Below are 72,089 nucleotides of genomic sequence, written 5' to 3' on the forward strand. Positions count from 1 at the left end.
TGAACAGGACTCCCACTGCAGCAATACATGGGATGACTCCAGAGGAGAGGTATACTGGTAGGAAACCAGATATTTCTCATTTGAAAATTTTTTGTTGCATTGCCTATGTTCATGTGCCAGATGAGTTGAGATCCAAGTTGGATCCAAAAGCTGAGAAGTGCATCTTTATTGGTTACTCTCTGCAGGCAGAAAGGGTATAGATGCTATAATCCTTCTACTCGTAAGTTTATAGTGAGCAGAGATGATGTTTTTGATGAGATGAGTAGCTCCTATAAACCAGTAAATGTGATTGATGATGTAGATGCACAAAATGGTAATGCTGCACAGAATTCACAGCAGCAGTCACAAAATATTAGTGGACCTGGAGTGTCCTCTAGCAGTGGTTCACATTCTTTGCCATGGACAGGCAGATTGAGATCAGAAGAATCTCCTCAAAGCAATGCAGATAGTAGTATGCAGGTTTCACGAAAAGGAAAAAAGAAGGTAGATCATCCCATGTTTGATGTGAATGCAGGTCACTCTTATGTGGATGGTGAATCCAGTGGCTCAGAACAGAGCATTGATGATGAGTTGGGTATTCCTTCTATTGTTACACCTGGAGTAAGGAAGACCAGGGATGTTTTGAGAGCACCTGGGAGTGAACCTACTTTGCGCAGGTTTACCAGAGCTAGGCATCCTGTGGATAGGCTGAAATATGATGGACACTATGCATATATGGTCAAAGTGATACAGGAACTAGAACCCACTTCTTTTGAGCAAGCCATGGGAAAAGAAAAATGGGAGAAAGCCATGGATAAAGAAATGGATGCCTTGGAAGCAAATGCTACATGGGAATTGGTACCTTTGCCTAAAGATAAGAATGCAATTGGTTGTAAGTGGGTTTATAAGGTGAAGCACAATGCAGATGGTTCTGTGAACAGATACAAGGCAAGATTAGTAGTCAAGGGGTATGCACAAACATATGGCATTGATTATGAAGAAACATTCAGTCCGGTTGCAAGGATGGCAACCGTAAGAGCAGTCATTGCTATGGCTACATCAAAGGGATGGTCTTTACATCAGATGGATGTAAAGAATGCCTTCTTGCATGGTGATTTGCAAGAAGAGGTCTATATGGAGCAGCCACCAGGCTATGTATATGCTATTCATCATGAGTTTGTTTGCAGGTTGAAGAAAGCCTTGTATGGCTTGAAGCAAGCACCTAGAGCATGGTCTGACAAGATAGGACAGTACCTTGTCACTATTGGCTTTCAGATTTCCAAGGCAGATTTCTCACTTTATGTGAGAAAAACAGAGAAATGTATTATGCTACTTGTCATTTATGTTGATGATTTGATTATGACATGTGATAGTGATGAAGATATCCTTCATGTGAAAATGATATTGAAGCAGAAGTTTGAGATGAAGAATTTGGGAGAGCTATATTATTTCTTGGGCATTGAGGTGATTAGATCACCAAGTGGGATACGGCTCTTGCAGAGGCAGTATGGATTGGACGTGCTATCCAAATATGGGATGACAGGCTGTAAGCCTATTTCAGTTCCTTTGGAGCAGAATGTGAAGCTGAGCGCAGATGTAGGTGAGCTTCTGGAAGACCCTACTATGTACAGACGCATAGTAGGAAGTTTGATTTATATGACTATTACCAGGCCAGATTTGAGCTATGTTGTTGGATTGGTAAGTCAGTTTATGCAGACTCCAAGGAAACCGCATTTGAATGCGGCTAGACGCATACTCAGGTATGTGAAGTTCACATTGTAGTATGGACTATTTTATGAGACTAGGGTTCAGATACAGTTGCATGGATACACTGATGCTAATTGGGCTGGTAGTATTTCTGATAGACGATCTACCAGTGGATATGTGTTCTCTTTTAGGAGTGCTGCAGTCACTTGGAGCAGCAAAAAACAGCCTACAGTTGCCTTGTCAGAGGCCGAGTACAGGGGTGCAGCAATGGCTGCATGTGAGGTAGCTTGGTTGCATAAGCTACTTTATGATATGCATCAGCCTCCAGATGGGCCAGTTGTCATTTATTGTGACAACATGAGTAGTATACACTTGGCAAATAACCCAGTCTATCATGCTAGAACAAAGCACATTGAGGTGCATTATCACTATGTGTGGGAGAGGGTTTTACTAGGTCTTATTGATCTAGTTTATGTCAGCACAGAGGATCAGGTAGCTGACATATTTACGAAGGCATTGGGCGCGGAGAAGCTGTGCAAGTTCAGAGACCTGCTTGGTGTGCAGGAATTGGGATTGAGCTCAAGGGGGAGTGTTGAGATATCGAGCTCCACTCGTGATATGCTAGGGTGACCGTTGTACATTTATGTCACCGACTTGTTAGCTGCAGATGCGGTTGGTACACCGCCCATGAATAATAGCTAGATGACAGCTATCCTTATCTACTCTAGTTCATGGCTCAGTTAGTATGCCACCTTAGTTAGTTGAGTTTGGTTTGAGACCCGTATATAGGGTTCTTCTATTTCTATGTACTAGAGTTCTTTTTTGCTTACACAACTAAGAAGAGGAAAACTGTTTTCAGCCTCCACCTTTGTGTGTATTTTCCCATTGTGTAAGTGAGAAAGCTACAAGTGAGACTCCTTCCTTCTCTCCCACAATCTTGACACCATGTGATGGTACACAAAGAATAAATTGTATTTATACTTAGGGCATATAAGGATGCATTCACATGTACAATTGAATAATGTCTGTGTACTATACACAAAGTGAAAATGGGTCTTTATCCTGACAACCTCCCACTTAAAGATCCGAAGTGAATCTCTAGCCCACTAGTCGTATGCAATGCTCATGCTGAGCTTTGCTAAGACTTTTAGTGAGAACAACTGCATGGTTGTCCTGTGTTTTGATCTTGGTCAATGTGATTAGACCATCTTCCAGAATCTGTCTGATAAAGTGATATCGCACATCTATATGCTTTGTGCATAAATGATACATGGCATTCTTAGCCAGATACACAACACTTTGGCTATCACATCCCAAAATTGCAATACCTATAGACATGCCAAGATCCTCTGCAAGTCTGCTCAACCATATAGCTTCCTTAGAAGCTTCAGCAATAGCTTATATATATTCAGCTTTAGTAGTACTCAATGCGACGATGTTCTGCAACGTGGAACACCAAGAAACGTCCCCACCAACAACCGTAAAGGCTATGCCCATAGAAAATACACTTTCTTTATGTACCCTTTAGGTATCAAAGAATACACTTGACAGCTTTCCAATGTGTTTTGCCAGGATTTGACATAAATCTACTAATAATTCCCACTGCATGAGCAATGTCTGGACAAGTAGCAACCATAGCATACATAAGAGAGCCACAAGCCGATCCATAAGGGACTCCCTTCATAGCATTTGCTTCCAAATCATCTTTTCAGCTATTGGCTTTACTAAGCTTAAGATAAAGAGGTAAGGGTACCCCAAAAGGCTTAGCTTGGGCCATGTTAAATCTGTCCAATATCTTTTCAATGTACTTTTCTTGAGATAAAAACAGCAATTTTTGCATTCTTTCTGCGAATCCTCATACCCAAAATATCCTCTGCATTCCCCAAATCTTTCGTGGAGAAGGCTAATTTCAGTTGATTTTTGAGAGCATTCAAGCTAGTCTTTCTTTTCCCAGCTAGCAACATATCATCCACATACAAAACAAGTATGATGGGGCTGCCATCTGTATCCTTTTTCATGTACAAACAATGATCTGCATGGCTGTGTGTAAACCCATGAGATAGCATAAAAGTGTCAAACTTTTTGTACCACTGTCGTGGTGCTTCCATCAGCCCATACAGGCTGCGTTTTAGTTTACACACCATCTTTTCTTTTCCAGGAACTACAAAGCCCTGGGGTTGTTTCATGTAGATTTTCTCATCAATGTCACCATGCAAAAAAGTTGTTTTTACATCCATTTGGTGCATCTCTATACATCAGTCAGAGCAAAAAGCACACGTAGAGTGGTCCTCTTCACAATACGTGATAAGACCTCTTGGAAGTCAATCCCTTCCTTCTGTGCATACCCTTTAGTAGCAACCAATCTTTCCTTGTACTTGGGTTTCCCATCAATTGTCTTTACTTTGTAAAACCATTTGTTTGGAAGAGGCTTCCTTCCTTTGGGCAACGACACAAGATCCCAAGTATCATTAGCATATAGAGACTTAATCTCTTCATGCAAAGCTAGCTCCCACTTACTGTTGAATTCGCATGACTTGGCCTCTTTGTATGTAAGAGGCTCACTCTCATCTGTAAGCATCACATAATGCAAGGAGGGGTCATACCTATGTGGTTTTCTTCTTACGCGTGTAGACCTGTGTACCCAATGATCTACATTTTCAGGAATTGGGTCTACATCTAGAAGTATGGCATTTTCAGCATTTATTGATTGTTGTAAGCCATTTCTAGTATGTTGTTTATATTGTACATTACCTTCATTTTCATTACCAACACCTGCATTTTCATAATCATCAAGTCTATTTTGCTAATCATGACCTCCTTGTGCTTCAATTTGCTATCCATCATCATCTGGCTCAAAGATAACCAGTTGGTTCATCAGTTTCAGTCTATGGTACAACACCATGAGGCTCATCATATGAAGTAATAGGTGGCTGCAAATTCTGAAATTTTACTTTTTTCATATCTTCATTAGAGGCTAAAGTACCTTTCAGCAATTTTGCCTCATTAAACACAACATTACAGCTACCGATAATTTTCTTGGATTAAGGTAACCAAACTCTATAGCCAAATTCACCCTCATTACCATAGCCCATGAAAATGCCTTTGGTGGATTTTGGATCAAGTTTGTTCCCTAGCTCATCTCGAACATGCACAAAAGTATCACAGCCAAATATGTGTAAAAGGTCATATGAGGCCAATTTGCCAGACCAAACCTCCTCAGGGATGCCATTATTTAAGGACCTGTTTGGAGAGCAGTTGCAAATGTGAACCACGGTTTTGAGTGCCTCTCCCCAAAATTCATGAGGGAGATTAGCAGTGGACAGCATGCACTGCACTCTTTCACATAAAGTCCTATTATATCTTTCAACCAACCCATTTGAAGAAGGGTTGTAAGGAGCTATAAGTTCCCTCTTAATTCCATGCAAGTCAAAAAATGACTTGAATTTAGTAGATGTGAACTCATCCCCATTATCAGTTCTCAAGCATTTCACCTTTCTACATGTCTGAGTAGTCACAAATGCATGAAAAGTTTTAAAAACAACAAACACTTCACTTTTCTTTTTCAATAGGTATACCCAAATCTTTTTGGAACAATCATCAATAAAGGAGATAAAATATGCAACATCACCCAACAATTTCACGGGCATACTACATACATCAAAATGCACTAAGTCCAAGACATTGGACTTACAAGAGACACCAGAGTAAAATGAATTTTTTATTTGCTTTCCAAATTGATACTCATTTAAAAATTCAAGTCTAGAGCCTTTTTCATCAACCCTCTTCAGAGAGAGGTAAGGACATCAAGTCCTTTCTAGCTCATATGGCCTAATCTCTTATGCAATAACTCCAAATGACAGCCAATCTCACCAATAGCAAGAAACTTGTCATTCAAAGCTTTACAGTGCAAACAATACAAAGTGCACTTCTTGGTTCCTTTTGCAATCAACATGGAACCCTTTTTCACTTTTCACAAACCACCACCAAACAGTGTAGTGTAACCATGCAAGTCAAGCTGACCAACAGACAGTAAACTCTTTTTAATACCAAGCACATATTTGATATCTTTCAACACAAGCTCTTGCCCATTATCTAAAGACAAGTGTACAAAGTGTCAATCCCATCAATTCTACAAGCATGGTTATTTCCAAGATACACCTTTCCATAACTGCCTGCATTGAACATAGGAAAACACTCCAAGCAAGGAGTTATATGGAAAGAGGCACCAGAGTCTACATTCCAAGTTTGAGTGACACCATCATCAATTGACAAAAGTACATCAATCACATCAGTCTTGGTAATCTGCATATCCTGCATGTGACATACAAGGGCATCATAATCAACTGCACATAATACATCAACCTATGCATTCGAAAGCTCCTCTATTGACTACACTAGAGGTCACATTGGCCTTTTCCTTGCCTTTGGCTATCTCAAATACATCTATCTTATCCTCCTTTTTCTTTTTGTCTCTTGCATTCTTCTTTCTCTCTTGTTTCTTCTTGTAATATCTACAATCAGGCTTCTTGTGGCCCTTCCGACCACAGTGATAGCAAGTAATGTCACTCTTTTCCTTTCCTTTGCTTTTGCTTTTGTTTCTCTATCTTGCATTTGCATTTTTCTTTTTAGCACTACCTCTTACATTATAAGTTGAGTTGCTACCTTCTCTACTAAACATACGTCTAATTTCTTCATCCAAGATTGAACGTCTCACCCCATCATATGAAAGATTGGGGTTATTGCTAAGAGAAACCACCAAGGTCTCCCAAGAATCAAGTAGTGTATTATCAAAAACTTCGCCCTCAACTTATCATCAAAATCCAAATTTGCATCCTTGAGTTGATTTAAAATGCTTGTAAACACACTCAAGTGATCAGATACTGCAAGCTTTGACTCATCCAGTTGCATATTCACCAACTTGCGGATTAAATGCACCTGATTAACAAGTGTGGTGATCTTATAGGTAGATTTGAGCTTCTCCCATATTGCATAACCTATATTTAAACCCTTAATGTCTCTTAAAGAGTCATCAATGACACCCATCTTAATGTAAGCCATAGCCTTTTTGTTGACTCTGGCCCAATCTGCATCAAATATTTGTGCAGGTTTATCTTCATGCAAAGCATCCTCGCAATCCTTTAGAAACAATATACCCTGCATACAGTATTTCCAAAGGTCAAACCCATGACCATCAAACTCTTGATGTCTGAACTAGAAGAAGTTGCAACCATTTTATCACGAACACGAGTAAATGCCCTGGACTACAGAAGCACAAGCTGAACCAGCAAACACACTGTTGTTCTTTCTCAAACAATAATAAATCTCTATTGTTTGTACATGAACCAACCCACCACACGAGCAAAACCTGCAGAAATTTACCAAATTTTGCACAAAACCCCAAAATTTCAAGTCCAGTAGTACATAAATGTCAGCCAATCTAACCCAGCTGAGAAAAATTTTACCAATACATGAAAGACCCTAATTTGCGTACATGCTCCTGGATGGTTCTATTCATCCACTCAGCCAAACCATTCTAGGGGGGATGTAGGGGGCGGTCAACTGACACTTAATACCCCTCTCATCACATAACAGCTCAAAAGCACGTGAGACATACTCACCCCCATTATTTGTCCTTAGGCATTTGAGCCTATACCCAGACTGGTTCTCAACCAATGCAAGCCATCTCTGAAACTCATTCAAGATATTGGATTTAAGCTTAATGGGATAAGCCCAAACTTTTCGTGAAAAATCATCTATGAACGTAACAAAATACTTCGCACTACCCATAGACTGACAAGGCATGAGCCCACAGACATCCGAATGTACCAATGCCAAGGGCTCACTTATACGTGGCGTACCAGACTTCTTATGCGTAGACCTAGTCTACCTGCCATAAAGACAATGCTCACATGAATCAAAGCATGTATAATCAAGGGACGGTAAGTACTGCAAACCAGAAAGCATTTTCATTCCCTTCAAAGACATATGGCCCAAATGGGCATGCCAAAGAGATACATGTGGGATAGAACCCATAGACAAAACATGATCAAGGGAGAAAGCAGATACAATCAAGGGATAGAGGCTGCCATCCTTGGCACCTCTCGCAATCACAAGTCTGCCACGAGTGATCTTCCATGCAGAGTCTCCAAAAGATACATGATAACCTGCGTTATCAACGCTGTCTAGCTGACAGGAGACTGCGTGTCAAAGTAGGTACATGACATACATCCTACATAACAAAATTGTTGCCAGAAGGAAACTGTAGCCTAACATCACCAATACCCATAATATCAAGAGAGTTGTCATCACCCAAGCACGCAGAACCCGAAACAGTATGGTATGAATAAAACCACTCTCGACAAGGTATTACATGAAAGGATGCACATGAGTCCAACAGCCAACACTGTGCATACATAGAGTGTATCTCTATCATTTGCGAAGCATTAGAAGAAGCTGCAAGGATATAATCATCATCATCAACATCCTAAGGCTGCATAACATTAATCTCTTCAATTTTAACGCTGGACTTTGCATGCACTATGCTGCAATCAGAAGACTTATCCTGCACTTTGTCTTTCCCCTTATCTTTGTGCCTTTCATTGCGCAGTTCATGGCATTAGGGCCGACTTGGACCGAGATTTCTGAGAATCCCGTCCACGGCCACTGCCACTGCCACTGCCATGCTTTCCATATCCATCATTCCTGCCTCTAACTATCATAGCATGCGATGCATGAGAGGCATCCAAATTCTTACAGTTAACCTCTTCCTGCAGAAGAGCACTCTCAACATCAAATAATTTCAAGGTAGCAGCAGAGGCACATAATGCAGTGCGAAATACATCCCATGACTCATTAAGAGCACCAAGCAAGAAAAAATGAGTGACATCCTCTATAAAAGTGATGTCCTGCGAAGTCAAGTTCTTGAGTATAGCATGGAACTGGCTCAAGTGAGCAGACATGGTCACATTCTCCTTCATGTGCAGATCCATAAGCTGCTTCAGCCAATACATCTGACTTGTTGGACTTTTCTTATCATAGAGATTCTTGATTTTATCCCACAACTGCCATGCACTCTGTTCTTCCTCAAATACATTGTAATGAACCTGTCCTGTGAGAGATAATACAATAGTGGACTTGCATAACTCATCAAGCTCAAACCATTCCTCATCTGGCATAGTTGCAGACGCCTGCCCTCAATGGTTTGATCTGTGATTTCTACACCAATACCTGCCAAATCTGGCTCTTGCAATAAGAGTAATTCGTACCATCAAGCTTAGTGATGTTGAAAATAGCATGATCTCAGTGGACGAACTCACCATAATGCAGGCTAGAAGACTGTAGACAGTTCAAAACTGCTTGATGTTTACTACAGAAAATGACCAAAAAATCACCAAAATCTAGAGAAAATGGCGAGAAAAGTGTAACCAAAGCTGCTGCCCACCAAGTACTAGTGAAAGTACATCATTTTAAAATATTTCAGTATGAAAAATCCATGTCAGTCCGGAGTTATATGCTTGCTGTAATAAATGACAGCAGGGTACTGTGAGAGTCAATTTCTGACCAAATCACTACACCAAGTCAATAAATGACAACCAAGACATGACCAGCTATAAACAAGCATAAATCAGCACCAAACAGTCATCAAGACCTTAAGAAAACACCCAAACATGTCACCAAAGCATCCGTCAGTGAGTAGGCATACCCCCTAGACAATAGGAAAAAGTATACATAACACTTGTAAGACCTGACACCAATAGGTGTATGCTCACAAGAGTGCAAAGCCCAAGCCCAGGTCAAAAGCAACTCCAAGATATCAGTGCATGAACCATGCAACATTTCAGTGTAAGAGATCCCAAAGTCTCAAGTATCTACAAAATGCTCAAAATAGCATAAACCTCCTGCTCAATATCGGTCAACCAAACAAGATGCTCCCACTGGCACAAAAGGCGGATAAACGAGCTCAACAGCTCAATCAAACAAACTCAGAGTACCAAAGACAGGTAACCAAGACAATGCCTCAATAGCATCCAAGGTCGTAATGGAAAAAGCCAAGTCGTAACGGAAAAATCCAAGTCAATGTCCAACTGCTCAAGGGAATACTCAAATGAATGTTGAGACGAGCTTAAACAACTGCCATCCACAACCAAAGCATAAAGCATTCACTAAGACATCATAACCCATACTAGGTAGCCTAGGCATAAACCATGTCATAGATGAAATGCCAGCTGCAAAGAAGTGATAGTCAAACCCAAATCGAGCTCTAATCTCAGCTCAAAAGCATTTCGGAGCATAAACAAGACATGTGGCATAGTCCAAATACATCATGACATCATACTGAGTAGCTGGGAGCACCCCGTGACCAATAGGCATAACCCAACTATAGCATAAATAGCTTCAGCCCTTAAGTTTTCAGTAGCATATAACCTCTGTAAACTGAGCAAATAAGTGCTCAATCCAAGCTCAAATCCATAGGCAAACCATAGGCATACATTTCCGTATGTATAGGCACCAACCAAGCATAATCGAACATCAAATGCCAAGATCTGTAAGCATAAAATTGAAGTAACACGTGGCTGCCCTGTTTTGGACAGATCTGGGATTATTCAAAACAGTCAATGGCTGAGCTAAATCAACTCCAAATACGTTTCACATAAGAGGCATAACATCCACAAGTGATCCGGTATCAATAGACATGAGTAGAAGCATCACATAAGCCATAAGCATACAAATACATACTGTCTCAGACCTGAAATCTGTTGCAGAATATTCTGTCATCAGAATTTGGCAAATCCGACATCACCATCGCGTGTCTGGAGCGTGCCAAAACCCCAACTTAGACTCTTACCTTACCTGAATCGAGTTCCGAATGCCCGAGATATGACAAAAAGAGTGATTTTTGGGCCAGATTTTGAAACAGGCGCAAAAAAAAAACGTGAGCTGGCTAAGGGGATCTGTTGTCCCACGTATCAACAATAAGGCCCAAAGGGGGCAAAATGGGGGCCAAAGAAGACCTACACCAAGCCTCAGCAAGCCTTGATAGGCTAGAAGCAAGATCCAGGTGAAAAAAGCTCCAAGAGGTGTGAGTTATGGCTGCCCACAACTTGTGAAAACCCTGTTTACCTAGACCTGTGGACTGAAGTAAAACTCTAAAATAATGAAGCAATAACTCAATGTCAATGCCCTAATGGTGCCTCAATAGACCGGGAAGAAGCTCGAGAAGCCGAGGAGTGACGAGAGCTCAAGAGAATGAGCTATGGCTGCCGGGAAGGAGACCCAATGCAACTGGGGAGTCGATGGGAAGCTGAGAATGCCACGAGCCAAGCTCAAGAGCCGAAAAGTCGTTCTCTGATACCAGTTGAAAGGTGAGAAGGATCGAAGCTTGCACTCGAGAGCTATGGCGGGAGAGCAAGAGCAAGAAAGAGAGAGACAAGAAATGGGAACTCCAACAATCACAATGTGTGACTGGGCCTTCCTTTATTCAAACTGTCACTAATGTGCAAATCACTTCATGGATTCGATATACATGCTAAGTCGCCCTATCCCATGGTTGCCAGTGAGAGCGGATTTTTGAAACCGATTTCAAACGAAAAAAAACCCTGAGAGACGTTAAAGAGCAAATTTTTGCAAAAAATGAGTCAAGTTTTGATCAGTGAGCTAGAATTTTCCTAGATAGATTTCGATGCCAAAAATCCAACACAAGTGTCCGTTCATTGAGGGAGTGGGGGACGTAGTTTTTTTTATGCCCCTTCAATTCACCAAGTGTGGCTTTCCAACTCGAGCAAGATCATCAGAGATGAAAGGCATACCCCCACTCTACGCGTTGAAGGCTTCAATTTGATTGTATGCATACGCAATATGATACAAGGAATGAAAATCTCTGATTTTAGTCTTTCTCTCTATTATTTCTCTCTTGTCTCTGTACCTTGTTCCTACGGCTTAATCTATCTAAGAGGGGTGGGCTAAAGCAATAGATTTTGGGTATGTGATAATGTTAAAGTGTTATGAAGTGTAAATCAAAGGTTGAGAACGTGTCACCGGCCATGGAAAAGCATTAGCAGCTTCTCAACTTTGAAATACATGTGGATTTCTATTAAATTAAATGCGTAAGTGCTCCATTTTACCATTTTATAATAAATCTTTTGCATATATTATGAAAATTTGTCTAGAATGTTTTAATATGATCTCTAGTGCTTGAGAAATCAGAATTCACAAGGGGTCATATGAAGTATAATGTTGTATCTTGGTTCATGCAAGCTCTACATGTCTAAAAATTTTAAAAATCAATAATTAATAATAATAATATCAAAAAATATAGATTTTATATGAAAAAATAGATTTTATGCATCAAAAATTTATAAAAAATTATGAATGTATTTGTGAGTATATGATGGGGCTAGGACATGAGATTTAGCCTCATTCTATCTTCATTTTTATATTAAAGTGTGTATTTATTATTTTCTATATACAAAAAACACATGAAAAATACTCTTTATACCTTCCAACAAATACAAAACCATAAACGATAGGGAAAAAGGATTATAAGAAGTTAAGAATCCATTGAAACCTGATTTTATGCATATCTTGACATATAGGGTGAAATTATGAAAAGAATTACTTGTGTACAATCCATGCTATTTGATCTATAAGTTTACATGTTTGTGCACTTAAGGGTATTCACCTTTGTATTGCATTACATATACATGATATTGGAGAAACAAATCTTAGATGCATAGCACTTGTTTTTGAGTGAGTGACCTATGTTGAATGTGAGGAGTCTTATGCTGTAGAATAGTATGTTCGTTTCCTTTAGGGCCTAATTTGGTAATGATTGAATTATCTCTTAGAACAAATATCAAGAGAGAACTATGTTTTGCATGTGCTTTATTTTAAAACAGTTCATCTTGAGGCTAATCCTTGTGATGTAGGAGGGCTGTAGTGGGGCCATAGCAATCAGCTGGGGGGTGCTCCCTATGTATGTGATACGAGGTGCTAGAAACTGATATGTTTGGGAACTCCAATTGCTTGGAGTCATGAAGGGTGACACATTCTACTACACTTTAGAAATAGTATTTACAAATGCATTTTTTTGTTAAATCGGTTCATAGTGTTTATACACTCCTAGCCGCAAGGCTATGGGGTTGTTTCGATGAGTTTAGGAGGCTCAGCCAGAGCCCTAGAGCCAATGTCGAGCCCTTTTTTTGACCCAACATTGATCAGTATGATAATTGGCAAATGTGTGTTGATTATCATTAACTATGTGAACATAAACCAATTGCTTAGTCCGTCTTTTTTGAAATCCTTCATAGGTGCATCTTCAAAAATCAATTATTATCATTAATTATGTCACACCCTTTGCACAAGAGCTATCAGTTTATTAACCTAGAATATATGAGACTCACTACATATTATTATGCACTTCTAGAAAACTTGTGCATCCAACAATCATCTCTTTTATATGAAATCCTAAAATTATTTTGTCATTTTCACCCTCCATTTAACAAGGTTTCCATCTCTATATTTTGGACAAACTACACTTGGACATTAGATCTACTAGCTTGATCTCCCTCAATGTATCTCACCTCCCCATGGAAAAGGGAGGACTTGCTTGCTCAACTATTGCCCAAACATCTAGTGTAGGATCATGGGGCTAGTCCCCTTTATAATGCTCATCCACAATCTAACAATGGATATTAGATATATTGCAAAGCCAAATAAATTCTTCTACCAATCTACCTAGATATTTGTAATGTCACCAAAAGCATGGTGCATGTACTCCTTGAGTATCCCTTCTATTTCTCTCGTTTAAGAATCTTCCACATCTTTCTATGCATCCATCCAAGACCCCAAAACATGTAACTTTTCTTCTTGGATCGGTCCTTCATCTCACACAATCTTTACTACCATTCTTTCTTTTGGCATGTCCACTTTTTGTTCATTACTTATATCATGCCTAGTGTTCATTGTAATAATAATGTACTCTAGCCTATGGCTACTAGGATCACATGAGGCTGACCAAGCATAGGCCTAGTGTTCATTACTTATATCATGCCTAGTGTTCATTGTAATAATAATGTACTCTAGCCTATGGCTACTAGGATCACATGAGGCTGACCAAGCATAGGCCTTTTCTTGCAAAGACTTTTTGACTAACATTGATTTTGTTCATGTGTGCTCTATTTACACCCATTTCTTGCATAGAAGATTGTGTCAAGTCAACCGATCTTTTTCTAGAAGAAAATCCCACACACTAGTTATAAAATCTTTCAATCATGCCTTGCAAATCCAATGCCAAGTCTATTTTCAAATATGCAATGTATTTCACACTTTGAAGAATTTCCATCAACATATTTATATTAGTTGCCTTAAACAAAGTGATAATTTTTATATAACTTATAGTTGCTCTCATACTTGTATATTTTGCATTGGTAGTTAGAACCAAAACACAAGAGTTAGCTTGGGAGACAAACCATGCACCCCAATGGAATGCTCTAGACTCCCACCAAGAAGTCATTTTTCCAATGTTGATATCACACTCTCAGTAGCCATCGCATGGTCGGCATTCCAAAACTTTCTTATTTTCTTTTTGTAGATCTCTGCAAAGCAATATCTAAAGGTGCATTTCTCCACTTTTAGCACAAGCATTTATGATCCTCTTGGAAGGGAAACATATAATTTTTAGTGTTCCTCACCATGCTTTGCTCCCAATGGAATATAGAACTCCTTTTTCTATCTGACACTCTTATTATCACCTCCAAAAGTACACTATGTGGACAATCATCCAATTAGCATTGGCCTCATTTTCCATAAACCTCTGAATTCCATCTTTTCAAATTCTTTACTTTAAACCACATCATTTAACATTTTTCAAAACTCAATCTACGCATATTTTTTCTCCATAATGAACTCGCGTGTTGCTATGGACAATGGCCCCCATATGTATGGGTCATATATATGTCCAGACATTGTTGGCCAACTTTGAACCTTCTGTAGATAATCAAAATGCACTACATGTCTTGCATATTTCCATCGAGTCACATTTTATTAAGTCCAATCCACTTCCAAACATGAAATATTAGAAATGGCCCAAAAGTTCCTTGGCAAGTTATAACTTTGCCTTTTATACTTAACCCTAGTAGGCTAGATATTGGCTAAGGTATTAAGGCATTTTTATTCAATTACTAGCCATCCCGGCCTAGAAGAGCTTTGTCCTCAAAGGTGAATTTGGTACACGATACAGGATGAATACAAGGATAGCTTGAAATAGATGAAGTCATGCTGAAATTAAACTCCATGCTAAAGAACAAATAAGTTGATGAAGAAGGACCATATAAGGAAAACAAATTGTTGTAGGCTATCCAAAACAAGTTGCAGTACAAATTTGACAATATCTTGAAGTAGAAGTGTCCAATTTCCATGTGCAAGCTATAGAAATATAGAGGACAATAAGTAGCATCCAACCGTGCCATCAAAATCTAATTTTGATGAAGATAAAGCAATTAATTTCAGCACAAAATTTTACTGCAACAAGTTGATTATTGCTCAGTGACTGAATTGTCCTCTTGAAGAAGCCATAGAAATTGTTCCAAATACGAAGCATGTTGCCAAGAAGGCCCTTCTATAGGCAAACCCTTCCACTTTATAAGATATTCTACAAGAACTCGGTCCATAGAACCTTCTTTTGTTTACCAACAGTCTTTTTAGGTTCATAAATTATCAAACCGTCTTCATCAAGGGGAGGTAGCTCTTCAAGAACTTAGAAAGCAAGGCCAACATACTTCTTGAGCTAAGATACATAAAAGACATTTTGGATACTTATAGTTGAAGATAAATAGTTGATAGGCAAGATCCCCAACTCGCTTAATTATTTGGTATGAACCATAATACCTATGAGCAAGTTTATTATGTCCTCCCTTAAGAGAAGCATAACAGGATTTTGGAACTTTCAAGAAAACCCATTCACCTTTGTCAAACTCCACATGTCTTCTTTTCTCATTCGCATAGGCTTTCATTGTCTCTTGAGATTTTCTAATGTGATCCTTGCATTGCTTCATGAGAGTCTCCATCTTCTCCAACTCTTCATGAGCATGAGGATTCACACCATCGTGAAACAATGCGGAAGGCACTTGAACCTTATAGCCATATAGTCAAAAGGAGACATTCCAATACTCATGTGATGAGTATTATTATAACAAAACTCCACAAGATAAAGCCAATGGTCCCATGTGTTTTGTGTATCATGGCAAAAATGATGCAAGTAAGCCTCTAGCTATTTATTGACCCTTTCCATTTGCCCATCGATTTGTGGATGATAAGCCATACTAGGAATCAAAATAGTTTCCATAGAATAGAACAAACTCCTCCAAAAGCTACCCATAAATTTAGTGTCACAATTGGACACAATCTTCATTGGCATTCCATGAAGCTTAAAGATACATTCCATAAAATAATTAGTCACTTGCTTTGATGTAAATTGAGCCTTGGTTGGGATAAAATGGGTTGATTTAGTCAATCGGTCTACCACCACATAAATGCTATTTCACTTGTATTTTGCGAGAGATGCACTCTTCACCTTTAGGGGACATTATAGTTTATTCAAAACATCTTACAATATCCATAAGAGCTTTTATTGGAAGGGTATTTGGAAAGATGTTAAAGACTATGTGTCATGAGATGCCTTACGTATCAACAAAATAAGGATTTCTACCCATAAATTTAGTGTCACGATTGGACATAATCTTCGTTATCATTCCATAAAGCTTAAAGACACATTCCATTAAATAATTAGTCACTTGGTTTGGCGTAAATTGAGACTTGGTTGGGATAAAATGGGCTGATTTACTCAACGCATCTACCACCACATAAATGCTATTACACCCGTATTTTATTATAGGAAATCTCGTTATGAAATACCTACTAATATCAGTCCACTTCCCATGAGGAATAGGTAGTGCCTAAAGCAAACCACCAAGTAGAAGCATGCAATCCTTATTTTGTTGATACGGAAGGCATCTCATGATACATAGTCTTTAATATCTCTCCAAATACCCTTTCAATAAAAGCTCTTATGGATATTATCAAATGTTTTGAACAAACCATAATGTCCCCTAAAGGTGAAGAGTGCATCTCTCGCAAAATGTGATCTTTGAAAGATAATTGAGAAGTCATGAAGACTCGTCCCTCCTTGATACCATAAAAGACCATTGTTTTCATAGAAGAGAACAAACTCCTCCAAAAGTTACCTATAAATTTAGTGTCACGATTGGACACAATCTCTGTTGGCATTCCATGAAGCTTAAAGACACATTCCATAAAATAATTGGTCACTTGCTTTGGTGTAAATTGAGCCTTGGTTGGGATAAAATGGGTTGATTTAGTCAACCGGTCTACCACTACATAAATGCTATTCTATCAGTATTTTATTATAGGAAATCCCATTATGAACTCCATACTAATATCAGTCCACTTCCTATGAGAAATAGGTAGTGGTTGAAGCAAACCACCAAGTAGAAGCATGGAATCCTTATTTTGTTGATACAGAAGGCATCTCATGACATAGTCTTTAACATCTCTCCAAATACCCTTCTAATAAAAGCTCTTATGGATATTATCAAATGTTTTGAACAAACCATGATGTCCCCTAAACGTGAAGTGCATCTCTTGAAAAATGTGATCTTTGAAAAATGATTGAGAAGTCAAGAAGACCCGTCCTTGATACCATAAAAGACCATTGTGCCACTTATAATTTGGATACTCCTCTCCTTTGCCTTACTGCAATTCATTTATCATTTTGGATGCTTGCTTGTCAAGCATATACTCTTTTTGAATATCATGAATCCAATCCTTATGCATGGTTGAAATGGTAGAAATAGAACATGCCCACATTCTTGATAAGACATCTACTATCACATTATCTTTCCCAACCATATAGGATATCTCCAAATCATATCCTTGAAGAGTAGCTAACCATCTTCGTTGCTTAGGAGACAAATTTGGTTGTGAAAGGAAGTATTTCAACATATGATGATCGCTTTTGATCTTGAAATGACTGCCATAGATATAATTATGTCACTTTTTAATAGCGTGTAATATTTACAATATCTCTTGCTTAGTGACATGTAATTGATGCTCCTTGTCATCAAGCTTTTGGCTTTCATAAGCTATGAATCCATGATCTTGACACAAAACAACTCTAACTCCTCTTCCACTAACATCCGTACATATGATAAACTCCTTAGAGAAATCTAGGCATACAACGATATGTGCTTAAATTAAAATATATTTCAGCTCACTGAAAGTTTTATCGGTTATGGACTCCCAAAAGAAAGCCTCTTTTTAAAGCCTATCCATCAATGCATCCACCAGATGAGCATAATTCTTGATGAACCTCTTATAGAAAGACGATAATCCAAGGAAACCTCTCAAAGAAGTCGCATTTGTAGGAGTAGATCATTCTTTAACACATTTCACCTTGTTGGGATCAACTCTAATGCCTTGTCTCCCACAATATGACCTAAGTATTCCACTTCATCTTCCATGAACGAACACTTTGTCATCTTAACAAAGAGTGTGTATCTTCATAATGTGTCAAAGACCTCTCGTACATGCTTCAAATGCTCATCCTTGGACTTGCTGTAGATAAGGATATCATCAAAGAGAACAAGGACTATTTTGAACAAGGGCTATAATATTTTCTTCATGAGGGCTTAAAAAATAGTGGGTGCATTGAAAAGTCCAAATGGCATAACCAAGAAGTGGGTGCATTGAAAAGTCCAAATGGCACATGCGAAGTGATCCATCTTTTTTCTTAACACTTAGAGCACGAAAGAGGCAAACGATGATTGACTTGGATGAATTAAACCCATTTGCAACAACTTTGTGACTTGTCACTCCACCTCTTCCCTCTCAGACTTGGACAAGCAATAGGGAGGTTTGTTGATAGGCTTTGTGGTTTAGGCAACAAGTTGCTAGGATAGTCAACGTCTTGCTTTGGAGGCAAAGATGATGATAGCTAAAACAAATCCTTGTATTCCTCTAATAGCTCTTCCAATCTTAGATCCCTTTTCTTTTGAGAAAAAGATGGTTGATTTTATGGCTGCTCTTTATCTACTTTCGCAAGTAAAAGAGTGAAGATGAATGACTTGACATTGATTTTCTTTCGCAATTTCTTCATGGAGATGAGTTCTATATGTTTATGGTCTATGCCATTCAATTCAATGTGGTACCCCCCTTGCCAATTAAATTCCATTTGTATTTGTTCCAAATCTAAAGTAAATTTTCCAAGGGTTTTCAGCTAATTACAATTGATAACAATGTCAATAGACCCCATATCCAAAGTGATCGAATCCACTTGTATTGTGCAAGAGGGTGATAGTTCAATTGGAGTACATAGACACACTTTTTTACTATACTCATATGCACCATTGGCAACTTGTATCCACAAGGATGATTCCATATCAATGGGTAGCAACTTCAGCTTGCTCAAAGATTTGGTGTTGATGAAGCTATGAGTACTGCCCGCATCTACTAGAATATGTGCAACCTTGCCATTAATGATACATTTGAGTCTAAGTGTACTTTCCCCTTTGTATCTTGTTCGTGCATTATGTAAAATAGCACACAAGGAAGAATAGAATAATTGGTGCCACCTGGATCAAATGAAAACCCGTTTATAGAATCATAGAATCCTTCATTAGTGAAATCCTCTTCATGAATTTCTTCCACCATTGGATAAGCATCAACGTGCAGTAAATTGCCCTCTTGTTCCTCTTCTTCTTCAACTTCCACATCTTGAGTGATTTACCATATTGATTTTAGAATTCTTAGCTTTGCACTTCATCTTAAGGTATTGGGACTACTTCTCCCCACATTTGAAACATAATCCTTTGGCGTGCATTTTCCTAAGCTTATCATGAGAAAGAAAGTTGCTATTAGTACTATTTTGGGGTAGTTTAGTAGTTCTAGCCCTTGAAAAAATGCCTCTTAAGACTATCTTTTGGACTACTAAACTAAGGCCTTGTGGTATGATTTCCATGAATTTGTGAAGAGTGATAGTTACCCCTCACCCTTGATGGTTCACCTCTTTTGAAAGTATACAAAACTGGCTAATAACTTAACAAGAGGGATTGCATGTGGATCTTCAATAGGTTGAGGTTCCCTTTGCGGCTTGCTACCAATTTCTTTTATGGCTAAAATGAGTTCTTGAAATAAAAATTTGTTGCTTTGATCTGCAAATCAATAATACCCTTATTTACTTGTGCCATGCCTTATAACAAACCTTGGTTCATATGTATTAAGACTTCATTCAATGTCTTCAAATCCTTGGAAATACCATCATTCATATGTCCCAGCTCTTTAGAGAGTAACAAGTATTCATTCACTACATGTACTTCATGTGTATCCTCCATTTCTTGGTCTGTATTGTAAGCAACTCCAAAGCTTAAGTCTTCATCTATTTGCTCAAAATTATTGGCTTAATTTGTGTAATTTTGATCCTCTTGGAATTTTTTGACACCCTCATTCATTGCTTCTATAATTGGGTCTTTCTTCTTATTCTTGGCCATTAGAAACAATGATGTAGTAGTATATTGTTTGTTAATAAATCCCTTGTTTCTCTCATAATATAGCTCCAATCCCAATTTTTAATAGCTCAATAGAAAGATTATTGGGAATATACTATATTTGAAAATATTTCAACTTGGATTGAAGACTTTAGGTGAAACAATGATAAACAGTGTCACTCGATATGATGTCTAGGTATTGTCTCAATGTACCTACTGTCAATAAATCAGCAATAACTTGAGCTTTTGATATCAGATTGACAAAACTTTTTATTCAAATCAAAGCTTAGGATTCCCTCTTTGTAATGAGCTATCAAATTCTCAATATGGATTAGTAAAAAAATTCTTATAATAGGATCTTCAATGCTGAACAAAAGTTTCCTGCACCCTATCCACAACCTATAACTGCCATGTTTGATCATGTGGGAGTTGCCTATGTGAGAATAACCCATGTAAACCCCCGTAGGGCTCAAGAATGACCTATGAAATGGTGGGTACTTGTTGTATAAACCTATGAAACTATGACCACCTATAGGTATCTAGAGAACATGAGACGCCATGCACCTCTTTCAATATTGTTCATTGAAACTTCAACTAGCTATAGCTCTCTAAATAGGGCTAATCACTCCTGTATTACTATCAATCTCTATCAACGGGCATGTATCTGCACCTAAACTTGAAAATTTCATGGGTTTCAAGACTTGAGAGGTATGCCAAGTTCCTCCTCAAGCCGGGTTGTGAGGGGAGCAAGCTCATAGATGCAGAGATCCTACCATGACATGTCGCGCAACACGACGTGATGCCCCATGTTGCAACATGTGTCGTATCATGCCCCCCTAATATGTTACTTGTTGTTAAAAATTGGGAGAGAACCTATTGTGCCAACAAAAGGCATAATAGGGATGTGTGGTGTACCATTCAAAAATGACTTGGAGAGAGCTAAAGCTATGGAAGTACACTTTCTAGCTATATCACTGGCTCAAAATCACATACAAGAAGAAAGAACTATGGCTCAAATTGATTGAATAGACAAAGAAGACCATCAAAGCATTAGAGAAGACCCATAAAGAGACATATGTGATGCACAATCTCAAAGAGAAGGCTAAAGAGCTCGATGAAGACCTGAAGGTGGTTGACTACTAGTTTATCATTGTGAGAGAGAAAGCTAGGTTGTGGCAAGTGAAGATGGCCCAAGACCTCAACATAGAGTTGCAAAAAGAAATCATGCTGAGGTGGAATTTGGAGATTGCCTCTGAATCTAATAAAGCCAAAGAGTGGACCGAACCATACTTAAACCAGATGAGAGCCGAAAGAGTCTAAGAGCTGAAGAATGGAGTGAAGCCAACCAAAGAAGAACCAAGGCACCAAGAAAAGAAGAAACCTTTGAAAGAAGAGGAAGAGTTCTGGTCAAATGAAGATGACGAAGAAGAGAAGCGGAAGGATAAGCTCAACCCAAAACTCGAAACACCTCATCCCCAATAAGGATCCACGACTGCTACTACCCCAACTACTATCCTAAAGACTATTGCCCAGAAGGCTATCCTGAAGACCAATACCTCTACAATGAAGATCCTCCTAAAGAAGATGGATACTACTAATCCTAAAGATTTTTCCATCGACTATCACCTAGAAGGATATTACCCCTATCCCGAAGAATTCCAATCCAAAGGAGTTCAAGAAGAGGAAGAAAATAAGGTAATATCAAAACTACCATTTTTATACTTAATCAATGGAACATAAAATTGAAAAAAAAAATCCAGTTGCTTAAACCGAGATTAAATGTATTTTGAATAATCCTTCTAAAAAGTAAAAGCAAATACGAATAATATTATGGATTTCTCTTTAATTAATGCATTGTCTTCTAATGATACACTTAAAGATAGTCTTTTAGTTGAAAAACAAATTAAACTTAAATTTTTTATTTAAAATTCAAAAAGATTATCTTGATTAGTTTTGATAAGAACAAGTCAAATGTATGTAAGTTTCATTTGAAATATCATCATGAACATAGTACATATTCAAAAGAAAAATCATAAATTTTAAACTTAGTAACTTTAAATTTTATACTTACAACTTGTATGAGTCTACTATAGAAGCTATTTTGCTTCAAGGAAAAGATTGCATTGAACAAAGTATAAGAAAATGAAAGAAGTAAAGAATAATTTGTTGTTTTTATTTTTTTTAATTACATGTTTAATTATCAAGTAAAATTTATCATTTTTTGTATTTTTTAATAAGATAGATCTACTACAAGATTATCATACACCATACAATACTAATCTCTATAATGATGATAAAGCATCTGCCAAAATAATTTTTTATATAATATCAAATTTCATTAAAAAACCGAATTAAAAAAGTTTTATGAATCCATGGTTTAGTATTTTTAATTATTTATTCTAATAATATCTCCTTGTATGAACTTATGTATGATTATTTATTTTTCATATCTTGAGGTACCTTATATTCTTAGAACAAATTTCTACAATAGTATATGCCTACATGATGTATTGCAAATTTTTAAAGGCTATTTTTCATAAGCTCAAAAATTGCAAGTGATATTTATTTAGATCCGTTGCTTTGGACTCTAATAAACATTCTACGATAGGAGGGCAAAAAATTGATATCCAAGTCTTATTGAAAAAACATGTCAATCCCTTTTTAAATTATATTCATTATGTTGCTTATGAGAGTACTCTTACAATATCCAATGTAGCAAAAGATATGCTCAATTTTTTTAAAAAGTCAAAAAGGCTTATTAATATTATAGCTTCGCATTTCAATGTTAATACTAAGATATTAAAAGGACTGCAACCTACACAATAAGATTTGATGTATCACATTCTTTGGCTTAAGTACACTTTTAACATGAGATCATTAAGTAGATGAGTCATAAGTAGAGTATGTAAATATTTAAATATCATACTTGAGATTATGAAAAAAAAAACCTTATATGCCCATTACAGCTTAATAACGCTAAATCAAGTGTTTTCAAAAAACTTTATAAATATCACAAATGTAGATAGTCTTATAAAATTAAATTAAATATATGACAATATTGTATTGATTATCATTCTCTTCATGTAAATATATTAACTAATAGAGTGCAAATATTCTTTTAGAATATAAACCCAAAGACTAAAATTTGTATATATTAAGATGTGCTTTAAATGAAAATAAATCGTATACTTATGGTTTAGAATATGACATGAATAAAAAAGACTAACAAAACCCTGAAGTTTCAAGTTTATTTTACTAAATCCAATGTCATTAATTTAAATTCATAATTTTAACATAACTCTGTATTTAATTGCTTGAAAATACATATACATATACAACATCCAATACATGAGGACTTAAAATTTCATAATGCTCCAAAGATGGATCAATTGATTTCATTTTATAGTTAATCGAAAAAGTAAAATATAAATAATTTTTTAATTGTAAAAATGAATGAGTTCAAGACAAAATTTGAAAACTTTAAGCATCAAGGTTTTAAAGATTGGGTACAATTTACATTACCAAAGATAACTTCAACACTTGCAATAGTATGTGACAAGATGTTTATCTAAATATTCTTACTGTTTGTCAAATAGCTCTCATTCAATGTTCAAACGTTGCTATTTGAGAGACGTTTTAGTGCTTGGACTATGATAAAGAGTAAGTTCTATAGTTATTCCAACCATTGTGAAAGAGGAGGTTATTGGAGAGGAAGAATAGGCTATTGAACTGTTCTACAACATTGGAGACATGTCGAAAAGCTAGAAACAGTTGTTTGAAGGCCTACACCAACCACAGGATACAACCCCCAAAAGCACCAAAGCACACTAGCAATAACTATTTTGGACTCCCAAATTAAAGGCAAATGCAATTTGGACTCTCTTTATCATCAAGGTAACAACAAATTGGAGGTAGATTTCACCAAGAAAATCAAAACTCTCTCTCTCTATAGCATTCTCTCATTCTCCAACCATTTCTTAACTCCCCTCAATATTTTCCAATAGTTTGAGTCATCAGAAAAAGAGATTTTAATCAGCCTCAATTGTAAATCCCCTCGCATTTTCCAACAGTTTTGAGTCATCAAAGAAAGAGATTTCAATCAATTTATGATGTAAACCCTAAGTTATAGTAAAAATTAGGATTTTAATAGCTAGCTTGAGATGCGTGCTCAAAACTAAAGGTCTAAGACTTCAATTCTAACAATTGAAATTGAATTTTAAGGAGATTCAAGAGGCTAGCTAGCCAATTTGGAATTATAGAGGAGATAAGTGAATCTCAATTATACTCCATCCATTTGCAATTATAGATGAGGAAATACCGCAAAGGCCACTAGTTTTGGGGCCAACAAGCTATCCATTGTCCAAGATTAAAGTGGTAAAGTAAAGTGGTAAAGTAAAGTGGTAAAGTGTACATTTCAGTTTATGTGATTTATTTACTTGATATAATTATTGTTAAATCAAGTTATTCTCACCCTCTCCAAAAAGGAAGACTGGTTTCAACAAGAATGAGAATGACATTGAGGACAACATTACCAATCAAAGTTAGATAGCATCACCTGCTTGAGTTGGATGGCGACAACAAAGGTAGAAATGATTAGCATCGCTCCTAAGTAGAGCATCATTACATGTGAAAAAGACCCAAAAGATGTGTATGGGTTCAAACTAAAGAGAGTTGATGGAGACCAAGATATCATGGGTTACAATAGCAATGGAGAAGATAATAAGATCTAAGAGAGAAAGAAGAATGTGACAATCAAGAATATCATGGCCGTCAAGTGTAAAGAGAGGACTGTATTACTTGATTTCTTGATATGTATATAGGTTGTCATGTGACCTTCTTATAGTCATGACTCCTCACATCCACATGAATATAATCTTTTGTATTCACTCCCAATACAAGGAACTATAGGATGGATAATGCCCATGGGAGAGCCTCAAAGTCATGATGATGGAAATAAAGGTCTCGATTCCACATGTCATTGTATACACAAAGTTGGGCCTATTGTGATCGTGGCCTTGTTCAAGATAGTTTATTTCCTACACCAACCATATCCCCACAAACAAGTACTATAGACTAGCCTTTGTGTCCTCACGATTGCTAGTAACAAATGAGAACTTATGGTATTCGTATTCATAGCTTAATGTCTAGCTCGGGTTACATGGGCTCAACCCCCAAATGTTGTCACTTTTCCAATAAAACTTCAGCTTAGAAGCACCATCTTATACAAATCTACCATTAGGGAAACTAAGTGATCAAGCAAGAAATGGCTCAAGCTAGAAATGGCAAAGTCTTGGAAAAAACAATAAAATTTTCCAATACAAAGATGGCTTTCTATCAAAACCATTTACTCTCTCTTATATCGAATGACTTCTTAGTATGGTTCAGATATATGGATGCGCATCTTTATTATGAAATGGCCAGCTTCGCATATTCTCACATCATCTCTTTATTGATACAACTAGAGATCTCTCAAGGAAGTGCACACTAGCAAATACCCTATGCTAAGTCTAACAAAAGGAGAGAGAGTCAAAGGATCATTGAGACGACAGAGTGAGGACCAAACTTGGAAAGTGAAGCTTCTCTCTTGCCTTATGTTCTTCTCTTCTTCCCCTTCTTCTATATCTTGGAGTGTGAGAGCTAGAGAGAGACGTTGAGGTTGTAATATCTCCTTTTCTATGTTTCCTCACTTCATTGGAGCCCTCGAGACAAGGACCGATTGTGTTGCACCCAAGGGAGCAAATCAAACAAGCCATGCTTTAATCATGAGTCCATTAATGAGCTTTTGAGACATTCAAACTACCACACGCAAGGTGAGAAAATGAGTCTATTACAAGCTTTCAGCTATTTGCTTTATTGATTGCTTGGGATACTTGTAGGCAATCCAATCATTACACCACAACCATAGCATATGGGAGTCCACTTCCACTTCACTAGAGAGCACGTTGAGCTAGGCACTACCATCTACCTAGAGTTTGTGTCTTCATTAGACAATTTTGCAAACATATTGAGCAAGGCGATCAATTGGCCGATGTTGCAATATATTCTATCCAAGATTGGCTTGGATACACCATCCATTTCTTCAAATTAATGAGAAGAGGATGATTTCCTCCAACTTTTCCTTTCACTTTGAGAGAGGGGGTAGCTTTCTTCTCTTGGTGGTGATATTATATTATTTACAATTTCTTTTTAGACATTATGTATATTGTACTTTGTATCTTCATCTACATCATCAAGATAATATGATTGTAAAAGGATACTTGGACAAGTGAATAATTTCCCTTGTGAGGGCACTATCCAAGTGGCACCATTGCATAGCATTTTGCATAAGCATAACCACATTTGCATTGACTCTTGCTTAACTCCAATGCATTGGTATTATGTTCTGTAAACTATTTCAAGAAAACAGGTATGCTCTAATACCATGTCAAGATATGCAACAATGCAGAGAGACAATAGGGTTTGCAAAGAGAAACACAAAGTATGTACATCAAACATTGAGAGAGAATAAAAACTCAAAAACTCAAAAAGAACACGGTGATGATGCACTGAATCATACTATGTGAAAAAAAGTTGATACAGCATAGCCAGAGCTCAAAAGATGATTGCACTCTTCTAATTAAGGAGTAGCACCTCTAGAGAATCTGCATAGTGAAGGGAGTGAAACATAGTCCTCCGGGCAATGGGCTATCAAAGTAATCATTGGAAGGTCAAGGAAGCTACCAAGGGAGCGAACCGCTATCCTCAGATGCTTTTGGAGATGAGGAAGACGATCACCAACTGTTGAGGGAGTGAAACGCAATCCTTAGGTACCATGAAGATGGCCTAGGCTGCAAATGCAAATCCTTGAGACGAGCTGACGCCTAATAAGTAGAGGTCACCAGGTAAAGGGGAAACCATCAAGAGGGTGAACGCAGCCTGTGAAGGCCTATCAACCCCAAGACGTAGGTACATGGGGCTGCAAAAACTGATGCCAAATATGGGGTGACACCAAGCATGAAGATATTGACGCCTAGCTAGGAAAGGTGATACGAAATATGGAGGAGGTCTCCAGGCAACCAAACACAAATTTGATGAAGCCTAGAGGGAGTAGATGAGGTCACCAGCTATGGAGGACTAACGTCAAGGTAGGAGTATTGTCACCAACTATAGAAAAGATCCGCTAGCTGAAGAGGAGGGTGACTGCACCAAAACGCAGCCCAAGAGATGATGGAAGCTGGTGCTTGATAATAGGAGGGTGAAGATGGAGTAGGCAACCACAAATTACGAACTGCAATGTCCACTGGAAGGGGTGTGAGGGTAGTGGAGGGGCTAGAGAGAGAAGGGAATCAAGTTGGAGTGATAGAAGAAGAGGGTAAAGAATGACTAAAGTAGTGTGAGGAATGAATGAATGAACGGCCTATTCATAGGTATAAGCTATCTAGGTGGCGCACCACTGAGTGGACGCACACTAACAAAATGACCAAAATATGGACATCAACCCTTTTTGGGGCTATCAGTTCAGAACCCTAACTGAATGAGAAAACTGAAGAAGTGGTTTCTTGACACCTCCTCTCACGCCCAAAAAAGTATGAAGAAAGAGCAAAGAGAGATACGAAGATGTAGAGAATCCCGAAGATCCAAGATTTTCACCTAAAAAGTAACCTGTAGTAAAGAATAGTAGATGGGATGAACTATAAAACTTGACTCCACCTCGGGAGAGAAGCCACTGGCTCCATAACTCCATGTTGGAAGAAATATGAAGGTTTTGTCACCAAGTCGCAGTTGAACCTCCAAGGCCTTGATCTAGTCGGTACCTAAAGATCCTAGGTATTAATAGGAGAAATGACTACTCCAAAGAGTAAATGGTGGGGACGAACTGCATGATGAGTGCGTGCCCCCTCTAGGGGTGGAGACGCAGGGGGGCCCTCTGAAGCTGAAGTAGTAGTAGCCTCCTCTGAGTGCATGGAAAGAATATCCCCCTCTGAATCCCCACCAATGAGAGAGAGGGAATCTAAAAACTCATGGATCATGGACTCTGGATCATCTAATGATGAAGAAAGTGCCACCCGTCATGCCGAAGAAGATATCTAGGTCTCAAAGATGTCGAAGAATTCCCAGAGGTGGCCTCTCGAACCTAAGTAATCAAGGGTGGGAAAAGGTGAGGCTCATGTTGAGACGAGGGTAGGCAATAATCAATGTCTCTCAATGGAGTGGACTATGGAGCCAAGGTAATGAAATGTGTCAAACAACAACTCTTTCTCAAAGGAGCGGACTACCGAGGGAACAGTATCTAATAATCGTTCTCTCAGCAATGGAGTGGACTACAAAACCACAGGTTGTCGAGGTGGCCTTCTTAAAACCCTAGAAGAATAAGAAACCTCCATAGCACATTGCAAAGGTCACGAGGCCATGGTGTTTGACGATCCTCCGTTTGCTCAAGAGGACTTAGTGCGCATTGGATGCATCTTACTGCCTTGAGCATAAAAATCAGAAAGCCAGTGCAAAAAAAACTTTGTGGCCTAGAAAGTAGAGGTGGCACAACAAGTGCTAGGGCTAGTGTCATGATGAGGACATGTATTTTTGAAACCTCACTTAATATGTGGATTAATTTTTAATCACATGATTAAGTAAATGTTGCACATGTGAGGTGCAATTAAGGTTAGAGTAAATTTACAAGCTTGAGATCCGAGAAAATCACGAGATATCAAAGGCAAAAGTTGCTATAAGTTATGTTGCACATTTACTTGGTGGTATCTCGTGTCAAGTATTGGCCTAGATCATTCATTTGGCCATAAGTGTCAATTAGTGACACTAGAGATGTGGTATTTAATGGTACGTAATACTAATCTAATGATCAAAGATGGCACAGAGAGACTCAGGAGTGGAAGATGCCTAGCCAATTTAATTATTGGCCAATTAGATTTCTTTGGATACCAAAATAATTATTAGATTAATTTTCAACAATTAAAGGCTAAAAATTAATATTTAATTATGGATAGTGTTGAAAAAACTATTTGGGAAGGCTACCACTTGACAAACTTGCCCATAAAGTTGGTAAAAGGCTAAAGAAGAGGAAAAAGGAGATCATTCTTGTTGTAGCAAATGTGGGAGAGCTATGAGCAGCCATGGCCAGCCTATTTTCAACCATTGCAACTAGCCACGAGTGAGTTTTGAGGAGGCGATTGCAAATTCGAATCCTTCACAATTGGGCAATTGCATCCAAGTACAAGGTGACAACTGATTTGGATGTTTCAACTGTAGGCAACAACATTTAATGCTGTTGTGGCAGAGTAGCAGCTGCATTTGACTAATTTTCTGTCATTCTTTGTGACAAAACTCTGAATTTTCTCTCTATAGCTTTCTCTCTCATCTCCCAGCCATTTCACAGCCTTGCTCCGAAGATCTCAGCATTTGAACCCTTGGAGGTTGAGAAATTGCACATCTCTTTGCTGTAAACCCTAATTTACAACAAAAATTAGGGTTTAGCAGCAGTCTCCTCAGGAAGCATGCTAGAAAGCTCCAAGACTTGGATTTTTCAAGGCCGAAGGTGAATTTCAACTAAATTCAGATGGAGGACTAGCCAGCCATTGAATTTGGGGCATTTCCATTGACTATGAAGTGAGTAAAGGCTAATTAAGTGCTCGAATCAAGGGGCAAAACAGATTAAATACTTGCTAGTCGCATCTAGCTGAAACCAACCTTCCTTTTCTGGATGAGTAGTAAATCCCTGATTACAGCTTAATTATAGTAACAAACAATAAATGTAAAGGTCCATGTCGGCAAGCATCGATGGGAGGTCAAATGATGCTGGAAGGGGAGCACCTAGTGGTCTGTCCATCTAACTATGGAGAAGTCATAGCACCAGAGTGTCAAACTATAAAAAGAGAGGGTAGAAGGGAGAGGAAGAGAAGGGTATCTCTATCTCCTGGGTAATGCAACAAAAATGAAGGGAGAAATGAGTCAATGATACCAAACACAGAACTTGTCTTTGCCTTCTTTGATAAACAGGGTCTTTAGCTCTCTGAGATGTTGCGCTCTAATACCATGTCAAGAAAACAAGTATGCTCCGATACCATATCAAGATATGTGATGATGCAGAGAGATTGTAAGGTTTGTGAGGAGAAACATAGTGCGTATGGCAAACATTAAGAGAGAAGAAAAACTCAGAAACACAATAAGAACACAATGATGATGCATTTAATCCTACTATGTAAAGAAAAGCTAATACATAGTAGAGTCGAAGCTTAAAAGATAACTACACTGTCATCTCTAAATCAAGCAGCAGTACCTGTAGGGAATCTGCACAGCGAAGGGAGCGAAACGCACTACTCCGACCAGTGGGCTATCGAAGTAATCAATGGAAGGTGAAGGATAGCTGTTGAGGGGGAACCCCAATCCTCAGATGTCGTCAAAGATGAGGAAGATGATCACGAGTTGTTGAGGGAGTAAAGTGCAATCCTCAAATGCTAAGAAGATGGCCTGAGCCGCAAACACGAATCCCTAAGGCCTGTGTGAGCTGACACCCCATAAGATAGAGGTCGCCAAGTGAAGGGGCAGCCATGAAGAGGGTAAACACAGCCTGTGAAGGCTTTTCAGCCTAACGACATAGGTACATGGGGCTACAAAAACCGATGCCAAATGTGGGGTGACGCCAACCAAGAATATGCTAACGCCTAGCTGGGGAAGGTGACATCAGATGTGAAGGAGGTCTCCAGGCAACCAAATGCAAATCTAATGAAGCCTAAGAAAGTGGATGAGATTGCCATCTATGGAGGATTGACAACAAGGTAGAAGTGTTGTTGCCAACTATAGGAAAGATGCATCAACTGAAGAGGAGGGTGACTGCTACCAAAACGCAGCCCAAGAGATGGTGGAGGCTTGCACCTAATAGCAGAAGGGTGAAGATGAAGTAGGTAGCCACAAACCATGAATTGCAATTTCCACCAAAAGGGGCGTGAGGGTAGTGGAAGGGCTAGAGAGAGAAGGAAAGAATATTGAAGTGACGAAAAAAGAGGGTGAAGAATGACTAAAGTGTTGAAGAATGAATGAAGTGACGACCTATTTATAGGCATAAGCTATCTAGGGTAGTACATCATTGAATGGGTGTCTATAAGAAGATGGGAAGAATAAGGATTTAGTATGTATATAATATTGATACCATGTCATACTGACATTAGTATAAGAGGAGGGGACATTTAACTTTTCTCATCTTTTAACACATTAATACAATATTGTCCTTCTCCTCTTCACCTTGCTCTCAGCTTCAATGGCTTATTTTTCTTTCATGTCTTTTTCTCACCTATTCTAGTCTCTCTCCTCGTCACTCTTTCTCTCTTTTGCACTCCATTCTTCTCTCTTCTCTCTCTTTCTCCAGTTCACTTCTTGGCATGTGATATCAGAGCATTGATCTTTGATCCATTTTTACTTCTATTTCAATCTAAATTTTTCTCCATTAAAAACCAAATTTAGACAAGTACTACAGGTACTTGATATAAATAGTGACTAGCAAAGGTTTGCAGGTCATCTACAGTTAGAAGGAGACTATACTTGGAGATCTTCAAGGTCAGATATGGCAGTGGAAGGCTAAAATAGTGGGTCGTCATCAAATCTCCTTACAATTTGGAGGTAACTAGGTCAAATGGGAGTTAATCGGGCTTAGTTGGGAAACAAATTGTGGTTACTTTGAAAAGAGAGGGTTCTCTTTTTCCTTTCTTGGAGCTTCTTGCAGGTTTCATGGAGTCTACCATCAAGATCTCTTCATATCTCTCAAATCCTTGCTCCTCTTAATAAAGCAATACTTGGTCTAGCTTCCTTGCTTCAAGTTCTTCAAGTTGATAACCAATATGCCACAGGAGAGCTCAGCCATGGAGCATCAAACAACCTATTCTCTGCTCCTCCTGCTTCATCCTTAGCCATAGGCACTTCCTCTAATCATTGCCAAGTGAAAACATTCAATAATCCTAGAAGATTATACTTTATTTGTGAATCTTTAACCTTCTTATAAACCCTAACTATGCAATTCATGGGCTGCCATGAAAGCTCTAGCCTAAGCTTTCAATTCTCATCAATTTCTTGAAGATTTTTCATCATTTCAATCCATGGGATCATTTCAAAAAGGATTCTTGAAGAAATTACACAAGGATTAGCAGTCGCCTAGCTGTAATCACCTCCAAACTACGTGAAGAGAACTGGAAATCAGGCGTCAACTGATGGAGACAGCAATGGACAGCTTCAGCTGAGATATCCTCCGCGAACGGGGTGTGGGCAGCAAGCTGAAACACTTGAAATCTGCAAAAACGAGATTAGAGAAGAGTAGAGGGCTGCCTGCCTATTTATAGAAAATTAAGGTTCTAGATCCTCTCCCACTTAATTCTCTCGATCCGCTCTCCATTTCAAGGTTAAAATAAGCATGTTTTGGGGTTGTTTAAGTAGCTAACTGCATTTCTTAGCACAACACCCAATCTCAGGCCCAAAATAGGGTTAAAAAGGGAGGCCGACCTAAATTTTAATTTACCCCAAGGCGTCCCACCCCAAAGCAGCCAAGGCATCGGACAAAGGATGCACGTCAGCTGTCCAATGGCCTACCAAGACTACAAAGGCGATGGTTATCTTACCAAGGGATCCCAAGTGATCACCCCAGAGAGGCCAAGGCATCGGACCAAGGGTGCTCGACAGCTGCCCAAAGGCCTACCAAGTCCTACAAAGGCGAATGGAAACAACAATGGACTTTTTTTTAAAAGTGTTTTGAAAATACATAAGTAATATAAGAGCAGTGGCCGATTAAGTGACAGATATGAAAAGATAATTAGAGTTTTAAATCCAAGTCATTCACAAAACTAGCAAGCCAATCCCTCACACTGACTAGGATAAGTGACTAAGGATGATAAAAATGTGTGTGTATGTGTGTGTGTGTGTGTCAATCATGTGGTGAATATGGGGAGAGGCAAAAAAGATGATGGTGGGCTTAGCAAGTCAAGCAAAGCAAGGGTAGGGAAACTGCCTTTAGGAGAACTGCCATGTGTTATGCCACAAATATGGTGGATCCTAGAGTCGACCACTCCAAAAGACCAAAGAGGGATAAATGCGCACAAATGCATGTTTACAGAAATAGAATACCAATGCATGGGATAATGCAAAGAAAGATGCAAGATGTCATGCTCATGCAATATGCTATGCAACGGTGCCACTTGGACAATGCCCTCGCAGGGGAATTGTTCACTTGTCCAAGTACCCTTTTACAATCAGGTCATCTTGAAAGTGCGGATGAAGTTACAAATGTCCATAATACAATACAAAAGAATAAATGAATGTAATTTCTAAAAATTGTAAGCATCATCATTGTCATGATCAAGAGTAGAAGCCGGCTTCTCTCAAACTGGAAGGAAAAGCAAGAGGGAAGCACCCTCTCCCTGTCAAGCTAAAGAAGCAGAGGAGGGTGTACCCAAGCCGATCCTGGGAAGCAAGTACTGAAGAACCAGCCGGTTGACCACTTTGGTTAAAATGTCTGCAAAATTATCTAATGAAGGCACAAACTCTAGGCGAATAGTGCCTAGCTCAACTTGCTCTCGAGAAAAGTGAAAGTGGACTCCCACATGCCGCATACATGGTGTGATGATCGGATTACCCGCAAGGACAATGGCATTCTGGTTGTCGCAGTAGACAACTGTGGGAGAGACACAAGGAAAATGAAGTGCCAGCAGTAAACTCCTCAAATAGATGGCCTCAGTGGTGCCATCGAAGAGATCCCAGTACTCAGCCTTGGCCGAGGAAGTTGCCACCGTCTCCTACTTACAGCTAGACCAAGAAATGGGAGCCGTGCTCAAGGTAAAGAGGTAGCCGCCATGGAAACGCCGGGTGTCAGGATCTCCTGCCCAATCAGAATCAATGTACCCCTACAAACATAAACCAGAACCATATGTCAGGCCATAAGAATAAGTATACCGTAAATAATGCAACACACGAAGACGTGCAATCCAATGTGACATCCTAGGTATTGTGAAATACTGACTGAGTATGCTAACTGAGTAAGGTAAATCTGGCCTAGTGTGAATTAACCAAAGAAGTTTTTCTACAACAGAGCAATAGATATGTGCATGTGTCATTTCCATGACTATCCGGTTCCTACACTCTACGACTCCATTCTAAGAGGAGAAGTTAGTAGAGGTGAGTTGGTGAGAGATACATGCTTCGTAGAAACTCCGAAAACTCGTGGGAGATAAACTCACCACTGGTATCACTCCTCATGCAACCGACACCACGACCAATCTGATTATAAACTAGTAGCATCCAAGTAAAAAACTATGTGAAAGCATCCAACTTATGCTTGAGAAAGTATACCCACATGTATCTGAAATGATCATCCACTATCAAAAAGAAGTACAACGCACCATTCAAGGCGGCATTGGATGTCGGCCCACAAAGATCAACATGAATCAATCTAAGATGCACCTCAGCACGATGTGAGGTTTGTTGAGGGAATGGGTTACAGTGCTGCTTCTCGGACTGACATGCTTTACAGACATCTCAAGCTAGCTTCAGGCGTGGAAGGCCCTCAACCAGCTCACGACGTGACAACTCATAAAGTGAGTCATAACCAAGATGCCCTAAGCGAAAATGCCAAAGACGCTCATTATTCGTAGGCTCCGAAGATGTGGCTAAGGCTTGGAAGCTATGGAACACGCAGTCCTCGGCGGTTGTCAGCTTGGTCAAAAGTAAGTCATGTGGTATAGGCCATTAGGTTGTGCATCACCTCGAGCAATCACTCAACCCATCTGAGAGTTAAGCATCTCGACTGTGATCGCTGTAAAGAAAACCGCTCACCCCAACCGGCAAAGCTACTGAACAGATAACAAGTTCATCCCAAGCTGAGGCATTGTCCAACGTAGCCAGATGGACCCTTGTCAGTGGCAAAATTGATGCAACCTTGAGCCTGAATCTTGACTGAGAAGTTATTTCTTACGCGGATCCGTCCGGCTGTGCAGGGGCTCAAGAATGGAAAATGTCCACTATAGGAGTCATATGATGTGTAGCTCCACTATTCACAATCCAAACAGGAGCTGAAGTACCCGACTGTGACAAGTGGACCTCTGCGGTAATCTCATCCGGAGGCAACTCAGAGATGTGGACAAGACTCGCATCTAATGTCTCTATGGAGATGATGTGGGCTTCTGCAAACCAGTCAAACAAGCCCTCTGGAGTTGAGAACGTTGTCGAACTGAGATGGCTAAGCGGTGGCAGTATGAGTCTGACCTTTAAACTACCCCTTGCCATCACCCTGCCTCCCCTGCTGGGGGTTGCCCGACTGAGGGGTGGGGGTCTAAGACTTAGGTTTTGATGTTGTGCCTCTTGCCTTTGATCAACACTCGTCGTCAAAATGGCCAACCTTTTGACAATGTTGACAATACTTATTCTTCTTAGGTTCATTCTGCCACCCAGGTTTGAGAGATTGGAATGTTCCTTGAGATTCCCCGGATGGATTTTGCTTTTGATTTTGATTTTGATTTTGAGTAGAGGTTTGGTTTAGTTTTCCCTTCCCTTGTTGCCCTTTCTGAGAATGAGCAAAAAGAGCCCCCTCTAAAGAGGAATTCATATGAAACTGATCGAACAACCGTGTGTAACATAACAGCTAACGCTCAAATTCATAGAATGTAGGCATAGTAGGTTTTGAAACTATGCCTTCCACAAAATTGAAGTATTTCCTGGGGAGTTTATTTAGGAACAATGTGACCTGATCATCAAAGGACTTATGAGGCCCCGTAGTGGAGAATTCAGTGAGGAGATGATGATACTCAACCAACTTGACTTTCAAGTCATCTCAGTCAATGATTTTGAAAAGCTAAAGCTCATGGTCAAGATTAATACGATGGGTCCTATCTCGAGCCGCATAGCACACAATCAAGTGTGCCCATCGCTCTAAAGCTAAATCAAAATGTTGAAGCTGAGAATGAAACTCAGGCAATAAGCCCTACATCAGTTCAACTATAGCTAAGGCATTCCTAGCCTTCCATGAGTGGACAACCTCATATGGAACAAATGCGGGATCGGGTTGGGATTCCAACCCTTGCATAAGATCCCATAGGTTCTGGGATTCAAGAACATGTCTCATCAAGTTCGACCAATTAGTAAAGTTTGACCCATTAAAACGAGTCTTGTCATTAAATGCATACCTGGCTGAAGATGAGCTAGAACCATGAGGTGTCGAGTAGGTAGGGTAAGATGAATGTGGGAGATAAGATTGTGGAGGGTAAGATGGTGGAGGTGGATGTGTCTGATAAGAAGGATAAGGGGAAAAAGATGGATAGGCAGAAGTAAGTTGTGAGTGTCCAATGAATGCCGATTGAGGCGGAGACACTCGAACATGAATGTTTCCATAAGGTGCCGGTGTGGGTGGAGACACTGGGACACGGAAGCCTTGTCCAAAGTAAGGCTGGGGCACAACAATATGACCAAAAGGTCCACTAGATAAAGCCATGGAGGAAAACTGTGGGGTCAACCGAAAGTATGTGTGAAGCAGGTGGAATACCACTCAACAGAGGTAAGGCTGAGGTCCTAAAGGATGTGTCTATGTTTCCATAACCCCCCAGTGTGATGTTGTGCAGTGCGACATAAGGTGTTTGAAATGAAAAAGTAAATGGTGTGAATGAAAGTGGAGAAGCAACGGATGAATATGGTGGAATGGGTGGGTTTTGAAAATGAGGTGTATGAGATGCAAATGCATTTTGTTCATTTTTATCATTTAATGATTGGAAATAAAAATGTGAAGATGATGATGCATCATACAATGAAGAAAAGGGAACACCAAATTCGTTCTAGTTTTGTGAAGTAGACGGAAAAGAAGAAAGGGTAGAAGAAGAGGTACCTAGCTCTTTCTTATAATCCCCACGACGTGTGTTAACATACATGAATTAGTCCTCAAGAGGACCTTTTCTGTAGTCAACAAACTATACTCTTTCTTCCACATGATCTCTACCATAATATTGCAAAGTAAAAGAGGTAAAAGAAAAAGAAACAAAAGACGAATCTAAAGTACCTTGCACCGGAGTGGATGGAAGAGGATGAAAGAAAGGAACATACTCCGAGTCTTGTTCTCCAAGACGAGGGCCCATCCCTGATGGAGGTCTCGACAGTCCTGCAACATCATCAGATTTACGCGCAACATCTGAAGAGAGAAATTCATGCATGTCTTCATTTAGAAGCTTTTCTTGAAGGACAATCCTTCGATTGAGCTCCTCAATCTTCTTTCATCTATAAGCTATGATTAGTTTGTATTCTTCAGAGGTCAGCTTGTCTAGCTTTTCTTCCATGTAATCAGAAGTGTCTTCCACCGTGTTGAAACTTTGTGGAGCACGCTTATTGGCCCACTCTCGCCTGGTTCTCAACATAGTTGGTTTTGGAGACTGAATCGGTGTTGTTGTGTTCGAAGTCATTTGAACCTACTGTAGTTCTTGCTTCTTGTGTAGAGCTTTCACATCAAAGGCCTAGGTTTCTCAGAGAGTACTAGGCTCTGATACCATGTAAAGAAATGCCCTAACACAGAAATATAAACGAAAACCGTACGACAAAGCACAGACTGATAAAAGAACACAATTAGGGTTAGGATAACTCAAAGACAATGAACACAGGAAATAAATGAAGTGATATAACTACTGAATAATACGATGCTCATGCAGCAAACACACTATGCAGTGAATGAATACTGAATCTCGAACTCCTATATCTCAAGGATCAAGGTAGGGATAATGAGATGGAGAGTGTGTCGTACTCCAAACGGATCCCAAATCGCAATAAGGGAGCCTCCGAATGTCGAACACCACCAAACGCAACAATGAGAAGCTGGATCTGATGTAGACAACAATGAGGAGAGAGAAATACTAAAAATGCAAGCAACAGGTGAGAGAAAGACAAAAAACGCAGGCAAGACAGCCTGCAAGAGAAAGAAAGACTAAAAACGTAGACAAGACAGCATGCAAGAGAGAGAGAGACTAAAAACACAGGCAGCAGGACCGTGATGACATGGCAGACATTGTATGGCAGTAAGTCTGCACAGGAATAGTAGTCGCTTAGCTGGAATCAGCTCCAAACTACGTGAAGAGGGCTAGAAATCAGGCGGCAACTGATGGAGACAACAATGGACAACTTCACTAAGATGTCCTCCGCTAACAGGGTGTGGACAGCACGTTGAAACACCTGAAATTTGCAAAAACGATATTAGAGAAGAGTAGAGGGCTGGATATCTATTTATAGAAAATTAGGATTCTAAATCCTCTCCCACTTAACTCTCTCAATCCATTTTCCATTTTAGGGTCTTGGCTAAAATAAAAAATAAGCATGTTTTGGGGCTGTTTGAGTAGCTAAGTACATTTCTTAGCACAACACTGCCATGTTGATATACCCACCGAGGAAAAATGTGGATACCGAGGGAGACAGTGAGACAAAAGAGAGGCGATACTCCCTCACTATTAAAGATCCAAAAAGGGTGCAACCAACCGACCCGGGGGGCACTTTTTCCACCTCCCGATGCTTCTGAGCTCATGTAGGAAGCCTGTCCTGCCATTTTATCCCTCACACAGGTACAGCGAGTGGAGAATTGAAGATTGAATTGCCTTCAAAGACTCAAGTACTTCAAGGTATTTAAAGACTCAAGTACTTCAAGGGGCAAAACAGGGTAAAACAGGGACTTTACAAGACACTCCAAGGTATTTACAGGTCCTTACAGGTGCATGTACTACAAGGTATCCACAGGTCCTATTCAGCCTCCTACAGGGCTTGGTAGCCATTTGAAATCAATACTTTACCTTATAGGTGAAAATAGAACATTCACAAGTTGAAACAAGGTGCAGGCCTGGATAGTTCAGACTCAAAGATTGAATTGCAGAATTTTCATCGTTGGATTCGATTTGAATCAAAAAAATTTGGAATTTGAGCTTCCTAGCTTAAGTTATAGCCATTTTTCTGACATGGGGTACTCGAAGACTGCACTATTATGGTAGGGCATAAAGGCAAAAATATGGCCCAGGATGAGTATGCTCAACAAATCAGAGATTCTATGCTAGATAATATACCCTACGAGAGCCCTGAAGAGCCTCAAGTGCATGGAGAAATCAATGCACTTAATAATACCACGTGTGAACATGAAAATAGGCATGCCCAACATCATATGGAGCTATTATCAAGAGTGGAGCAAATGATCTTGTCTACTAGTCAAACGAAGTCTTCCATTGAGAAGTTAGTGGATTCAACTACCCAAACAAAGGCTTCTATTGACAAGTTAGTAGAATCTAACGCTCAAAGAATGGCTCAATTCTCCCAATGGATGCAAATGCAAATGGAAGCCAAAGAACCAAAAGAGAAAGTTTATTCAAACAATGAACCCTCGGTCCCACTTCAGCCACCTAACCGAAATGGTCAAGGTCATGGAATCATTGGACGAAGGGGTATCCCAAATAGCCAATATGAAGTAGGTGAGACTCCACAAAGACATTATGACTATTTGGGCAGTTTGAATGGTGCCAACTCCCAAGCTTTTGGGTTGAATACCCAACTTCCTAGAGGTCCTCTACCAACAAGAAGGTTTCATACTGCCACCTATTGGGAGAGTTTCATCTCATTTTGGGGGCTCAATGCCTAATACTCATGACCAATCTATTTTAGGCCAGCAACCCTTCCATGAAAGAGAGCTGAAAAATAATATCAACTTGGCCAAGTTCAATGGTCAATCATCTTCACCATCTGATCTAGAGGAATGGATTCCCAAATTGGAATCTTACTTTGATATATTCCCTAGAATTGATGATATGAAGATCCATTTTGCTTCCTTGCATTTGGAGGGATTTATGCATACTTAGTAAAGGTACATTAAGAAAGAGAATATACTTGTAGAGAATTGGGGAGCTTTCAAGACACTTATGGCTGAAGTCTTTGTCTCTCCTCTTGAAAAAAAGAAATTGACACAGAGATAATCATTGGACGAAGGGGTTAAGAGTGCCGACTTATCCACCATTCAATGCTTCTAGACCTCAAAACAATTTCAGGACAGCAAACAGTCGTAGAGTTGATTTCAAACAAAGGGATAGCGAGCCTAAATCTATTTCAACCAATATGAATCCCAAGTCTATTCCTATGGACCTCTACAAAGAAAGAAAGAAAAAAGATTTATGCTTCAAATGTGAGGGAAAGTATACACCTGATCATGCCATAAAGTGTGTATACAAAAATGCAAAAGCCAAGGTTCATAGTATGCTAGTCTTTGAGGATTCTGAAGATTATATTAATGAGGCTATTGCAATTGCACCTAATGCTGAAAATGATGATCTTGAGGAAGAAGTTGGGCAAGAGTACTTTTATGATCTAGCCGACTCTTTCCTTTTGATCCAAGTGGGAGTGTTCCTTTTGACCCATTGGGACTTATGATGAACCACTTGCTGCCACTAGTTGTTCCATTTCCATGGATGCTTGGACATGTTCTAAGAGCCCTAATACACTCCATATGAAGGGTAACATTCATGGGAAGGCTGTGTTTATTTTAATAGATAGTGGTAGTACACAATTTTGTGAGTAAGTCCATTATGGACAAGCTGAATTGTCTTCCCACTTATGTAAAAACATGGATCTAGAACATGGCTTGAGGAGGAAGCTATGGAGGTTGGAAGAGAAAGAGTAAGTTCATGAAGACACTAACATGACTGACTGACTGTTACACAAGTGAATTAGGTTCCAAGATGGAAGCTTGGACTCATAAACACAATCTTGTGTATAGACTGACAATAACACAGAGACTTTACTGAAGGACAAAAGTACTATGACATTGCATTAGAAAAGAGAGCAAGTACAATGCTTTATAGGAAACTGGATTGTGGCACTTCTCCTACTGTGCTTATGGGATTCTAGTTCTAAGCCCACACTGCTCCATACAAAGAGGCTAAGTAGGTGTGATTGTAGAAATCTCAACACCCCTCAATCACAACCAGAAGTACAAAGTGTATAGAGGCTTTAGTGAGAGCAACACCTGCAAAGTGTGAACATACCATAAACATGGCAAAACACCAAAGGCTATCGTAGAAAATGCTAAGTGTGGATACCACAAACATGGTGGCCATCCAGAGGTTGTAACTGGGGCCTCACAAAGTGTACAGAGGCTGTAGTTCAAGGCTACATGAGGAGTTTACAAGCGTATGATAGAGGTATTTTGGGCTAGGCAGTGCAAAGCTAAAAAAGACCCATTTATTAATTCAAGACTCCATAATTTCTTTATCTTACTTTTGAAAGGACTTCATAATAGTTTCAAACTAAGAGAATCCTCTATCAGAATAGTGAGAATAGAAGGACCAATGAGGCTTGTCCTTCTGATCCTAGTGGTCTTCTTCTTCTTCTTCCTCCTTTGCTCCATGGTCTTATTCTTCTTTCACTGCCTTTGTACCTATTGTCATATCAACAAGCTTAGGATTTGGCATATTGATTAAGGTTGTTGATACATTATTATATTCAGGAGGCAAACTTTTAAGCAAAACACCAATACTAATATCATCATCCATTTTCAAATTTATTCCTGCAAGGTGGGTTAGAAATCCTTCCATGTAATTTAAATGTGTAGCAAGAGGTGTTGGACTTCATGTCAAGCCTGAAGAATTCAATCAAGAGACCATACTTTGATGACTTAGACTGTGCACCAAACAAAGTGTCAAGTCTCTTCCATGTATCATATGAAGTATCACAGTTATCCACATAGTGGATATAGCTATCGTCTAGCTCCAGTTTGATAATGGCCTGAGCCTTATTATCATTCTTTTGCCAAGTGACTGCAAGGTCCACATCACGAGGCTTCTTCTCTTAGCCACTGGTAATGGCCCAAAGACCCTTCTTCATTTGGATGAGCTTGATGCGGGTTAGCCAGGTGTGAAACCCGACCCCTTTGAAGCGAACTGTCAGATTCCTTGCCCATGCTGGAGTTGGAGGATCAGCAACAAATCAACTTCAAAATTCTCAGATTTCAATAGCAGAAGACTTGGTCTTGAGTGTACTTGATAAGCACAAGTGCCAAAAGACACTAGATAAATAGTATTAAGAGATATTGATGCTTGTGGCTCGAAGCTTGAGACCTTCAAAATGACCTTCAGAATCTCCCCTCCTTGATATGATGCTGAACAAAGTGCTGGACAACTTCAGATTCAATGGATCAGAGTGGCAGAGACTTGGTTTGAGTGTAAGGAGAGAAAATAATGGAAAGATGAAGCTTTGAGTTCTTGGCTATGGCAGTCATAGTTAGGGTTTGCAGAGCAGCCTCATTTTTCACAGATTGTAGGAGTTGTAGTGTATCATTTCCAAAACTTTTTTTATAGAAATGAAGCTTACTTCATGGACTATCAATGCCCTATGATGACACCTGAATCGCAGAGTGTATAGAGAATGAGATGAGTATGAACAAGGTGGGCGCAATTCTAAGAAGCAGGCCGAAAAATTCACAATGCTGGGCCATATACAGCCTAATATCAAGGTCGCAGGTGATAGAAAGAAGCGCCTTGATGTAGGGAACAAGTCCTCAAAAGGAAGCATAAGGAGATACTGCCTAGATGTGGAGATGTAAGAGCTCCAAGCAAGGTTGGTACTGCCTAGCTATGGTTGCCATGGAAGGTTGGTGAAGATAGAGTAAGAAAATGAACTCATTGGTTGGACTTGAGCTTAGCAAAGTTGAAGAGAGGCTGGAAGGGGGGTTTATTGATCTGAACTGATGTATGCCATGCTCACCATGGCTCTGATACCATGTTAAAACATGGATCTAGAACATGGCTTGAGGCGGAAGCTATGGAGGTTGGAAGAGAAAGAGTGAGTTCATGAAGACACTAGCATGACTAACTGTTACACAAGTGAATTAGGTTCCAAGATGAAAGCTTGGACTCATAAACACAATCTTGTGTATAGACTTACAATGACACAGAGACTTTACCGAAGGACAAAAGTACTATGACATTGCATTAGAAAAGAGAGTAAGTACAATGCTTTATAGGAAACTAGATGGTAGCACTTCTCCTACTGTGCTTATGGGATTCTAGTCCTGAGCCCACACTGCTCCATACAAAGAGACTAAGTAGGTGTGATTACAGAAATCTCGACTTACAGCAACCCATAAGAGTTCAAGTGACCAATAGTGAAGAAGAAATCAGCACCCAAATATGCCCACAAGTTTCTTTTCAATTGGCTGAAAATTATGAAGCAAAAGTAAAGCTGATTACCTTGGGGATGAGGCCTATAGATATTGTACTTGGTTGTGATTGGTTGATGAGATTAGGCAAAATCATTATGGATTTCTCACAGTTGTATATGGAGTTTATCTTTGATGGACATCTCATCCATTTACAGATCTTCGGCTTACCACCATTCAACAACTTAAAAAGAAGTACAATAGTCGCTCATTGATATTTGTTTTGCACTTGAATAAAGAGATTGAAGATCAGTCCATAAATTCAGCAAGTCACCCAGCCTTGAAAGCTCTTCTTGAGGAGTAAAGGGACTTGTTTGAGGTGCTTACTTCATTGCCTCCCAAGAGAGCAGTGGATCACCCCATTGATTTGGAGCCCAACTCAAAGCCAATCAATAAGCCACCCTACAGATTGTCCAAGTGTGAGCAAGAAGAGGTAGCCAAGCAAATCAAGGAGCTTCTTGAGATGGGATTCATTGAACCTAGTTCTTCACCCTAAGTATCTCCGGTCTTGTTAGTCAAAAAGAAAGATGGATCTTTCAAGATGTGTATTGACTACAAGGATCTTAACAAGATCATAGTGAAGAACAAATACCCAATACCCAAGATTGATGATTTGCTTGATGAGCTTAAGGGGGTTAGATTCTTTACGAAGATTAACTTGAGGTCAGGGTATCATCAGTTCCGCATGCGAGAGGGTGATGAGATCAAGACTGCTTTTAGGACTGATCGAGGGGTCTATCATTTCCTAGTGATGCCATTTGGGCTTACAAATGCTCCAACTACCTTCCAGATTCTGATACATGGGACATATTGTCAATGAAAACAGGATCCAGGTTGACCCCAAGAAGGTGCAGTGTAATAAAGATTGGCCAACACCTACTACCACTACTTTACTTAGAAGATTTCTTGGTCTATCTTCATTTTATCGTCAATTCATCAAGCATTATACAGCTATTGCAACTCCTTTGACTGATAGGTTGAAGAATGAAGCTTTCTTTTGGACTCACCAAGGCAGCCCATTTCATTCCAACCAAGACCCAGTTTGCTACTTCTCAAGTGGCTAGTTAGATCATCCAGCAGATTTTTAGACTAAATGGATTATAACAGGTGATTGTTCATGACAGAGATTCAAAGTTCGTAACTTTTGACAGGCGGTATCCACATCCATGGGCACTGAATTGGCTCCCTCTACAATCTATCATCTACAGACTGATGGACAGACAGAAAGGGTAAATAAGTGGTTGGAAACTTATATTCGCCATTTCTGTTATGATGTCCAAAATTCATGGGATTCTTGGTTACACTTGGCTGAGCTCGCCTATAATAGCTCCACTCATGCTAGCATTGGAGTTTCGCCCTTTTAGGCTATGTATGGCTATAAGGTACCCTTACCCAAAGTCATCTTTAATGAAAGAATCAATCCTCATGGGAAAGAAGAATTGGAAAGAATACTGACCCTTCTTCGGCAGTGTAAGATGAATCTTAGGAAAACTCAAGACCAAATGAAGATGTAGGCTGATGAGAAGAGGAGACCTTTAGAGTTCCAAGAAGGAGACCCAAGTCTAGGTACTCTACTTTGAAAGATGGATCCAATAACAAGCTTGCTCACAAATTTTATGGCCCCTACCGGATCCTGAAGCACATTGGAGACTTGGTATATAGATTGGAGCTACCCTCTTCCACTAAGATTCATAGCTCAAGCCTTTCTATGGTGATTCTGTTGATACAGTTGATGAGCTGCCACCTATTGATTAAGGTCTTATTCAATACATCCCGGAGGCTGTCATAGATCAACGTGAGAAGAAGCTCCGATCTTGTCCCATCATTGAATATTTGATCAAATGGAGAGGTCTATCACTTGAGGAAGCTTCTTGGAGGCTTGATTCCATATTCAATGAGTTCCTAAGGGACACATTAGTGGCTGAAGCTTACTGATTATGAAGCCAGTTATGATGCAAACAGGGACCTGACAACAGCCTATTTTAGAACAGTTTTTATTCTGCCTAATTTTTAGAATTATGCCACCTACATAGGGACAAAGTACTCTTCAAAAGCTACGTTTTGACATGTGGCACGCCTCATTTGGATACTTCTACCACCAGAAGTTATGGCAAATTTGTTTCAGCAAAGTCTGTTTATATAGCAAGCTGTCTACTTCATTTTGAACTCATCAGTTAAAGACTTAAAGGCTCCAAGTACCTCTGAAGCATTCCTAATCATGTATATAGCTGAGGCCTACTTTTATTCTTCCATTTCAGTCCATATGTCTGTCTTCCTTCATTCATTTTTCCATTTGTAAAGCTGAAAACAAATTAGTACTCTGTTCTATCTATCATTTTCCAATCTTTGTAAGTTTGTTATTGAGGGAAAAAACCTTTGGGACGGGATGGATTGTAAGAATCTGGGAAGAATAAGGATGTAGTATGTAAATAATATTGATGCCGTGTCACATTCTCATCTTTTGACACATTAATACATTATTGTCATTCTCCTCTTCACCTTGCTCTCAGTTTCAATGGCTTCTTTCTCTTTCTTGTCTTTCTCTCACCTATTCTAATCTCTCTCTCCTCGTCACTCTCTCTTCTGCACTCATCTCTCTTCTACAGTCTTCTCTCTCCTCTTTCTGTCACAAGGACGTGAAAATTTGATACTTTTCTTATGCTTAACTGACTTTGATTAAAGGATTAATCAAATGTGCAATTAAAAGATGCACACGTGTTGCACATGTGAGGTGCAAGTTACTTTTTCACAGTTGAAGGCCGAAGGACCCTATGAAAAAGATGGGTGTCAAAGGCAAAAGTTGTAACAAGTTACACTTGTTAGATTCTAGGTGAATTTTGGTGTCAGCTTGCCCCTAGGACCATTAATTGGCCATTAAGTGTCAGTGGTGACACTAGGGACTAGGCATTAATTAATGGATTAATGCTTGTCCAAGGGTCAATTAATGCATGGGACCACTTTGGGTTGCAAATGGCCTAGCCAATTAATTTTTGGATGAGCAAGGTCAATTTTCTGGGCATGGATTAAGGGCTGAATTAATTTTCAGAATTAATTAATTTTGAAAATTAATTCAATGGCTAGAAATTGCTGAAAATGGATTAAGAAAGCTGCCACTTGGCAAAACTTTCCCATGAAGTGGGGGAAAGGCTAAATAGGACTGAAGGGAGAGGGAAATCTCGTTTTTTCATTTTGGAGCTGTTGAAAAGAGGTATTGGACTGTTGCTGCCAACTTTTGGGGCCATTTCCTAGCCATTGGAGACCATTTTGGTGATGCAGATTGCATATTCTTGATCTTGGGAAGCTAGCAATTGCTGCTGATGCACTTTCTCCTGAAGACCACAGTCTCTGATGCTCCTATTATTGTTGGTGCATCCGTTTGGGACTGGTGCAATAGGACAGCATCTGATTTTGATTAGTTCATCGCAACAAATCTTAGAATTTTCTCTCTCTACAGCATTCTCTCATCTCCTTCAGCCTATACTCAGCCATTCTCAGCAACTCTTAGCCATTCGGAGGAGATCTCAGCCATTTTTGGTGGGCTGATCTATGATTTCTGCAATAAACTCTAATTTATAGCAGAAATTAGGGTTTAACAACCACCTTGGGATCCGTGCCAGAGATTGAAGGCTCAAGGGACTAAAATCAGCAGCTGGTAATTGAAGATTATCAAGGGAATTCAGAAGCCAGCCCATCCACAATTGATTTGGGGCAACATTTGGCCAACCAAGGGTCAAATTGGAAAAGAAGTCCTGGGTGAATTAAGGGGCAAATGACCCAAAAGGCTTGCTGGTCATTTATGACAGCAAGAGCAATCGGTTAGTAAGAGGAGATTGAAGAATCTCGAGTTGCACTCCTTCCAATTGAATGAAAGCTAAAGAAATACCGCAAGGGGCACCAATTTTGGGGCCAACAGGGTGTCTACTGTCCAAGAATGTTATGGTAAAGTGTATATTTCATTTTATGTGCATTTATTTATTGCTGTAATTAACTCTTAAATCAAGTTATCATCACCCATTCCAAGAAGGAAGGCTGGTTGCAAGGTTCCATTGCCAGGATACATCAAATCTCTTGATTTGGTGCCCGAGGCACCTGATTGCAAGCCAAAGCTTTGTGCTAGTGTTGATCTTTGTGCTCAGCTGAGAAATTACAACAAGATGTCTTCATATAGTGGGAAGCAATCAAGCAGTAATGATGCCTCTCATGATGCACATTCACATGGGGAAGAAGAAAATGCAATGCCTGATCTTGGACAAGACACGAATCATGGACAACATGCTGAAAATGTGGCTGAAGGCCAAGATGTTGGACCCTCAATGCAAAAAAATGATGATGATCAACAAGGGGAAATGGAATTCGATTATGCATTCAAGAACCGAATGAGGGCAACAGCCAATATCTTTACTGAATTGGCAAAAAATCCTCAGTTTACTCGGTTTTTGAACACTCCTACGAAGGACAATAAGGGTAAGAAGAGAAAATCCTCTTCTATAACTTTGGGACAGCAAGATGCACCGAAGAACAAGCCAAAGCCTTCTCAAGATGCTCCTAAAGATGCTCATGGTGAAAAACACTTGGTGCCAATTGGGCAAGAAATGCAAATGCAAGTTCATGATGTAAATGCTAATCCTATGGTTTTTGGACAGCAAGGTCTACATGAGAATTTGGGGCAGCCAGCTTACTTTGGTGGTAGCATAATTTTTCATGCTATGGTGGATGAGCGACCGAATGTGGGAATGTATGGCACACCTCCCCATAACTTTCAGCAACCAATGCATGGCTTGCATAACCCAATGTACTCGGATATGGTTCATGGAATGCATAATCCAATGTATGGTGGCATCGGTATGATGCCTAGTGTGCATAATCACACATATGGGCAAGCATCGGTACCCCGTCATGCTTTTGGGCTCAAGGAATAAGTGCTGGTCATGCAAATGCTCTGTTTAATGCTGGCTATCATGGAAATTGCCTCTACACTAGCGGATACACTATGCCTTTTATGTGAGCTTGTTGAGGCCTTTTTATGCTGATGTGCCTAAGGATGTATCTGCTGAAATTCAGTCCAATGTAGAGGAGCTGAATGAGATATTGGTATCCGAGCAGATTTTGGCACATAAAGAGAAAAGGTCAAAGGTAAAGCTTCCATACGCTATTGGGTGAAGTTTCACAACTGTTCACCAATGGATGCTAAATGGATGGAAGAGGATGACTTGGCAGACCATCCTCACTTGTTGCAGCTTTACCTTGATGCCTTTCAATTAGAGCCGACTTTGGATCGGGCTCTTTCAGGTTCAGCAGGGCATTGCTGTATTGTTTACTTTGACACATTATAGTGCAATCGAGGACGATTGCAAGGATTTCAAGGGGGTGGTCTGTCAAGAGGACGTGAAAATCTTTGCTTATGCTTAATTGACATTTGATTAAAGGATTAATCACATGTGCAATTAAAAGATGCACATGTGTTGCACATGTGAGGTGCAAGCTACTTTTTCACAGTTGGAAGACCGAAGGACCCTATGAAAAAGATGGGTGTCAAAGGCAAAAGTTGTAACAAGTTACACTTGTTAGATTCTAGGTGAATTTTGGTATCAGTTTGCCCCTAGGACCATTAATTGGCCATTAAGTGTCAGTGGTGACACTAGGGACTAGGCATTAATTAATGGATTAATGCTTGTCCAAGGGTCAATTAATGCATGGGACCACTTTGGGTTACAAATGGCCTAGCCAATTAATTTTTGGATGGGTAAGGTCAATTTTCTAGGCATGGATTAAGGGCTGAATTAATTTTCAGAATTAATTAATTCCATGGCTGGAAATTGCTGAAAATGGATTAAGAAAGCTGCCACTTAGCAAAACTTTCCCATGCAAGTGGGGAGAAAGGCTAAATAGGGCTGAAGGGAGAGGGAAATCTCGTTTTTTCATTTTGGAGCTGTTGGAAAGAGATATTGGACTGTTGCTGCCAGCTTTTGGGGCCATTTCCCAGCCATTGAAGACCATTTTGGTGATGGAGATTGCATATTCTTGACCTTGGGAAGCTGGCAATTGCTGCTGATGCACTTTCTCCTGAAGATCACAGTCTCTGATGCTCCTATTATTGTTGGTGCATCTGTTTGGGGCTAGTACAACAGGACAGCAGCTGATTTTGATTAGTTCTTCGCGACAAATTTCAGAATTCTCTCTCTACAACATTCTCTCATCTCCTTCAACCTATGCTCAGCCATTCTCAGCAATTCTTAGCCATTCGGAGATCTCAGCCATTTTTGGTGGGCTGATCTGTAATTTCTGCAGTAAACTCTAATTTACCGCAGAAATTAGGGTTTAGCAACCACCTTGGGATCCGTGCCAGAGATTGAAGGCTCAAGGGACTAAAATCAACAGCTGATAATTGAAGATTATCAAGGGAATTCAGGAGCCAGCCCATCCCAAATTGATTTGGGGCAACATTTGGCCAACCAAGGGTCAAATTGGAGAAGAAGTCCTGGGTGAATTAAGGGGCAAATGACCCAAAACGCTTGCTGGTCATTTATAACAACAAGAGCAATTGGTTAGTAGGAGGAGATTAAAGAATCTCGAGTTGTACTCCTTCCAATTGAATGAAAGCTAAAGAAATACCGCAAGGGGTGCCAATTTTGGGACCAACAGTGTGTCTACTGTCCAAGAATGTTATGGTAAAGTATATATTTCATTTTATGTGCATTTATTTATTGCTGTAATTAACTCTTAAATCAAGTTATCACCACCCATTCCAAGAAGGAAGGCTGGTTTCACTTTCGCTCTCTCCAATTCACTTCTTGACAATGCCCATTGATGAAATGACCAAAATGTGAACACCAACCCTTTTTGGGGTGCTAAACTCTAACTAATGTGGGGAAATTGAAGAAGTGGTTTCTCAACACCATATTCATGGCATTGCACACGACAATCTCCTTTACTTGCTTAGCTTAGCTAGCTTACTTTCCACACACTTTTTTGACATTTCCAAATACTCACCATATTTGCTTCACATAGCCTTAGCCTCTCTCTTTGTCATTGACACCCTATAGTGGTAGGGATAGCTTGCTTATTTTGTGAAAGCCTTCAGGTCTAACCACTAGTCTCCCATCTAGTCCTTAATCAACCACAACCCTTTTTTTTTAAAACAAAAACAAAAAAAAAAGCATTGAGGTTCCATCCATCTTTGTAAAACTTGAAAGGCCGTTGGGCAGCTGACATGCACCCTTTGTCCGATACCTTGGCCTCTCTAGGGTGACCACTTGGACTCCTTTCATAAGATAAGCATCACCTTTGTAGTCTTGGCAAGTCACTGGGCAGCCACCGTGCACCCTTTGTCCAATGCCCTGGTTGCTTTGGGGTGAGATGTCTTGGGTTAAAAATACAAATAACCAAAACACACAAAGCTTTGGGTTCGCCTTACTTTCTAGCTTAGTTTTTGGGCCTAAGAGGTGGTGTTGAGCTAAAATAAGCATTACATAGTGAATTAGCCTCTTGAATTGCCCCCAAAAATACTTAATTAATGAGAACCCTAAAATGGTGCCCAATTCGAGAGAGTTTAAAAGGGTGTCCAATACCTGCCCACACCCCATTTGCGGAGGAAATCTCAACCAAAGCTACCCAACACTATTTCCATCTATCTGGTGCCTATTTCCAGCCTCTACCTTGCAATCCGTGCCTCATCTTGCTGGTCCTTGCTGTTGCCAACCCTTCAAAAGCTGCATTTGCTGCAAATGGCAGTTTTCAGGCTGCTTTCACACCTCATACAACATCCCCATTAGCTGGCAACCACATTGCAAGCTGTGTTTATTTTCAGGCTGCTGCGTTTGCTGCATTTACCCCATTTTGGTGTTGTTTTGCCTCTCACCTTGCTCCTGGAGGCTGCATTTGCTGGTTTCTAAACTTTCCTACCTATCCAAAACTAATCCAGCACCATTATCTGCTGCTGCTGCTCATTACCTCTGCCTCGGTCATCTCCCAAGATATCAGCCTTCAGGTATGATGAAGCATACTTTCCCTGCAGGAAGAATGATCCAGTAGAATGACTCCCAGCCAAGGAAGATGATCGAGAGTTTTTCTTGAGGCTAGGACCAACACCACAAAGCCCCTGCCACAACTGAACGTTCTACAGCTCCAGTATTACCAACAACCCCACAACCAGCAGCTCCCATCCCCAAGGCACCTCGAGAAAGACCCACCAGGATCCAAAGACCATTTGCACCTATGGCAGCAATTGGCAGCATCAGAGTGCTTCTGTCACATGCCAATGCCTATGGATAGCATATGCACCAACTGGGCATTAAAAAAACACCTAGAAGGCCTAGGCTCATGCGCAACCTCCAGAAGGCCATCTACAGCCTCAAACAAGCATTCCAAAGCTGGAACACGAGCTCTATGATTTCCTGCAGATGGCTAAATATGCCTGCAGCACTATTGAAAGTATCAATCATCCTCACCAGCCCTAGCTGTGTAACACTACAGAATGAAAAACGCTACAGGATAAATTTGACATGACTAACAGCAGGCGCATCACGTACTTCCTAGGGCTACAGATTCTCCATAAACAAGCTGATCACAAACTCCATTAGACACACACCACACATCCTCAGCATCCTCGAAAAATTTAGAATGCTAGATTGCAAGCCCATAGTCATGCCTATGGAAATCAGTCTCAACCTTAAGGATGAAGAAGACCAGCAGACAAACATACCTGTTGATGATCCCTTGATGTGGCCTCAGCTGGCAATTCCTCTCCCAAATATTTTATCTCAGGCCTGTTTGTCATGGTGGATGGTACAGCCATCCTGTGGCACTCGCTCATGGGACAAAGGAACATCTATGAGTTGCACAATTCGTGCAGCCGGTCCATCTGCAGCAACAACCAATCCTGATCAGCATGTACCCAGGTAACCAGGGCCAAGGGGGGACACACAAGATTACTCACAAATGCAGTTACAACACCTTTTGCCAAGGAGAATTTCACTCACATCTGGCAACATATGGGGTTCCAGACAACAGCCTAGTGTCCACTAGTACACCCACTGCAACCTGAAGCCTCAACCAGGTCATTCATCCCTCATCAGCAACACTGGATACCACAAGCAGCAATCTTGAAGCTTATGTGGAGGCCCACCACACTTATAGATGCCTCCTCCCTATTTTTATCACATAGCTTGGATCTCATTCAATTTGAGCTTTGAATCACAGCACAGGTTGCCTTGGATCAAGACCAATGTTACATTATACAAAGGCAAAATCTCATCTAGCATGATTCACAAAATTGTATCCTGCAGAACTATCAGTCAGTTCTTCAAGTTGCCAGGTAGATCCGTCCATCAGTCCTAACATCAGCTTGAAAAGAATTCTTCAAGATAAGGTGCAACCAGCAATCTTGTGGCGCTTCAAAGCACCTTCAGCCGCCAAACAAGCCTCTCTTCATTTTGCGGTGCAATACTTCTGAAGAAAGAAACATTGTGCATCATCTCACCCAAGGAGATGGAAGAAGAATCCAGTTTTTCACACAACAGACTCAATGCCATCATCCTCCATGCAACTCCATCCAAGAGCTCCTCATACAATGCCTCTCCAAACATAGACAATCATTGCTAAGCTTAACCAAACTGGGCCTTACACAGCTTGCTCTAAGCATGTGCAGCTGAGTAAGCACATGAACAAGCTCAGACAGATGAGATGACCACACTCCAATCATCTCCAAGCTTGCAGCAAACTGGGAGACAGCTTGGCTAACCATGTGTGGCTGAGTAAAGACATGAACACGCTCAGACAGATGAGATGGCCAGGGGGCCATCCCCTACCACCTAGGCTTCTCACAGGCCTCGCCCCACTTAGCTTATATCACCACATACCTCCTCATCTGCTGTCATGCCATAGCCCTAGCCACTTGCTTACCGGTCACAGGTATAAAGCCACTGTCTGTAATGTTGGGACCTCCGAAGGATCCCCCACACAATACTTCTCCAATGTGCCAAGGTACCTCCAACTTAGCTTCACCAAACAGGAAAGAGGGGAGTGAGCTTGCTTAAATGGCCTCCCTGCTTTAGTGGAGCCTTTAAATTTGTTCTCTTTAGGTACTGCCCACTTATGACCTTTTACGGACTGTATACCAAGGACTATGAAATGTGCCAAGGTACCTCCAACTTAGCTTCACCAAACAGGAAAGAGGGGAGTGAGATTGCTTAAATGGCCTCCCTGCTTTAGTGGAGCCTTTAAATTTGTTCTCTTTAGGTGATAGTGTGCCATCAAAAACCTGCAATTTTGATACATGAACAAGTACTGACCACTTGTTAGTGTCACCTTCCACTCATTTGAACTGAGTGTGAGTACACTGAACCTGTGTCAGCATAAATGTTAGACATTAAAATGTAAGCAGCAGCCTCCTTAGTTTCTAAGGCCATTGCACAATCAAAAGCCTGCTTTCCCAGCTCCACATTGTTATGTGTACGGCACACACCCAGCAAGCACAACCAAATGGCTGGATCAGACTGCATTGGGATCCTTGACAGAATGAATTCGACCCGCTTAAAGTCCCCTGCACGACCAAGAAGGTCTAGGATCACAATATAATGCTTCAATTTAGGAGTTAAACCATAAATGGTGGCCATTGATACAAAAATACTAACACCCATCTCTAGAAGACCAGCATGATCAAAAGCTGTCAGCAGTGAGAGGAATGTGATTTCATCCGGCACGATGCCTGCTTTTTGCATTTCCTCAAATGTTTGCATGCTTGCTGCACTACATCCTTCTTGTGCGTGGCCAGCAATGCATGTGTTCCAAGACACAGCATCAGGTTGGGGCAGTCTGTCAAAAACTGCCCGGGCTTCAGGCATACTTGCACAATTTGCATATGCACAAATAAGACTGCTCATCAAGAGAGAATGGAGATCGAAATCAGCAGAGATAATTATAAAATGAAGTTGTTGGCAGATTTCCAAGCAGCCAGTTTCACTACAGGCCTGCAGGACACCAATCATTGTAACTTCATCCAGAGTCACATTTTGTTCATGCATTTGTACATACAACTGTAAAGCCCTTTCTCCTTGACCATGCTCAGCATATGCTGTTATCATTGCACTCCAACAAACAACATCACGCTGGGGCAAACCTTCAAAGACATTCTCTGCCTCAACTATGCTTCCACACTTACCATACAATGTTATAAGAGTGCTACCGACAAACTCATCTACGGCAAAGCCATTCTTATGGGCATCCACATGAAATGCCTGAATGATCTCAAAAAAAACCAATTTAGTCAGATGTTCCACATCTGCACAAGGGTCTCTCTCCATGAGTGTGCTACAGACTTGAACAGCAATAAGAAGAGTCCGACGGCTCACATTTATTCCTTCCTCTTGCATTTGCCTGTACAAATGCAATGCCTTCTTTTCTTGACCATGGTCAGCATATATTGAAATCATTGTGCTCCAAACCACATTATCCTTCAAATAAGACTTGTTGAACACATTCTCTGCTTTTATGACACTTCCAAACTTTCCATACATACTCAAAAGAGAGTTAGAAAACAAATGGTCATATGTAAGACCTATCCAGAGAGCATCAGCATGAAATGCCTCCCCAACTTCTAAAGCCATAAGTTTGGTTGCTATCTCACCCTCAACCTCTTTCCCAGAGAGACTACTACAAGCCTGAAGAGCAGTCATGAATGTCTGCCGGTTTGGGGTCATCCCCTCCATCCGCATCTGTCTGTACAGTTGTAAGGCCTTTTCCTGATAACCCTGTTCAGTGTACAATGACAGCAACATGTTCCACAGCACAAGATCATGCTGAGACAACTTGACAAACACCCCCTCAGCTTCGAAAATTTGTCCACACTTCGCATACAAATTCATTAGTGTGCTACCAATAAAAATATCAGAGGTGAAGAACTTTCTCTGAGCCTCCACATGCAATGCCTCCCCTATCTTCAAACCCAGCTCTTCCCTGTGTGCTTCTTCCTTAGCAATATTTCCCTTGTTCTCTGCAAGGTCACAACATGCTTGAAGAACAATCACATAGGTTTGCCGGTTTGGATCATAGCCTTCCTCTTGCATTTGTCTAAACATCTGTAAAGCCTTTGTCATTTGGCCCTGCCTAACATATGCTGAGATTAATGCATTCCATGTCACAATGTTTCGCTTGGCAAAATCATCAAACAAATGTTCAGCTTCAACAATGCTTCCACACTTCCCATAAACACTCACCAGACTGTTGATTACAAACTTATTTTCATTAAAGCCCTTCCTACAAGCATCAGCATGTAATGCCTTCCCAATTTCCAAATACTTCTCTGTTTCAAGAACACCCTCTTCCATTTCTGCGGAAACAGCACACGCTTGAAGAGTATTCACTACTGTCTGGTGATCCATAGTCAGCCCTTCTCTTTGCATTTGTCTGTACAGGTGTAAGGCCTTGACTCCTTGGCCCTGTGAAACATACACTAAGATCATCACATTGTAGGACACAATATTGCGTTCTTTTATGCACTGAAATGTATGTTCTGCTTCCAAAATGCTTCCACACTTGCCATACATACTCACAAGTGTGTTAGAAATAAAAGAATTTGTCATGAAAGTTTTCCTCTGTGCATCAGCATGGAGTGCCTTGCCAATTTCTAAACACTCACGTTTGATTGAAACTCCTTGATCAATGACAGGTTCTTCCTCATCTGCCAAAGCACCACATGCTTGTAGGGCTATCACATATGTCTGACAATTTGGGCTGACTCCTTCCTCTTGCATTTGTCTGTACAGACATAAAGCCTTTCTTGCTTGGCCCTGGCTAACATATGTGGAGGCAATCCCATTCCACAACAGAATGTTTCTTTGCACTGATCTATGAAAAACATTTTCTGCATCTATGGTGCTGCAGCATTTACAATAAAAATTCATCAGGGTATTCTGTAGAAAAGCATCTTGACCAGAGACTTTCTTCCATGCATCAGCTTGTAGGGCTTGCCCAATACCGTAATATGTCATGCCAATTACTCCATCACTCTCTTTTGACTTCTCTATCAGACTAGTGCACGCTTGGATTAAGATGGCATCTGTTTGTGGGTTGGAGGCCACACCTTCTTCCTGCATTTGTCGATACAGCTTTAGAGCTTTCTCTCCTTGACCCTGCTCAACATATGCTGAGAACATTGCATTCCACAAGACAACATCCCACTGCAGGGCAGTGCTAAATACATTCTCAGCTTCTACTATGCTTCCACACTTGCCATACATACTGACAAGAGCACTACAGACAAAACAATCAGAGGAGATGCCAGCCTTTTGTGATGCAATATGTAACACCCGCCCTATCTCCAAGGCAATCTCTTTGGTCGATAGTCCACCCCAAAAACTCCCTTCTTCCCATAATAATTGGGCGTTACATGCTTGGAGCACAACAACATATGTCTGCTGGTTTGGACTAAGCCCTTCCTCTTGCATTTGCCTATACAATTGCAAAGTTGCTCTTCCAAGGCCCCGCTGATAATAAATTGAGAGCATAGCATTCCACAAGATTACATCACGTTGGGATAGATCATTAAACACAACCTCCGCTTCCGAAATGCATCCACACTTACAATACATATTCACAACTGTACTGCAAACAAATATATCTGACATGAAACCTATCCTAGAAGCATCCACATGCAGTGCCTGCCCAATTTCTAAGGCCATAGATTTGGTTTGTTGGTCTTCCTCAGACACAACTTCTTCATTTTCTGCTAGGGTCTCACACACTTGACAGGCAACTATGCATGTTTGCCGAATTGGAGCAAACCCTTCCTCCAACATCTGTCTGTACAACTGCAAAGCCTGCATTCCATGGCCCTGCTTGAGATATGCTGACATCATTGCACCCCAAGAAACACTGTCACGCCAAGATAAGTCATTAAACACATGTTCAGCTTCCAATATGTTTCCAAAGTTGCCATAAATATTCACAAGAGTGTTTCCAATAAAAGGATTGGAGGCAAAGCATGCCCTTTGAAGATCTTCATGAACTGTCTGTGCAATCTGGAAAGAGATCCTTCGGCACCCTTCTACGGCCGCATCTCCTTTCTCACAAGCTTGAAGAGATACCACATATGTCTGCAGGTTTGGATTAACCCCTTCCTCTTGCATTTGCCTGTATAGCTGCAAAGCCTTCCCTCCCTGATTTTGCAAAACATACGCCGTGATCATAGCAGTCCAAGAGACAACATTCTGCTGACAAATTGCATCAAACACATTTTCAGCTTCCAAAATACCGTTGCATTTACCATACATGCTTACAAGAGCAACACCAATTGCTAAATCTGCTATATAGCCATTTTTGCGGGCATCTGCATGTAATGACCTCCCAAGTTCCAAAGGAATTGTTGACAATCCCTCTGCACAAGCAATGCCTTCATTCTCTACAAAGGCAGCATATGCCCTAACAACAACCAAAATGGTTTGCCTGTTAAAATGGATACCTTCTTCCTGCATTTGCCGATACAACAATAAGGCTTTCCTGCCTTTCTCCTGCTCAACATATGCCGTGATCATACTATTCCATGTTACAATGTTACGCTGAGAAAATTCTTCAAACACTTTCTCCGCTTCGGCGATGCTCCCACACTTACCATAGACAGTCACCAAAGTGCTACGAATGTAAACATCTGATCCAAACCCATTCCTCCACATATCAGCATGGAGATTCTGAGCCTCCTCAAGACTAGATACAGTTGCACATGCTTTAAGAAGACTTACAAAAGTGAACTCATTTGGTTCAACGCCATCTTGACGCATCTGATGGCGCATGTGCAATGCTTCCAAACCTCGGCCACAGTCAGTATAAGCCGTGATCATAGCAGTCCATGAGAAGACTGTGCGGTGCGTCAATGAAAGGAAAACATGGTACGCAGCATCGAGAGCACCACAATTGGCCAATGCCACAACCAAATGATCACCCAGCAGTCCTGTGATCTGCACGTCATGCCGCGAAAGATGAGTATGGACACATGTGACATGAGTGTGGGCCTTTCTTTTGGCTCTGCTGCATTTCTGCAAGAGGGATATGTAGACGCTTGTGGAAGGGACGCAATTCTGCTGATCCAGACGAGAGAGGGCACGCAAAGCCCTATCGAGATCTCCAATTCCTTCAGCTACTCCACCACTATCGTGTTTTCCATGCCCCTGTATGTGATCGCAGATGGATAGCTTCGGCTTTAGGGGAGGGCTGCTGTGATTAGTAGACTCTCTCAACGCGTGGAAGTAGCGGAGGCTTCTCATAACAACGCATAGCTGAGCTTGCAGGAAATTTGAATTTCTGAATTTGCAAGACGTTCAATAGTTGGTCCACTAAAGGTATGCAGTAATGCATGGTTGATATCATTGCGAAGCTTCCTAAGTATATTGGCCCAATGTCATTATGCGCTTGCTAAGAATACAAGGCCAATGTCATTATGAACCTTACGAGGTGTACACGTTGGAATCGTTGCAAGGTTGCATCTTTGAAACACCATTCATACAAATTAAATCCGGAGTTCAAGCTAGTAATTTTCATCTGTACTATATTATTATAGTTGTAGCTACAAAGGACCTCCCAAACCTACATTATGATCCTAACCTAATTTGAATTTCAAAAGTTATCTCCATCTTCCTCTTTTATCATAATAGCTAACACACTCTATGTGTGTGTGTGTGTGTGTGTGTGTGTGTGTGTGTGTGTGTGTCACAAGCCAATACATGGGGTGGAGCATATGCAGGTATGCACTGTGTAGGAGTTTAAGTAGTAGGTACGGTTGCATGTGAGCAGCAACACAATGGGCAACAAGCGCAGGTAGAAAGCACAAAGTGGTAGGCAATGGTGCAAGCACAGCTACAAGCAATGAGCGGCAAAAATGCAAACAAGGTGGCAAGTTCAAGTGCGAGTAAGGCAATAGGCATGCATCAAATTTAAAAAGATCAATCTATGTAGACCAACCTAAACCCAAAGTATATGCATGTTGATTTCCATCATGTTCCAGCCACAAGAAGGTGAGGTTGGACCGTTGGAATGGAAGGATAAATATAGTTTAATATTCAAAATTATGGGAGCAAAGTGGGGGCCCATAAGAGCAATTCTTTGTTTTGTTGATATTGGGAGTGAACTGTGGAATGAGACCTAGGTCACTAAGAAACAAAAACACAAGACCAAGTTCATAAGTGTGCTTGATCTATAGCCCAATTTTTGGCTAACAATGGGAATTGATATATCGCCAATGTGTCTATGTGATCTATAGCACTCCATGAGATGATGTTCCAATTGTAGATGTAGAGGTTGAGGGTGACTCAATAATGGGAGAGCTCCATGGCAAAGATGCTTTGGTTGGAGGTCCTTATAGACTACAATAGCATGTTAGGGTCCTCTCTAAGAAGGACAAGATTTCCATTGCTTTGTAGGGTGAGCGATGTATGCACACCTAGGGTAGGCGAATCTACGAAAATGCCTCAAGGGGAGGAGGGGGGAGGGGGAAAGAGAGAGAGAGAGAGAGAGAGAGAGAGAGAGAGAGAATGGGATATCCTCCCATGGCACATCAAGGTCAATCAGATGCCCCAACTCAAAACCAAGGATAAAGAGGATGTAGCAGAAACAACACATCCCTATGGAGAAGTAGAACAGGAGAGAAGATGTGAGGTGAACTTGCATGCAAATGATGAGAAAAAGTTATGGTGATCAAGAGAGACATTGCTTTATTGGAGAAGAGTGTTAAGGAGAAGCGAGTGTAGGAAGACCTGATGCGGCTCTAAAAGACCGAGCAAGAATGGAGCTGCAAAACCATCCAAGGTGGTGTGGAGCAATGTGTGGATAGGGTAGTGCAACCACATTGGTGTGCCAAAGAGAGAAAGAGGGGGGGGGGGGGAAGGAATGGGCAAAAAACGAGAGAGAGAGAGAGAGAGAGAGAGAGAGAGAGAGAGAGAGAGAGAGAGAATAAAAAAGTAAAAGTGAGGAGGGGAAAAAAAAAAGCAAAAGAAGGGGGAGATAGAATAGGAAAGATAGAAAAAAAGAAAGCTGAGAGAGTGTTGGATTTAGGGTTACAAAAAAGCAAGAACATAGCTTGTGAAGGAGAAGCTTGAGAGAGCACAACTCAAAGTGTATTGAGAAGTATCAATAGAGAAGATTTACAAGACTAAGTATGCCCTAAAAGTGAATAGACCTATATATAAGGCCAAGGAGAAAAAACCTCCTAAAGAGGGAAAAAAGTGCCTCAATAATTCTATATATATATATATATACACACATCACTACTTAAATATGAGAACAAATCCCCCCTAGGAGTGATACAATGAACAAGAGCTAGCACTTATATATGAGGAAGTACCATGCTTGATGGACTAGATCAATGAACAAAAAGTAGTAGCTCAAAGCTTTAGGGAAAGCTTCAAACTTCTCAAGAGGCAAAGCCCTTGTGAAAAGATCTGCAAGGTTGTTATGTGGGCATATAGGCCAAGCTAATCCCTCCTATAGAGACTCCCTCCTTGACATAATGATAGTGTATCTCAATGTGCTTAGTAGTTGTCCCTAACCATCAAGTGATCGATTCTTGTAGAGATTACATAGAATTGTATAGACATTTTTTGTTGGTCATGTGACAAGAGGCACTACTATCCAATACTTATGAGTCAATATGGTCAATACTTCTTATGTGGCAAGGAACACACTTCCTCGATGGTCACCATGAATAACTCCAACTCTGCTTCAGCCATATTGGATGTCTCCTTCCCTTTACTTTTTAGGGTGTTATTCTTTTCATTTGCCTTCTTGACATGACAATCTACAATTGCATGTCCTTTCTTCTTATAGAAAAAGCACTCTCCTTGTAATTTTTTCTTACCACTCTTCTTCTTTTTGTCACCATTGGTAAAGGAAGCATTATTGCCTTTACAGAACACTAGATTCCAACAACTGATGCACTCTAACTATCGGTGAAGATGGTGGTGACAAATGGTTGTCTAATACCCAAATTAGACAAGAGGCATTTGGGCCAAACACGCTCAACTATAGGTGTGAATGCTGCCCTATACTACTTTCACAATTAGAGTTAGCCATCATGGCTACTTCTTGCTCAACCATGATATGCATGAGCTGCCAAGCATGAAGCAAAAACCACTATGGATACATGAGTGTTGTGGCAATGATCTCCCCTCAAGATAAAATAGCCCAAGTCAATGAGTGCCACTGAAGTAGCGAAAGCTATGCTTCACTACCTACCAATAATTAATACCTGGGCTATATATAAACATGCTCATTTGTGAGACTGCAAAATGGATGTCAAACCTCATAATGAACGTATAAATCAAGCATTCAACAGCCTATTGATAGAGAAAAAGCCAAAATAGTCTTTAATATCTTGAAGGCTCAATTTCAAACCTGTCTCCATAGGAGTAATAATAGGCTTGTAGTTTGCAAAGGGAAAATCTAACATTTTCCAACATCAAGATGAAGGCTCAACTTAAAACCTATCTCCATATAGGAGTAACAATAGGCTTGTAATTCGCAATAGGCCTAGGTCCAAATAATAATGCAATAGACCCAAATCCGACATGTCAAAAGGTGAATTCCACTCAGCCTTTAAATCAACAATATGGCTTATTAGGACCATATGTGTCTCATTAGGGCCAGCAAGCATCATGTCATTGAGATAAACCATGACAATCAAGGGCACATTGCCCTTATGTTGGACATATAAGATGTTTTCTTATTTGACTATTTTGAAAACTACATGTAGTTAAGTATGTATGTATCTTCTCATACCAAGCCTGAGGTGCTTGCTTCAAACCATACAAAGTCTTTTTCAATTTACACACTTCGTTTTCTTTCCCTTTCAACACAAGATCACAAGACAAAAAAACATACACTTTCTCATGTAAATCAACATTTACACTCCATCCATTATGAGCTGCTAATGCACAAATACTACAAATAGTCATCATAAAAAAAGTGGCAGCAAAGGTCTCATCAAAATCAATGCCCTTTTGTTAAGCATAACCCTTTGCCACAAATCTAGCTTCATGGCAAGTGATCAACACCATTGTCTTGTTAGATATGCTCAATGTCTTGCCTTTGTAATGTCCCACCAATAATCCATGGTGCTTTAAGTTATAAGGCCCTTATTATGAGAAGAGCCTATGTGTAAGCCTAGATATTGGTTGGGTCCTAACTTATATGTTACATGAGGTCTATGTGACTAGATAGCAAAAAGATAACCTTTGTGAATCTAGCCTTTGGGTTAGACAGAGTAGTTATGTTGGTAGCAACCTATTTGGGATCTAGGGGTTGCGGAAGTAGCCCCTAATTAGGGGATCTCACAAGGGGACCATCCTTGATAGGGTCTGAGGCCAACGCTACTCGCCCGATGGTAAAGGAAATATTCCTAGTCAACTAGGGAAGATTCATAATACAATCATACAGGCTGACTAGACTACCTTCTTGAGTGTAAAAGGAAGACCCCTCCAAAGCCATCATCAATATATCTTTCACCCAATTAAAGTTCTTCTAGCTACCCTTAAGCTCTTAGCCTACTATCATCTATCTAAATTACTATTTAAGCTTCATAGCGGAAGCACACAAGTGGATAAAGCCATCTTTGTATAAGTTTGTTTAGAATTAAAGAAGTTCTTATTCTTCTCATATTTGTTGTGTATTCTCTACTCCTTGCTCAGATTTTGTTTGCTACACCATGTTATTGTTTACATATTATTAAAGCACAAGGGACTCTAAGGAGGAAAGAGTACATGAGAGAAAAGGGCTTCAACAATGAAGAAGAGCAATATCATTTTGATGCATCAAGTAGAGGTATTACTGTATCAATAATTCAAACACAAAGGTTTTGTCTACTAATATTTAGTGAAGGCAAGCTAGATGGTACAAACTACACTTTGTGTTGTAAGTTTAAAATACAACTATCCTTGATTTTTATGAGCTTTTGGAGTTAGTGTTGGAGATTGACCAAAAACCACAACCCACTCAATCCATCAAATTTGAGCGTTATGATTCCTCCAAATTCATGTCTTTTATGAGCTTGGAAATGAAGAAACATAGATGTGTTATGTGCCTTAGTTACAAGTTGTTCTTATAGTGTTTTATCTCAATTTAGCATATAACCAAGGCACCGAGGCTTGGACCGCATTGAGGAGTTAGTAGAAATGCAATAAGGATTCAAAACTTGAAGAATCAACCAGGAGGGAAGAAGTTTATTAAAGGAGAGATAGTTGAAGTATTCATTACTTGGATTAAGAATCTAGAAGACCAAATGGTTAGCACTGGGATGATACAAAAGACTAGTGAGAGAAGCTAACTCAAAGGTGTCTTCTAATTTATCCACCAAAGTTTGATGGATTGGTAACTGCCCTAAACACAGGTGAGACCCTAAGCTTTGAAATTTGAGGGATTTTGTGCACTACTATTGGAGGAGGAGTTGTGGCTTAAAGTTTGAGAAGAGCAACAATGAACATGTTGAAATCTTCATCTTCTTCCTGCATCTTCTCCCCCCTTCTTGAGGCTTGATCTAGGGCCTTATTAGAGGCCATTGAGCAACGCCATAAGCCCTACTGAGGCTAGTGTGCATGAGGCAACCCCTTTAGTAGCAACCCATGTGATTATGCATGTTTGGGCAGCTGGCTCCCTACAAGGTTTAAAATCCCACCCACCTCTCATGTGGCCTTTGGCATTTGGGCAACCAATCATCTCATGTACTCCTTGGCATTTACATTGGCCTTGACATTGGCTTGTTGAGCCCTTGGCATTGAGATTGGGAAGCTTGTATTTAGTTCATTGACTACGTATTCAACATATAGTCTGTAATAACAGGGCAGCCCCCTATCATTGAAGCCTCTTGCTCAGTGGTGATGCATAAATGATGCCCATTCATGCTTGGTTGACACCCATACATTTGAGGATGCTTGCCCATTTCTTAGAGATCATTTTGGAGATGATTTAAGCATTGTTCTTACTCAGTTTGTCAGAGCTTTGGCTGCTGTAAGAACTAGGCCTAAAGCTCATTTAGTCAGTGGAAAATATGCCTATTGCTTCTCAGGTGCTAACTGACTACTTCGTTTGATATACCAATGCTTGTGGTTCATGTTACAGGCTTGGTTATACTTCCGGATTGCATTTGAGCTGAGATTGGAGCTTTGAAACTTGACATTGACTGTCATTCACTATTATGTATAGTTCTTTGATGCTCGAGTAGTGCTTTGCAAGTTACTTGGGTCGGATGCTCCCGACTTTTATTCTAGTGGGAGTTGCTAGTTGACATTTGGATATTACATTAAGCATTTGGCTACACAATTGAGCTTGAGGGTCTTACAATGAGATTATGAGACTTCATGATATGTACATGTTTTTATCATGCTTTACATATGCAATTGATGCTTAGTGGGCTGATTTGACATTACTTTTGAGCTACATCTATCTCTGTCACGATGTTGTCAATAATACATGCAACTTGGTTGGCTACGTACTAAGCTTCTATCACATTGCTTAGTCTGTTGTGCCTTTGGTTGGTCTCTTCTATTACTTGTGAGACCCACTCTATGCATGATAGTTATGCCTATGGAATGTATCTCACTCTGACACACTAATCCTTTGACAGGTTTTTATGCCAGTTGCATATTCACTCACTACTAGTTGGAGCTATTCCCTGGTAGTTGCAATTTGTCTTATATTAGTGATTGCCCCTCTTTCATATTGATTTCTTATTGATATAATTCATTTTTAGCATGCTGTAATTGCAGTTTATTGCATTGTTTGTGCAAGCAATCACCTTTATTTGATATTTCTTTGCATTGAGTTTGTAGATAGTTCATTACTTAGTCAGTACCCCTTGTTTTTAGCTTGATCTAGCAATGGTTTTCAAGCCGTTTGTAGTAAAATTACAGTAGCCTGCTTTGACAATTTGTGCACTTGTTTTCCTTCATTATTGCAGATGGCTCGAGTGATAGTGCTATCTTTAATATTGACAAGTTGGATGGCACCAACTACAACTACTGGAAGGTCCAAATTTGGCATGTTTTAGTGTAGAAAATGCAAGTTAGGCCTTTGAAACATAAGGGTGTCAAGTCTGAACTTATTGATGTAGAGGATTGGGCTGAATTAGATGAGCTATGTAAGTCCACCATCATATTATCCCTCTCTAAGTAGGTGTTCTATAATGTTGCCTTTGATGGGTTGTCCACATGGGAATTATGGGAAAAGATTCGCAATGTCTAGGGAAAGCCGCCATGCTTCTCATATGTATGGACTGAAGCAACTCATGGACCTTTGCATGAAGGAGAGCACTTTTATGTTAGCTCACTTAAATGAGTTTTATTCTATTATCAGTCATTTGTCTTCGCAAGGGATTGAATTCAAGGGCACTCTTCTTCCCTTGTTCCTCTTAGTTACACTGTCTAAATCATGGGATACCTTTCGTATCTCCTCTTGATTGAAGAGTTTAACAAAAATAATGTTAATGCTTCTTGCACCTCTCATGCTTTGATAGTTAGAGACAATAATGACAGGAGCAGTAATGATCACCATGGGAGAGACTCTCAACAATCTCGCTCTTAGTCACATAGATAGTCTCACAATAAGTCTCGTGGCCGTAAGTCCTCATTGACTTGTCATTAGTGTGGAAAAACAAGGCATATTCAACCACAATGCCATAAGATGTGCAAAGACAAGTGCAAAGAAAATGACAAGGATAAAGTACAGGATAAAAATGACGATCGCAGCATTGTATCTAGCAAGTCTAATGTGTTAAGATTGAATAGATTAATGTTGTGCGTTGTCGTTGTGTGGGGGGGTCGAAGGTCTACCACCGGGGTTTAGAGCAGAAGAGGAGTGAGAGATTCAAGGTAAGGAGAGAGAGAAAAGAATGGGGTTTGATAAGTCTTGGGTTTTAGAGATGATTCAGTTGGAGAAGAAGACCTCAAGCTTTATCATATACTTAGCATACATGAATGGCATCAAAGACTTTGACTCAATTACATCAAATGCTTGTGAGGTTAATAGACCATTAGATATAGAGATTTTATCTCAGATTTAATCCAAATACATATTTCAAATGCAAGTCCAAATGGATACAATTTCATGAATGCCAATGAACAACAACTCCAAGATACAAGTATTTGAGCAGTAGATTCCACTACTTCCAAGACATTAAACCAAAAGCTCTTGAAATGCACTGACAAAGCTTTTAATTCACTTCAGCCGTGTTTTATAACAGTAATTTCCAGCCCATAAACAAGCCCCCAAAACATACATAAACTCAAGAATATGCCTCTCTATTCACTTTCAAATGAAGCCCTGATGTTTAGAGGTCAATATCAACACTTACAACCACATAGATCACTTGATTTCCCTTCAAGAAGACAAGAACAATGGGCTGCCCTATTTATGACAGGTTTTAATAGTCCAAATCAGTCCCATACACCTCCAGGATCTCCCCTTTACTTGCCCCAAAGTCACTCAAGTACTTGGGCACAAGAAGAGCTTCAATGGTCCATGAATACGGTAAGAGAATGGAAGAAGACGTTCATAAGAGCAGGCTGAATACTTTATCTCTGTTTTCCCCTTTTATGGACTATCATACCACTCATTTTCATGATACCAAAAGGATGGGCAAACAGGACTCTCACCTTCTTTGTTTGTATCTCCTCTCTATCTTTAGTTTGCTCTGTGTTTGCAGTCTTTGGAGAATGCACCATAGTCTTCAGCTCTCTCTCCATCTGCCATAGGTGTGCAGGCACGAAAAATGCGGGCTGCACTCCTCTCCTGCTTCCATACAAAAAGTGGACCATATAGGCCACTTGCAAGTCACACAAGTCTCCTACAACCATTACTTCATGTCCCATACAGACCAAGTGGACTTTGGGCACTCTTCTTGATTTCCACGCAAATACACCTCATGAACCAATGTGACATAACTTGTAAACTGTCAATTTCCACCTGTTGATCAAGTTAAAGGTCCTCATAGAGTTAATTTTTGTCGATTTACATGATACAAACTGAAAATTGCATGTCAAGTTACAAAGGAACTTATGAGATTAAATGGCATCTAAGACAAATGTAGGGGAATAATGACTGGATTATGTATGAAAGTTTCTCATGTGAATCCTAATGAAGTTCTTCTGCAAACATAAGAACTCCATGTTTTATGCCATGAACAGAAAACCCTTTGACATTCACCCCCTCCTAACCTGCACATCCTCCGGCATGTGCCACTTCATGAAATTGCAGGTTAAGGAGGCTCTTCTTCTGACATATCTTCATCTTCATCCTCTAAGTCTTCTTCTTCTTCCTTGTCTTCAAGTAGATGGCTCACATCCAAGTCATCAAGCTCATAAGTAGAAGACTCTCTTCATTTGAAGAGCTTGATACGTTTGCCGGCTATTGGTATCTTAATCATGGTCCCATCCATTTCAGCCAAAGTGTAAGTAGCATTATCATGAACTACCTTCACCACATATGGTCCAAACCATCGCTTGGCTAGCTTCCTAGGAGCACTATACTGATTGTCCAGGCTGCTGTCATAGACAAGTACCTAATCATTCTCTTAGATAGCTCTTGGACGGAGTCGATGACACTTGTCAAACCTCTTCTTATTCTTCAACCTTGCTGCCTTTAGCCTTTCAATGGCTGACTTGACATCCTCTGGCCTTCTTTCAAGCTGCCTTATGCGCAAAATTAGCAGCTCTTCTCTATTTAGGCCTTCATCCCAAGGCAAGATACTCCATGTGATAATAGACTCCTCAATAGGCATAATAGGTGGCTGCCCATACATTAGTTCATCCGGCATATAACCTGCCACTGCACTTTGGGTAGTTCTATCAGCCCTTAACGCGAATCGAAGCATTTTAGGCCATTCTCTCATCTTCCCTCTACAAGACTTTGTCAAAGCTTTGAGAATCGGTTGATGACCTCTTTCACTCTTACCATTGCCTTCAGGATTGTAGGCTGATGTAAGAGATAGCCTGATTCCCAATTGAGCAAAGAAATGGCGAGCCTCATCGGCATCCAATTCTCCTCTATCAGCAGTTACTTTGGCAACACAGCAGACTCTGTTACTTCCTGATCAATCATTTCTTCTTCATCTTTATATCTGGCATGCGAAAGCATGTCAGCAATTAGATTATCTCTTCCTGCAATATGTTTCAAATCAGGATTTAAGGATTTAATATAGGCTATCCATCTTAGCATAGCTATGTCGGGAGTGGAGTAGTTGGCAATCATGCCTAAGAGTGGAAGACAATCTGTTTCAACTACTACATGTGCACCCATGAAGTATTCCCGATCACACTTCAATGCAGTTACAACTCCCCAAAGTACTCTTTTAATTTGAGCATACCTTCTTTGACGTTCATTAAGAACCTTCGCTCCAAAGCGGATTGCATACCTGTTGCCCTCAAGATCGTCTTTACCGACAGCCCATCCTATCCCAATAGGACTTGTGTCTATTGTGAGGATGATAGGCTGTCCATTAGAGTAATCAGCTCTCTTCAAGATGGGGGCTGAAATCAACAATTTCTTCAATTTTCAAACAGCTTGAGTATGCTCTTTTTCCCACATAAACCTTTGGCCTTTTCTTAACAGTTGATAAAGATTTTCAGCAACATGAGCGAAGTGTGGGATCCAAATAAGATAGAAAACACACGCTCCAAGAAATCTTCTCACCTCCGAAACATTTGTGCATATTTTCCGCATTTTGTTGATGGCATCAATCTTGATTGGAGAAGGTTTTTGGCCATATTGGCTACACATATGGCCAACCACAAGAACTTCTTCAACTCCAAAAACAAATTTAGCTCCTGAAAGAGTAAGATGGACTTCTTCCAGTTTAGACAAGATTTGAGCACAATCATTAATATGATCGGAAACAAACTTGCGGCACCCAAGCTCATTGAGCTCTTCATTCTTCTCATGAATTTCACATCCTTTGATCGGTACATCATCAAGGAAAGGGAGAGTAAGTTGGGGAATATAATCTCTCAATACTTTGTGCATGGCATTTATCATGTGAGCCACTAAATTTGTAGCTCCTTGGGGTAGAGTACACATGCGGACTAAATCGAGAGGTGTCTTCATTGTGGTAATGTCTCAGCTCTCCAAAGCAAGCTGAAATTGGTCATAGCCCGAATATAAATCACCCATGGAATAAATTGCTCTACCTACAAAAGCCTCAGCAAATTCATCAACAATTGGCCCCGAACCAACATTTCTAATAGTGACTTTATTGACAGGCTGTAAATCTTGAATGAATCCCAAAGATCCATTCTTCTTAGGCACGGTAAACCATCGGTTAGAATACGGAGCTGAAGATGGCTCCAATATTCTCATTTTTATCTTTTCATTTAAAAGCTCTAGTAACTTAGGCAAATGAGCCCTTGGTACCGGAATTGGTTTAAGATTCCAAGGGATGTGTGGGACCGTGAAAATCATCATTGGTGCCACAACACTTGGATCCACACAGCCAATTTCTTGAGGCTGAAATGAAAAAGCTTTTCCATGTTTCTTTAATATCTGCATAAAAGCTTGCTTTTCAGCTCGCAAGAGAAAAGAGTCCACCAATTTTTAGCTCCCATAATCTTTCAGCTGTAAATTGGTGACCAATATCTTTGGGGTCACGAAGACTTGGCTGTTTGGATGCCCTTTCAGCCAGTCCCTCACTTCCGGGAGGTAGTGGAGTTGCCACCGGCTTGACCTTCTTGTCAACTATCTTGTACTTTGTTTCTACTCTTGCCTCATCCTTGTTTGGCTGTCCAAAAGCTTCATGATTAGCAAATTCTTGAATTATGTCATAAATATCCAATGTGCATACCTGTATGGAGTGATTTACAGCCTGATTTTCTGCATGAACAACTGCATGTATTTCAGCCAATGTATCATTATAAATCAGCCCATAAAATTGTCTTGAAATTTCTTCATTTTCAGCCAAAACATCAACTTGCTTCAGCTCCCGCTCCATATGACATAAATGCTTTCTTTCATCCCTATTCATGGCTGAAAACTGTTTATAACAGCCCACACTGTTGGCCGTAAAAACCTGCAAGTTAGCCTTTGGCATAGCCCCCTTTACATGTGGAGGCAAATTATTATGACATGAAGCACTACCATAGCCTCCACTTACAGCAGTGCAACCCAAAAATCCTTAAATTCTCGGGCATTAGGAGGCACAGGATGATCTCTCAATCGATCTCTATTCCGGTGATGATTTACACAAACAGTCAGAAATTGGACAGCTTTGTCATTATCCTTACTTCTTATCCGAGCATAAGATGAACCATCATCAAGGGCCTTTGTCTTCAAACGAGACTCAGAAATAAAAGATTGACCAAGAATGATAGGATAGCTACATGAATCTTGAACAAAGAAATAAAATTCATCTTTTACATTACCAATAGTAACCCGTACATAAGGACATGCCGCATAGAGTTCGCCAGAAGAATTATTGTTTGCTCTCATACGCCATCCCGAGTCCACATCTATGGGCCATCCGCCATTTTCATAGAGACTTCTTGACATGACATTGATCTCCGAACCATGGTCTATAAGGGCAATGTATGGAGTCTCTCTTTCTCCAATCTTGACAACGGTTTCGATAGTCGCCCTTGCCCAATGGGTACGGGAGTAGTGACTACTTGGAATAAAATGAGCATCAATCTCTTCTTGCATGTTGTGAAGACGAACTTCTTTCTTATGCATGGGCTGCTCTTTGGATTGAGAAGACCCCATCATAACATTCTTTGCAATAGCTTCTTCAATTTCAGCTTCATAGATGTCTTCATCTTTGGCTTCTATGGCTGCAATCAATTCTTTGATTGCCTCCAATCGAATCCCTTGAGTATTTAGCTTCTCTTCATCATCCTACAAATACACATGAAGAGCTTGCAAAAAAGCATGCATAGATTCTTCAGTTTCTTCACCAACATATTGTCTTTTCCGTTTAATTACATCATGAAATCCTCGTTTTGCAATTCCGAGATTTTCACCCAATGTAAATTCAATTTTTCTTCCAAGGATCCTTTCTTCTAGGATCCGCTTGAGATCCGTCACAGTCTCTATGTCAGACTGCAGCTTGTAGTCGTGATGTTTGCCTTTTCTCTTTCCTTCCGTCTTCTTTGCTTGTGGGGCATATTCCATATCATGCTCTGGTGGTGGTGGTGGATTTTCAGCAGCCTTCTGCTGATCTGGTTTACTTCTTGTCACACGTTTGGTTGGCCCTGAAGAGGAGGGATCGGCAACATCTTCTTCTCTTCTTCTCTTTTCTTCTACCATAGCTTCTTGATTATTGATTTCAGCCAACCAAGCGAAAGCTGAAAATGAATCAACCAGCTCGGTCCATCCAGTTCTTCCTCGGATGCATTGACTAGCAGTAGTCAATTCATCTTTGGACGCCTTGCCTCGCTCCATGCAATCTAAGGCCTGCATCCACACTTTAGATTTTACATTAGCTTTACATGCTTTAACAATTTCATTGGTTGGCTCAATTTGCAGCCCATAGGTAACTGCATCAACAGTTGCATAGGCTGTTCTTGTTGCCAAATCTTCTAGTCTTTTCTTCATGCCACCGTTACCAAAATTTGGCTCAAGAGGAAGCTCAGTTTCCGTTGCATGAATTTTATCATCCTTCCAAAAAACTAATTTTTGCGCCTCAGCTTCATGGAATGCACCGCACTCCCTCTTATCAT

General features: G+C 40.1%; 1 protein-coding gene across 6 annotated transcripts; it reads right to left on the reverse strand.

The window, feature by feature from the left end:
• Positions 1-5,887: 5,887 nt before the first annotated feature.
• Positions 5,888-58,739, reverse strand: LOC148009949 (pentatricopeptide repeat-containing protein At3g09040, mitochondrial-like). 6 transcript variants are annotated; one of them, XM_087672539.1, is made up of 2 exons: positions 52,118-58,739; positions 5,888-6,840 (listed from the first exon to the last, which is right to left on the reverse strand). In XM_087672539.1, the coding sequence occupies exon 1, from the start codon at positions 58,668-58,670 to the stop codon at positions 53,718-53,720; it is 4,953 nt and encodes a 1,650-aa protein (XP_087528665.1). In that variant the 5' UTR covers positions 58,671-58,739; the 3' UTR covers positions 5,888-6,840; positions 52,118-53,717. The 6 variants fall into 6 exon arrangements, with proteins under 6 accessions (XP_087528665.1, XP_087528667.1, XP_087528666.1 ...); XM_087672541.1 differs by lacking the exon at positions 5,888-6,840 and adding an exon at positions 6,940-7,051; XM_087672540.1 differs by lacking the exon at positions 5,888-6,840 and adding an exon at positions 33,542-34,114.
• Positions 58,740-72,089: the final 13,350 nt, after the last annotated feature.

Source organism: Lygodium microphyllum, chromosome 30, assembly GCF_053477565.2.
Source record: "Lygodium microphyllum isolate KBCC chromosome 30, Lygodium_microphyllum_v1.1.10, whole genome shotgun sequence".
Lineage (NCBI taxonomy): Eukaryota > Viridiplantae > Streptophyta > Polypodiopsida > Schizaeales > Lygodiaceae > Lygodium > Lygodium microphyllum.

Excerpts from the sequence above, each read along its gene's own strand:
- LOC148009949 (XM_087672539.1), bottom strand. The coding sequence starts at position 58,670 with ATGAGAAGCCTCCGCTACTTCCACGCGTTGAGAGAGTCTACTAATCAC.